At 57.6% G+C, this 69,135-nt stretch overlaps 1 protein-coding gene and 1 long non-coding RNA gene across 3 annotated transcripts; one reads left to right on the forward strand and one right to left on the reverse strand.

Annotated features, from left to right (window-relative positions):
• Positions 1–4,114: 4,114 nt before the first annotated feature.
• On the reverse strand, positions 4,115–19,336 carry LOC138414047 (uncharacterized). Its single transcript, XR_011246437.1, has 3 exons — positions 19,027–19,336; positions 4,829–4,984; positions 4,115–4,328 (listed from the first exon to the last, which is right to left on the reverse strand). It is a non-coding gene; the product is annotated as an uncharacterized lncRNA (long non-coding RNA).
• LPCAT1 (lysophosphatidylcholine acyltransferase 1) lies at positions 18,450–59,788 on the forward strand. 2 transcript variants are annotated; one of them, XM_060009693.1, is made up of 14 exons: positions 18,450–18,688; positions 35,987–36,129; positions 41,741–41,955; positions 44,299–44,411; positions 45,729–45,789; positions 46,083–46,141; positions 47,694–47,728; positions 48,572–48,626; positions 50,336–50,418; positions 52,727–52,852; positions 53,394–53,547; positions 53,856–53,954; positions 56,350–56,491; positions 57,680–59,788. In XM_060009693.1, exons 1-14 carry the CDS (start codon positions 18,554–18,556, stop codon positions 57,862–57,864), a joined length of 1,605 nt encoding a protein of 534 aa, XP_059865676.1. In that variant the 5' UTR covers positions 18,450–18,553; the 3' UTR covers positions 57,865–59,788. The 2 variants fall into 2 exon arrangements, with proteins under 2 accessions (XP_059865676.1, XP_059865677.1); XM_060009694.1 differs by having other exon boundaries at positions 53,859–53,954.
• Positions 59,789–69,135: the final 9,347 nt, after the last annotated feature.

The following is a 69,135-nucleotide window of genomic DNA, read 5'->3' on the forward strand; positions in this document are numbered from 1 at the left end:
AGCCACGGCAGGAAAGCGGGGCGGCCGTTCCCAGAGCCCTGGACTGTGCGAACGAGGTTTCTTTTTCCGAAGCCGCCAAAATGTCGGTCCATGCTGAAAGCTCACCGCCAGCCAGGGTCACGGCAGTTACATCGAAAATAAAAATACTACAGAACCGGAAGCTGAGTACATTCTTTTTTCTTACTCTCCTTCAACAAAGCTGAATGGAATAATTGGGATCAAATCCTCCCCTTCGAAATCACATTTGGCGGAGAACCATCTGTGCCAAGTGTCAGCCTGAAATAATCCTTTTGCTGACATTACAAACCCTGTGAAAGAGAGTGGACCACAGAGATGCTGACGCCACCAGAAGCGCGGCAGGACAGACGAGATGTGAGTTCTCTTTAATTTTATGCTTAAAGTGAAAGAGCTTGTCAGCGGAGCTGCATCGAAAACGAGTCATGTAAATGCTGTGAGCGTTCTCACAACCTACTGTCAGGATTTACCCTCCAACGGAAAATACAATTCAAGCCCGGAGATTAAAATTAAAAGTATTGAATATAAAAAGCCATAGCTTCATGATCAAAAGAATAAAGCTCGGGCTTCCCTGGTGGCGCAGTGGTTGAGGGTCCGCCTGCCGATGCAGAGGACACGGGTTCGTGCCCCGGTCCGGGAAGATCCCACATGCCGCGGAGCGGCTGGGCCCGTGAGCCATGGCCGCTGAGCCTGCGTGTCCGGAGCCTGTGCTCCGCAACGGGAGAGGCCACAACAGTGAGAGGCCCGCGTACTGCAAAAGAAGAAAAAAAAAAAAGAATAAAGCTCACGTCCTTAAACGTACATTCCCAGTTACATAAACACCCGTGGGTGTCTCGGTGTCACACCCCCTCCTGGGTCCAGCCCGTCTGCTTTCCTGTGCAGGACGGCAGTTGCCACAGTGAGACTCCGACGGACCCCAGCTTCATGCTGCTCCCCTCACCATCTGCTTTCGTCCATTTACTGCTGGGGTCATTTACCGTTGCTTCAACTTTCAGGAGATGTCTCACCACCTCCTGCATCTGCTTGTCAAAATCTGTTCATTTCTTAGAAGGAGTCCGAGTCCCCACCCGAAGTGCAGCCTTAGGACGCCCCCTGGAACTCTGTGCCTCTCTTCTTTGGTCTTAGGTTGTGACTGTTTCCGTGCTTCTAAACACGAAAAACAATCCCCATTCCCTGTGGTTCTCCGGCTCTGCCTTGTTCCCACCGCCAGCAGCCGGGGCTGCACCTCCTTCTCGGCTACTAGTCGACAGCTCAGGGCTCCACACGGGACTCTGCGGACTCCTCTTACCACCTGCCCCCGGCTGGACGCTCCAGTTCTCACAATTCCACAAGAAAGCGTCTTCTCAGCTGTGGGGCTTCTCTGGGATGTGTCCCGAGGGCCGTCGTTCCTGGGCCACAGGGCGTGTGCTTCTTCACCGACTGGGTGTTTGCGCACTGGTTCCCAGGCGGCCGCGCTCGCCTCGCGCCCCAGGTCCTGGCCGGTCCCCAGCACCACCTTGCCAGCCCCTCTCATGCCGCATCTCCTTGGGTGCGTCTCCCGGGGGTCTGCAGGCTCAAGCACCTTCTCGTCTCTTCCCGCCCCGCGGGCTTCCTCTCTTGGGCACTGCCTGTGCGTAAGCGTTCCCCATTTGGGGTCATTTTGCTTTCTTAGAGCCGTGTAGAATTTCTTTACTTTATCAAACGATGCTGGTCCTTTTCCCGTGATGCTCATTGTAACTATTTTCTGGCTGAGTTGTGGCTTTTATCTTCAGCTGGTTTACAGTGAGACTCTTACAATGTTAGGAAACGTGCTGGTGTCTCTTTGGCTTGTGATTTTTGTGGACTCGTTAGGAAATCCTTCCCTATCCCAAAGTCATAAAGATAATCTCCATTTTTTTTTGTTTGTTTGTTTTGTTTTTTTTTGCGGTACGCGGGCCTCTCACTGCTGTGGCCTCTCCCGTTGCGGAGCACAGGGTCCGGACGCGCAGGCTCAGCGGCCATGGCTCATGGGCCCAGCCGCTCCGTGGCATGTGGGATCTTCCTGGACCGGGGCACGAACCTGTGTCCCCTGCATCGGCAGGCGGACTCTCAACCACTGCGCCACCAGGGAAGCCCAATAATCTCCAATTTTTTTAACTTTAAGGTTACACTTTGCACAATTAGCCACTCATTCACTTGTGGGTTATTTTTTTAATGTGGTAAAATAAACATAAACTAATATTCAGCATTTTAACCGTCTTCAAGTGTATGTTTCAGCGGCATTCAGTGCATTCTCAGCCCTATGCTACCATCACTGGCTCTTTCTTCACCCCGGACTCATTTGTTTTCTAAACCGTTTATTCAACAGACGTTCTGGAGGCTGTCAGGAGGGCCGGCAAGACGCTGGGACAGCCAGTGAAGGAGCTAACAGGCCTCCCCCTGTCCTCGGCGGCCGGCCCTCGGGGACGCGTCAGCGGTGAGAAGCGGGGACTCCCCGGCTTTTGCCCGAGGGCCGAGCTTTGTCCCCTCTGACCTGTGAGGTGACGCGTGGGGCCGTCACCCCGGCCACGCAGGGCGGCCCGCTTGCGGACCGGACGCCACTGCATCTCAAGGAGCTGCCCCCAGAGAAGAGCTGCTGAGAGCACCTGGTGGCGCAAACCGGCTCCCGGACGCCGCTGACGAGGGCTGTCTGTGGGCAGATGACGCTCCTTCCGTGCAGGTTCCAGATCTTCTGGAGCAGAGATGAGAGCCAGATGAGCTGGTGAGAGGGGCCCCGGCCCTAAAGGGCTCATCCTGGAGGGAGGCAGGCGGCTGCTCTGTTCTGTTCTGTTCAGAGAGCAGCTTTCACGGTGTGGTCGGCGTCCTGGCCCGGGGTCGGGCGGCAGGAGGGGCGGCTCCGAGAACAGCCCAGCCCTGGGGTCCCAGGAGGTGTGGGGCGGGGGGACCCGGGATGCCCCCGGCACCTTCTTCATGTGCAGCCAGCAGGGCCACAGCGCGGCCACGGCTCCCCCGGGTTTGCCGACGGCACGGGCTCCTCGGCACAGGCCTCGGCCACATGTCCGGTGGGTAGAGGGAGGGTCGGCCTGCAGTGAGGCCGCCGGCTCGGGACGCGCCCTGGACAGAGGCACAGGGTCGGGGGATGGCTCAGGACCAGCTCGGGGTGCGGACAAGAGGCCCCGGCCGGGTCAGCCCCCTAGTCTGCAGCCAGGCTGGTCCTGACTGTGTCACTCCAACCGCCCAAGGTGTCGCCGATTTTCACTCGCCTTCTCCTGAGCGGCGAGTTCCACCGGACCTTGGTAACAGAGCCATCGGGGAGCCGTCCCCAGAGCGAGGCAGGCCACTGGGGTGCCCTTCACATGACGGCACTCAGGACTGGGGAGGAAGGCGGCTGTTCCGTGTCTCACGGGGTCTGGAGCTTACACAACTGCAGGTGCTTTCTTTAAGGAGAAAGGTGTACAATTACAGTAATAGATCAGGACGGCACTGAACACCTGTGTGGAGTGAGAACAGAAGAGGCCACACAGCACGAACATTCTAAAGCTGCAGGACAAGGTCAGATGCGGGAGGAGTGCCCTCCCCGGGGCCGCGCCCTCTCCGCTCCCCGGCTGGTCCACACCTTGGACACAGGGAGTCCCGAGCCCAGCCCAGCCAGGCCACGTTTACTGACAGCTTAGGGAAGTTTCCTTCCGCTTTGCCCTGCGGAAGGGCTGCCCTTCTGAGGCAGGAAGGGGGCAGGGCACAGCCTTTAAAAGCACGACAGAGCCCAAGGACACGACAGAAGCTGGTTGGAACAACCAGACGGCTGACAAGCAGACCTCCGCTAGACCCCGAGCCCAGTATCCGCTCATTGTAACACATCAGCTGCGTGACTCACCCGCGGGAGCCAGGAGAGTTCTGAGGGTGACCACGGAAGGCCCAAAGCGGGCGACGCCCAACTCCCAGAAACTTCCCAGCCCTCCAGCCCTCCTACTCACCAGCCTGTGGCATTACCCAGCCCCATAAAGGCCGACGACCCCGCACCCCGGCCCTCTCGGCTTCTTGCTTCTCTCTCTTCCGTCTATGGAGTGTGTTTCTCCCTGAATAAACCCTCTCTCTCTACCGTGGCTCGCTCTTGAACTCCTTCCTGTGCGAAGCCCAGATCCGCACTCGGCAGCCGTGCCCGGGACTCGGATGGGACCCGGGAGGTGACCATCTTCCCACACCTCACTCTCTTACCTGCAACGCTTGGACCTCAGCTGTGCCAACTTCTCACCCCGCCTCAGCCTCCGGGCTCGGCCAGGTCCTGGGTGCCCCAGGGGTACCCTGCTTCACTCTTCCGCCTTGAGGGTCACGGAGGTCCACGTGGGCCATGGGGCCTGGGGGGGGGAGGTCATGTGGAAGCCAGGACCTCGCCAGGGGAGGGGGCACCCCCTGGGCCTCGCCCCACATCCCAGAGAACACTCTGGAAGGGTCAGGAAAGAGGGGCCCTGAGGGTGACTGGGCCGGGGGGTTGTGGGTGAGGACACGGGCATCACTCTCTGGCCAATGGGGAGAAGCACCTCCCGGGGATGCTGTGGCAGTGGGGTGGACATCTGGCAGGGGCCAGGCCCCGCGGCTTCCTGGCAGAAAGAGGAAGGAAGAGGGTTTGCTTCTCTGACTTGGGCACTTTCTCACTGCGTGCACGGTTAGAGCAGAGGCACCGGGCTCCGGCGCTGCAATTGTCATAGTTGTCACCTGGGCCCCCTTGCTGTCCCCTCACCGTGCTCTGTGGCTCACTCCCCTCTGCTCATGGGGGACCTCGGGGCCCCCACGAGTGCTGTCGCTTCCTTCCTCTCACCTCGATCCCCTCAAACCCAGCCCCCAAGGGAGTGCCCACCTGGTCCAGTGCTGGGGGGTGACCCCACTGCCCCTCAGTCTCCCCCTCCTTCTTCCTCTCCGGGGCTGCGTCTCCTCTACGGACACCGCCGTCCACTCTGCCTCGCTCCATCTGTGTCCTGGAGCCGCGCCAGACATCTGGGCATCCCTTCCACGCCTGGAGGAGAGGAAAGAAATTGGCTTTGAGGATCTGAAAGAAACCACTGCCAAAGTAAACCTTAGTGTCCCCCACGGTGACAAATACCACAGTTGGTTACTCAGACAACCGAGATTCGAATGGAAACGTGTGGGTCCCAAAGACGCCGTGCGGGTCCACAGTCAACCAAGGAAGCGCTTTGCAACAGCAAATGGCAACATGTCCACAGATTTTATTTTCTACTGAATCTCCTATCACTAGAAACTTTCTTTACTACTGGGCTAAAGAAAAAATTTTCTTTAAGGATTAAGATAGAAAGATTTAAGTTGGAGCCTAAGAACCTTGTTACATACAGCTTGGGGGATTGACAAAAAAAGAAGAGGGAAATGGCAAGGATGTTATGGGTAAATCTGCAAGTCTGTCCTGCCTGCAGATGTTACTGAGAGCTTTATATCTCAAGGTAGAATACGCTTCCAAGGAAAGAAATCATTTCTGGAAAAAGGACCTTTTGAAAAATGTTTTATTTATTTATTTTTTTTTGCGGTACGCGGGCCTCTCACTGTTGTGGCCTCTCGTGTTGCAGAGCACAGGCTCCGGACGCACAGGCTCAGCGGCCATGGCTCATGGGCCCAGCCGCTCCGCAGCATGTGGGATCTTCCCGGACTGGGGCACGAACCCGCGTCCCCTGCATCGGCAGGCGGACCCTCAACCACTGCGCCACCAGGGAAGCCCCTGAAAAATGTTTGACTGGTTCACATTCTCACAGTGTGTCTTTACATTTGGACTTTGGATAAACTAGAGGAGTGGCTGTGTAACGTACCCGTGTCCCCAGGGATCCCAGCACAGGCGTCACCTGACAAGGGACTCCACCTCCAAAGCCCTCGGGGCGGGTCTGTCCTCTGCTCTCCAAGCCCTAACCCTGAAGACTTAATTGCTTAGACAGCAGGCCCAGACACCTGGGAATTCATTGGAATTCAGATTCACTGGGCATTCTTTTCGTTTGCTTGTTTTGGTTTGGTTTTTTAAGTTGATATGTTGTATTTTCACTTTTATTCAGTTCAAGGAATTTTTTTTTTTTTTTTTTTTTTTTTTGGCCACACGGCATGCGGGATCTAGTTCCCCAACCAGGGATCAAACTCGCTCCCCCTGCAGTGGAAGTCTTGGAACTGACTTCCAAGTGGAAGCCTGGAGTCTTAACCACTGGACCGCCAGGGAAGTCCCTGGGCACCCTTTTTGGGTGTGGGGAGACCCATCCCATCGCCCAGTGTGGGACCTGCAAGGAGCTGCCTTTTCACACTTCACGCCTGTGAAGTACGACCGTGGCTGCAGAAACGCCTGGGGGAGCAGACGCAAGGGCTGCACGGGGTCCCTGTGTTTTTACCCGTGTTCGCTTCATAGGTGGGTCTTGTCACCATCACACCTGTCGGGATCCTACAGGAATTCTTCATGATCGCTTAGCCACGTGGGACGTACGTCCTTTACCCCAGGTTGTGCTGTGCAGCTGCGATGCCCTCCCCCACCTCTGAAGAGGCACTGGACGCCAGGAACGAGGAAGTGGCCCTAAACCGTTTGGTTGAAGTCACTTCATGAATCATAATGATGGGTTGGAACAATAAGCCGCATTGTGAGCGCTGCACGAGTTCACCTCAAACATACTGTGCTGCTGTACGCAGCCTTTGCCCGGATTCCTTTTTAAAAAGGGAAGACAGAAGACCTGACTGCCCGCCCACGTGTGATTCAATGTCCGTTTGTCTCGGGTGGTTTCATATGCGGGAGGTGGGTCCCTCTGGTCGTATTGGGGGCTCCAGACCCCACCTACCCTCGCCCCCCAGCCCCTCCCCCAGCTCACTCCCCCGGGGACAGGACAGGCACGAGGCTGGACCATTTACTTAGTGATTACCTCCGTAACCCTCCTGACAACCATCAAAGAGGCAACAAGATCTGGACGCAGCCAGTCCCATGGACTCCAGTGAGAAAGGGGGGGAATTAGAATCCAGGCTTAGAGGCAGCCGCCTTCAGCCCCTGTCGACTTCAACTTCTCACAGAAGCACAGCATGCCTGTGAGAGTCAAACGTATGAGCTAACGGTTTAAAATAAAAGCGCACATCACATTTAGAGACAGGAAACAGCCTGCAATTGAAAGTAATAATAATAATTTGAAAAACATAAAAAGACGACAGCGCATTGGCGCAATTTGTTCCTGAGAGGCTGCGGTGTGGACAGAGGCCCACGGTCACGAACACTGAGCGGCACCTGAGCCAACGCGGGCCACGATGTTCCACCTCGCGGAAGAGGAGGTCCCTGCGGTTGGCACGGTGAGCGAGGAACAGCAGGACTGCAGGTTTAGATGCGGAAGCGGCTCACGCGTTTCATGCCGGCGCTGACAGCGATCGTTCACTAAGAACGTCCTGTGAGCCCACCTTTTGCTAAGGTTGGACATGAAGACGCTGTTTGCAGGGACCCCTGAGACACGCCGTCCCACTGACCCCCTTAACTTGTCCAAGGTTCCCCTCACGGCAAAGGGCCACCCCAAACCCCAACTCTCGGGCAGCCCCCGGGGGGCAGCCTTTGTTCCGGTGCCCTTGGTCAGCGAGCACGTTCATGTGTCTAAGTCATGTCACCGTGCACACGTGCTGGGGATGTATGTCCAGAGAAATGCGTGTGTGTTACACAGGAACAAACCCAAACTGTGAAAATGAAGAGTACAGGGCACATGGTCAGAGTAGGACCCACGAAGCTGCATGTGAATGTGGAGGAAGTCCTCTGCTCAAAGAGAAGGTGGGGAGATGCCCACGTCGAAACACACCACCTCTCCTGTAAGAATTGGGGCTCTCTGCTAAACACACGAAGTTGGCACTGCTTTTCCCCAGTAATCTAGTCAGTAGCAAAAATCACATCCAACTGGGCTTCCCTGGTGGTGCAGTGGTTGAGAGTCCGCCTGCCGATGCAGGGGACACGGGTTCGTGCCCCGGTCTGGGAGGATCCCACATGCCGCGGAGTGGCTGGGCCCGTGAGCCATGGCCGCTGAGCCTGCGCGTCCAGAACCTGTGCTCCGCAACGGGAGAGGCCACAGCAGTGAGAGGCCTGCGTACCGCAAAGAAACAAAAACAAACAAACAAAAAAATCACATCCAACTCTCCACAAAACCCCGTTTGCCGTCCAGGACCCAACTCTCAGAGAACTAGAACTGATTCCCTAACCTTCATGAAGCAGTTGACGCCTTGTGTTTTCCCAACCGCATCGAAACAAACTCTACCAAGAACTCAGGGATGTGCTCCTGTCCACCCCAAATTCCCGCTTCTCTGTGAAAAGAGCACTGACTCTGGCGGACGAGCACTGATGAAGACCGTGGGGGCTTCAGAGCACAGGCCACGCCAGGCGCCCTTCCACGCCCTTCCAGGCACCTCACCCGCGCTCACTCGGGGCTTCACAAAAACCCTGCAGACAGGTTCAGCTCCATCCTTATTTTGCAGATGAGGGAGGAAAGTGAGGCAGACAGAGGCGGTCCCTCCCGAGGTCACGGCAGAACCCGCGCTCCTGACCCCACTCTGCTGTCTTGCTGTGTCACAGAGTGTAACTCCCATGACTAAAAAGACGTGGGACTTGGGTCAACTTGTCCCAACGGTGAGATCACCATTGGTTACAAGAGGGTTTCCAGGATAACCCTTTAATTCTGAGCCCGGATGAAAGGAGAATTGCTGAGAAAACAACCCCGCTCATATCAGACAAGTTTGCCCTAGCACGGGGATTGGCACAGCTGGACGGCATGAAAGTATTTCCTTTACAGCTTGAAGAATACAACTGCAGAAGAATCGGATTCATTTTGGGTTTTCAATGCCTGTTCTAACTGGGGGGTCATTTGGGAATTCCCTGGTGGTCCCGTGGTTAGGGCTCTGTGCTTCCACTGCTGGGGGCGCAGGTTCCATCCCTGGTCAGGGAACTAAGATCCCACATGCCGCGTGGCGAGGCCAGAAAAATGGGCGTCATTCTAAAAACACACGACGACGTGAAATATATGCTGTTCAACTCGGACTAAACATGCTTTCCGGGAACCAAGGGCTGCACGCCCAGTTCTGAGCGCAGAGTCCTGACTCAGAAGCCCTTCCTCAAACCCAGGAGCTCCTTTCCACCCCTTGTCTTAAGAGATACACCCTCCTTATTGTGTCTCTAAATCAAGTGGCTTATGAAAGCCCTGTGCTCCAATACAAGTTCCCGGCCTTATCAATTTAAGTGCTGAAACTAGGCACAGGGCTCCTGGTATGACCGACACCCCGAGGTCAAGGAGCCGGATCAGGTGATTCCCTGCAGCCTCTGTTCTCGGAGACCACGTGCCCCTGCTCAGGACGACGCCCCTGTTTGCTGAAGCAAGAACCACTTGTACAAAGTGAGCCCCGGGGCTGCCGCAGCCGGGGCGCCAGTGCACTGGGAGGACGTGAAGAGGACAGGTGTGCAGGCAGGGATGTGTGCAGGTGTGTGAACAGGTGCAGGTGTGCCTGCAGGTACAGGCTGTGAGCAGCACAGCCCGGGGTGCCCATGGCTCCACGGCCCAACCCACCCACACCTGCCATACTTGCTCACTTCCAGGTGTGAGGGAGGGATGTCGCACTACCCGTCTATGTAAGAGGTCTCGCCGGAGATCTGGTGCCCAGCCCGCATGTCCCCAAGAGAGGACTACAGGGAGGGAGGGGCAGGCCACGCCCCCCCACTCCTGGCCCCACGTGCTGCAGACACCTGGGGCCTGGAGTGGATGAGGTTCTCAGCTCCTCACTCACTACTTTCCTCCTGGACCTCTTTCCAGACTTTCCCAAATGCCCTCTCCTCCTTGGAGACCTCCGTGACCTTCCAGTAGGAGTTACTGCTCCCTTCCTCAAGCTTCTGGGTCTTTCCAGCCCCTCTTTCCCCCAGGCACCTGCTGGGCCCACCTGGGCAGGTGTTATCCCCCAGCTCGGGGCAAACCCACATCCTTGTCCCAACCTCCCGGCCAGAGCTTGGGATGTACTAAGGGTTAGTCAATCATGAATATGAAGATTTAAGCCACTACACCCATCTAGAAGAAACTTTTTGCTTCTCTAAATGAGTCTATTTTCTCTCTCTCTCTCTCTCCCTCTCTTTTTCAAACAATAATGTGATACAACCAAAATGTCTCAGGAGCCTAGAGCGAAGGTGGCATCTTTGAGAAACATCTCCTGAATCCCTACGACGTTCTAGGGCTTCGAGGCGAATAAAAAGGTTCGGGAGATGTCAGACCACCCAGGGCAGGAGGCCCTCCTGACGGGAGAGCAGGGTGGGCTTTGGGGAGTGAAGTGGTGTGGGAAGGGGTGGAGAGGGGCCAGGCCAAAATGTCCTGTAGAAATTGGGATGAGAACCAACAAGGGGACTGAAGAGGAAGCGGGAGACGGGCATATTCAGAGGGGTTTCAAGGGGCCTCCTAAGTCTATTTCAGTGCACAAAGATCAATACCTAAGTCTATTTTGTCGATACGAAAAGATCAAAAACATACCTCCCTGGGCTTTGCTTAGGTTTTGTGGGGATTTTTGTTTTTGTTTTGTTTGTTTTGGTTTTGCTTGGGCTTTTTTCAGTCCAAGCATCCCTAGTGGCCTATAGATTCGTTAGGATTAAGTTTGCTTGCAAGCAACAGAAAAATCCGAAACAATAACCACTTAAAGATAGAAGCGTACTTCTCACAACCACGAAGGCCAGCGGTAGCCACCCAGGGCTGGGAGCATCCTCCACATGGTCCGGGACTTGGGTTCCTTCTCTCCGATTGGTCTGCTAGGATGCCTTCCACTCCCAAAGTTGTTTCATGGCTCAAGATGGATGCTGCAGCTCCAGCCATTACATTCCCCTTCCAGCCAGCAGAAAGGCACCCTTGCTTAAGGGCACTTCCCAGAGGTTCCACAAATCTTGTGCTTTTGCCCCATCTGCTGCTGGAACGTAGTCATATGACCACAACTAACTGGCAGGTAGGTTAGGAAATGCAGTCTTTATCCTGGGTGGCCGTGCTTCCCTGTGAAACGTGCGTATTCCATCACGAAGGAGGTGCGGATGGGTGTGGCCTGGCCTCTACCCCCCTCCTCAACGTGAACGCCCTCCTTCAGGAATATGTCCTTCTTCCGAAAAGTGAGGTCTCCGTTTGCAACTTTGTAAAACTAATTGGACACAGTATTTCTCAATGCCAACTGGAAACAATTACTGTAAGCAATTTTTTTCATAAAAGATCACTCCTTTGAGAATATATTTTCATATTTGTGCTTTCTTTTGACATTTCGGGAAGCAAAATTACATGCAAACATTTGTTCTGCAAACCCAATGTGTGAAGAAGCTGTGCCTCTGAGTTCCAAAATCTGTTTAGTTTGCACAGAGGCCCACGGAAGAGCATCATCTCAGCTCATGTTCCACTCCAAGGATCGTCTTCTTAATGCCACAGAAAATGGAACGCTGCTAAGGGGACACCGCTAAGAGAGGGGCCGTGGGATGACGAGACTTTAAACCCCTGCGGCCCCTTACAGCTGCATCTCTGTGTAAGTGGCTTCCGATCACCAGCGTTACCCCACGTGAGTTGTAAGTGCTCACCTGAATATTAAATGACAGTCAAAAATTACACATCAGGGGGCTTCCCTGGTGGCGCGGTGGTTGGGGGTCCGCCTGCCGATGCAGGGGACGCGGGTTTGTGCCCCGGTCCGGGAAGATCCCACATGCCGCGGAGCGGCTGGGCCCGTGAGCCATGGCCGCTGAGCCTGCGCGTCTGGAGCCTGTGCTCCGCAACGGGAGAGGCCACAGCGCTGAGAGGCCCGCGTACTGCAAAAAAAAAAAAAAAAAAAAAAAATTACACATAAAATACAGAAAAATGTCAAGTATCTGGATCCTTACTTGATGTCCAATGTCTGTAACTTTGAGGAAAATGGTTTTGTCTGGAATCCAAGTGTTATAAAAATAGGACCTCTCTCTGGAAGGCCACCTGCAGAGATGGATGGCCACAGGGCAAGTCCCTCCTGACACGTGAGCTGAAGGAACGACGCCTGGAAACACGGCCGCGGCCTTCACTGGTCCTGGCTTAGATCTTGACCTCAGTCTCTGCACCTCCATTTTCCTATCTATAAAATGGCCCTACTTGGCCCGAGTGTGAGGGGAAGGGGGAGGGGAGGGAGGGAAAAAGCGGTCGGGAGAGAAGGGGGAGACTGGGGAAGGTGCTGACGGGGGTGGACGAGGTCAGGGGAGCCGCCAGCCAGGGGAGAGTGGACAGAGACTCCAGGGGCGTCTGGGAGCCCCGGCAGTAAGGTGGACGAGGGGCGTGGCCAGCAGTGAGATGCCCAGGAGCGTCCAGATGCCGACGGACCAGGGCCCAGCAGTGTGGGCCCCAGGACCGGCCGTGGGAGGGTGGGGAGCCCGGGGTGGCAGCGGGTCCGGGCGGCCGGGGGTGCGGCTGCGCCAGCCCTCGGAGAGGACGGACACCTCGGGCCCCTCTGCTGTCCTGACACCTCCAGAGGGTTCTGGGCCCTCCCCGGTGCCAGAGAGCAGCCCGTGCTGAGGGCACCAAACCAACACAGGCAAGACAGTGACGCTGCCCAGGCCACCAGCACCCGGGCAGCCCGGCTCCAGCCACGGCCACGGGTGGAGCTGGACGCCGGCAACGAGACTTGCGCGGGCACATCCTCGCCTCTGCCAGGTCTGAGGAGGGGGAAGGGCTCTGAAATCCTCCAACAAGAGGCCAGACCTCCCCTGTGTGTGCTGGTGGCTCAGCCCGTGCTCGCGGAGACGCAGGCGTGAGCTCCATCCAGAGCCTAGGGGACACCGACACAGCCAGGCTTTCTTTAAGGGACCACGTAACGTAAACTCCTGAGCGTGCAAAAGCAATATTGTCTTTGTGCTTCCATGCTGGACTGTGCACCTTGAATCTAAATTGAGTACAGAGAAGATGGCGCTCTTCACTGTGCACTAGACAAACGCTGCGTAATAACGCTCAACTGGCTGACGTCCATCAACATTATATTTTGATAGGTTGAAGTCCCCAGATAGGTAATATTTTCTTTCTTTTTTTTCCCTCCAAATTGCATCAGTGTTCGGTTGAGTAAGAAAGCACGACGGGGGATACTTCACGGCCTTAGAAACGCGCTCACACACAGTCCCCTTCTGCGCACGTCGACACCCGTCCCCTGCCCTGTGGAGGGCCCCGGGGGAAGGATTCAGGCCCTGCAGCCCCGTCCCCATGGCTCACGGGCGGCACGGGGACCCCTCCCCACCTCGAGCCCTCCGAGGACTGGACGGGCAGCGGGTGCCCGGAGCAGAAGAATCCTCAGTGCACTGGGTGCTGGGGTATTTTATGGGTATTTTATGGCCAAATGCGTACAGAAAACTCTCCCAAGGGATCAGCAAGGTAACGTAACAAGGAGAGCGGCGGGCGTGCAGTGAGACGAGGCCCCAGTGCAAGTGGGGCCACGAGGCCCACAGAAGAACTTGCTCCAGGGCCGGTGCAGCTTGTGACGTCCTGAGCCATCCTTTGCAGACGCCACCAGGTTGCTTCTGGACGTGGCGTTCTGGCTGAGCTGCTTCCACCGAGGTGATAGCCCCCAGCCCACGGGAAGAGGGAGCCCTGAGCCCTGACCTCTGTGGGGTGGTGGAGGGGACAGAGGCTGTATTTTATCTTTAGCATCTATTCACAGATTTTGCCAAGATTGCCCAAGATTAGCTGGCCATAATGGGCTGGATCATGCTCCCCAAAAGAGATGTGTCTAAGTCCCGACCCCTGGTACCTGTGGAAAGAGCGTGACCTTATTTGGAAACAGTGTCTTTGCAGATGTGATTACAGTAAGACCTCCAGGTGAGACCCAGGGATTTAGAGCAGGCCTTCCACCCAGTGACTGGTGTCCTCCTAATAGAAAGAAGAGGGCGGCTGGAGACCCACAGACAGACACTGCCCTATAGCTACTAAAGAGACTGAATTTCAGTTAAAAACACTCCCAGAAAGAAAACTGCACACCCAGATGGCTTCATGGGAAATTCTACCAAATATCGAAAGAAGAGATAGAGCCAGCTCCACACACACTCCTCCAGAAATTTCAAGAGAACTGAACAACCGCTTCTAAGGCTAACATCACTCTGATTGCAAATCCAGACACGAATGTTATAGGAAAGGAAGCAGCATCCTGCGTGAGTACAGATGCCAGTTTTCTTTTCAAATGTTTGCAAATAGAATCCACAATGTAAACAAAGGACAGTACATCAAGCCTAGGTGGGAGAAGACAGGGATGTCCACGTCACCGCTTCTACTCAGAAGTATACTCAAGGGCTTCCCTGGGGGCGCAGCGGTTGAGAGTCCGCCTGCCAATGCAGGGGACATGGCTTCGAGCCCTGGCCCGGGAAGATCCCACATGCCGTGGAGCAACTAAGCCAGAGAACCACAACTACTGAGCCTGCACTCTAGAGCTCACGAGCCACAACTACTGAGCCCACGTGCCACAGTTACTGAAGCCCGCGCGCCTAGAGCCCATGCTCTGCAACAAGAGGAGCCACCGCAATGAGAAGCCCAACGAAGCAGCAACGAAGACCCAACGCAGCCATAAATAAATAAATAAAAAAAAACCGTCCCATCAGTCCCATTTGGGAATTCCCTGGCTGTCCAGTGGTTGGGACTCTGCGCTTTCACTGCTGGGGCACAGGTTCAATCCCTGGTCCGGGAACTAAGATCCCATAAGCTGAGCAGCACAGTCAAGAGGAAGGAAAAAAAAAAAAGGTCCCATTTACAGCAGCATCAAAACATAAAACAATTAGGGGCAGAATTAGAAAAACATAGGTAAGACCTATAAGTGATAAGCAAAATCATGAAACATTGCTGAGAAAAATTAAAGAAAACCTAAATCAATGAGATATATACCATGCTCAGGGATAGATAACAATATTACTAAGATGTTGAATTTCCCAAATTAATCAGTAGGTTTCACACAATCTCATTAAAAATCCCAGCAGATGTGTTTGAGATATTAACAAATTGATTCTAAAATTTCTATGGGAAGTGAAAGGATCTGGAAGAGGAACAAAGTTGGAGGACTTACATTATCTAATTTCAAGGTTTAACACAAAGCTTCAGTAATCAAGGCAGTGTGATGTTAGCACAGGGGTCGATGTACAGATAAATGAAACACTACACGGGGTCCAGAAATGGACCCCATACTCACGTCACAAAGTTGCCAAGGTAAGTCAACGGGGCAAGGATGTTCTCGTCAATGATGGTGCTGGATATCCAGAGAGAAAACAATATAAGCCTCTGTCTCCACCCTCACCACAGGGCTTCACAAACAGTAATTTCCAATGGAATCTAGACCTACAAGGCTAAAGCTAAAACTATAACACTTTTTAAATTAATTAATTAATTAATTAATTTGGCTGCATTGGGTCTTCGTTGCTGCGTGCGGGCTTTCTCTAGTTGCGGCGAGCGGGGGCTACTCTTCGTTGCGGTGCGCGGGCTTCTCATTGCAGTGGCTTCTCTTGTTGCGGAGCACGGGCTCTAGGCATGTGGCACCAGCCCAGGAACGCGCCAACCAACGGAATAAAATAGAGCCTCCAGAAGTAGCTGCACAGACACTCCTCTTCATGCCCAAAGCGAGACCACAAGTGGAGACACAGACTGATCAACGGTGTTGAAAATATTGGGTCACTGCGTAAGAAGAAAAATCTGTAGCTGGGTTAGAAACAACCGTGAAAGGCAGAACTAAAAATAAATATTAGAAGAAAATGAAAGAATGTCTCTTCCTCTCCTGTAAATAACTCTGGAATTCAAAAACTAAACAAACCAAAACTACCTCATCACCCAGGAACAGGCAGGTACCTCCCGCGCTCCGTGCATCTGGAGCGCAGGAAGTGGTTCTCTCTACATCCACCTTCACCAAACCGAGCACAGCAAGAGCGGGGAGCTGCAGGGACACAGCTGTGTCCCCAGAGCACAGCCAGCAGCTCCTGGGTCCCAGTGTCCAGGGTCCAAGAGTTCCTGGGGATTCCAGGCGACTGGCTTTAGTGGTTAAACGACCCACCTGGTGGTTTTTTCCAAAACCAGGAAACTAAGGCCCAAAATGACTGGAAAGCTTTCTTTCTCCTCTAGCAAAAGGAACTGCTTATAACTGCCTGCCCAAGACCAGCTTCTCCCAACCAAGCTTCCAGAGCCCTCTGGGACTTCCGGAACATTCCATCACACTATGAAAATTGAAGCCTAGGTGTGAATGACCAGTGCAAGCCAACAAGCTTCCCAGCCCCTCTTCCGAGCCCGCAGCACCCTCCCCCAGCCCCTACCCGGCCTTCTCAGTCCGCCAAACTGACTCCCCTCCCCCCCACCCCCCGCACGGAGGTCCCTCATCCCCAGCGGGTAACTGTCCTCCTTTCCAGCTGTAGCAGACAGGGCTCCCCATCCCATCCCAGCCCGTCCTGTCCCTTCCCCTGATCCGGGATCCTTCAGGACTGAGACGGGGCCACAGCGGTGGTTTCAACCTCCCCTGTAGGGCTGGCTTTTTGCCTCCTGCCCCCAGCCCTTCCCCAAAGAGACAGTCCTGGATCCGAACCCCTCCCCTCCCCAGGCCTCCACTTCCCTCCTACTCCTCTGTCACCCAACTTTCCCCACGGCCCAGTGCAGGCTGGTCTCCACCGCTGGCTACTGCCACTGAGTGGCCACCCCAGTTCTATCCTGGTCGGTCCTCCTGGCGGGGGCGACTCCAGAGCATCACCCCTGGCTCCCAGCCCCGCTCTCCTGGCTGTCTTCCGCCCTCCTCGGCCACTCGGGGCCCACCAGGCTTCTGCTCGTTGTCAATGAGTGGAGCGTGCCTCCCTCACCCCTTTCCCCTCACACTGCCCAGCCCCCCGCACCATCCCACCAGCTCTCCCAGCCGTCAGAGCACCTGAGCACCGAACGTCCAGGAGGTCAGCAGAGGGCCAATGGCCTAGAGGCAGAGGAGACGGAGCCCACCTGTGTCCACCAGCAAACGAGGCCCATCATGACCCCCGGTGCTTTCGTGTGGTCACAGCATGGTGGCGACGGCAGGCACTGCTCCAGTTGCCTTTTACAGATGTGACAACCGAGGTTCTGAGGAGTGTTCACTCGCCCGGGTCGAGCATGAGGCTTTGAAGAAGTTTGGACCCAGCCCTGCACTTTCCCTTCTGTATTAACAATGCACGCAGGATGCCGGCGACTTCAGGGGGGACCACTGGCCTCCCTTTTGGCCCTCCTTGCCCCAACGTCTCTCTCTCTCCATCAAAACACAGAAGGGTCCTCAGCATGGCAAGGCTTCACCACGGCATCCGTGAGGGTATTGGCTGTGTTATCAGAGGGCAGATCACTCCCTGACGTGCTGCCCAGGAGAACGCAGATGCCCCAGGAGCCCAGGGCTTTGGAGAAGGTCAGCCAGGCAGCCCCAGAACGATGTGGGAAGAACTGGGGCTCCTCCCCAAGGTTTCGGGAGTCCTTCCTCACCCGCCACCCACTGCCTTCTCCTGCTCTCCGTCACGTGCCTGTCGGGCCACAGGAGAGATCTGCGGAAACGTGGCTGTTCTTGATACTAAAGGTTTGCGGTGACTTTCTGAAATTTATAGACTTTGAACAGGGAGTTATTCTGCATTTGCCCTAGTTAGTACTGTGCCACAAGTTAGGGATCCCCTGTGTACCCCCTTCACCCAAAAGAGTAATCCCAAGAACTAGAGTCCTCAGGGAATGAGAAAGATTCATCACCCCCTTCTCAAACCACTGGGTCCCTGGACCCTGTGGTCTGAGTGGACCGCGTGCATCTGGGATGAGGCCTGCCCTCAGGGGCTCCTGGTGCAGCCCACAGCCAGGGCTGGCAGGACCACGGGGCAGCGCAGCGTAGCCCATCTGGGGAGGACAGGTGAGGAGGAAGAAAAGCCAAGGGAGCTGGGTCTGGGACGGGGACCCCGTGGAACCTCTCACACGTGCGCCTGGCCAGGCGCTGCTCAACAGCGCCCCTCGGGATTTGGGCAGCTGGGGCTGCCTCCCTTGGGGACTGCTCTGGGGCTCTGCACCCACAGCCCGGGGTAGCGCGTGCCCGCCCCATCTCCACGTCGCTGCACTCCTTCCGCTCCACAGGCCGCGCCCCGGCTCGGCGCCCTGAGCGGCGGAAGGGGGCAACGTGGCGGGCCGCGCCGCGCTGCGTACTCGATCTCCCCTTCTCCGGGACCAGGCCCGCCTCGTGAGTCCCTGTGGTCAGGCCACCGCGAGAGGCTCTCCGCCAGGGCCTCGGCGCCCCTCGGGACCCGCGCCCAGCGGCTCCCGCTGGCACACCCGGGAGCAGCGCGCGTAGCCCTGGCCCGTCCGCGCGCGCTGGGGCGGTCTCTCCGGGCCCGCGGGGGGCGGGGCGAACAAGCACGCCCCTCCCCGGTCCGCCCCGCCCACCCCGCCGGCGCCCCCCGCCCGCCCCGCCCCGCCCACGTCATGCAGCCTCCCCTCCCGCGCCTGCGCGGCCGCGCGCCTGGCCCGCTCCAGACGCCGCGCATCCTCTGCCCGCGCCCGGCGCCCCGCGCCCAGCTCAGCGCCCGGCTCCGCGACCCGCTCCTCGCCCGGCCCGGCGCCCCGCTCCCCTCGCCGCGGGCGGCGCGGCCATGAGGCTGCGGGGACGCGATCCCCGAGCCGCCCCCGCCTCCAGCGCGGGGGCCGGCGACGCGCGGCGGCTGGCGCCCCCGGGGCGGAACCCTTTCGTGCACGAGCTACGACTCAGCGCCCTGCAGAAGGCCCAGGTGGGTGTCCGTCGTGTGCCCAGCCCGCCCCGGGCCCGGGGCCGCGCCGAGGGTCGGGGATGCGCGGCCGGAGGGGGCTGGGAAGGGGACCTTGGGCGCGGCCCAGCCCCGCGGCGCCCGGGGCCCGCGATCGCCACACTTCCCTGCGACCCGCAGCCTGCATCCCCCGCCGTCCTCACCCCATCCCCGGTTCCCGTCACCCTGGTTCCCACCGCCAGTGCCCTGAACCTGGCTCCGCATCCCTTTTCCCCAGGTCCCCGCTCCCGGCTGCATCCCCCTCTCCTTGATCCCTGGACCCCGCAGCCCTTTGCCCTGGCCTCTGCACCCCAATGTCGTACCCGCACCCCGGTCGGTCGGCGCCGCGCGCTCTCCTGGTCCCGGCGTCCACTGCCGCCGCGTGCAGGCCCCGCGCGGTACCGGAGCGGCTCCCCCTGGATGTGACTTCGTCACTTGATGCGCTTCGTGTGGGGGGACCTCTTTGGTCACTTGAGTCAGTGCCGGCGGCAGTGGGGTGCGGGCTGTGGGCTCCCTGGAGCTGCCGGCAGGACGGTTCTGCGTCTGCGGGTTTCCACGTTGTTTCTGGGGGACTCCCTTGGGGGTTAGTCTGCGGCCAGAGTCGGTCGCGGCCAGCCTGGTGCAGCCTGGGGTACAGCGCGCAGGCAGCCTGCTTCTGGCTCGTTTTATCTGCGGGGTGGTCTGGTCCTGGCTGAGGGACGGCGGCTGCAGGAGGCAGGGCGGCCCCTACACTTGTCCCCTGCCTTCACGTGGCTCCCGACCTGGAGGGGTACTTCTCTGACCTGCTGGGATCTCTGAGCTGACCGTGAGCTGTGTCCGCATTTCTGGAGGATTGCTCACAGGAGGGCCTTTCTTTGACTCCAAAACTATGCATAGAAGCAGGGAAGTTTCAGGTCTTCAGGGGTTGTCTAGCCGGTGGGGCGTACACCTCCAGCAACACTTTCTGTGGGAAGATCGGAGTTTTTTAAATGTGTAAAATAACTCATCTGAAATCATATTAAAGTGAAAAGTTCTTGAAGTCAGTCTAAAACTGTCATTTCCCCAGATGCCTGCCTCTTCTCTAACAGCCCCCTTGGTGGGCCCGATGGTTGTCAGTGGGGAGCAGAAACGGGCAGAAGACTGGTGGGGGGCGGAGAACGGAGAGTGGCAGCCCCCCTGGAGACACGAAAGGACAGGGCCGTCCCACCCCGCCCGCCATGTGGTCCCCGGTGCCTCCCCCCTCGTCCTCATTGGCTCACACGCCCCCTTGTCTCCCCCAGGTGGGGCTCACAGTGGCTTCCTCTGAGCTCCTGAGTGAGCCCCCGTCACTGTCACACCCCCGCCCCCTGCTTCCAGGGTCTTCCTCCCGCTGCTTAGAGCCCTCGGGAGGGGGCTCCCTGGGATGGAGCCCTGAAGCCTTCGGGTGGTTTCCGGCGCCCCCCAGGCCTGTCACCCTTGCTCCTGCTGCTGCAGAGCTGGCCCCTTTCCGCTCCTAACCCCTCTCTCCCGGCCCCTCTGCTCCTCCCTCAGGTCTGGGGTGAACTGTCTCCACCAGCAGGAAGCCCCCTGCGCCCTGGAGGGCCTCCTCCGTGTCCCTGTCACACTGGCAGCCCCCGTTGCTGCGGGCGCACGGGGCGGGGGGTCAGGTCTGTCCTGCCCGGGACCGTGCTCACTGCCCCAGGGGATGGAGGAGCCGCACGCAGAGCCAGCTGGCTGTTGAGGGAATGAACGGGCGAAGGGACAGATGTCAGAGCAGAGTCTGAAACCCTGACCCCCTTCAGGTGGCGGCCACAGGGTTGGGAATTGGAGGATCCCAGCTGTGGGCTGTTGTCTCAGCATCTGGATGAGTTCAGAAGAAGAATAGGTGTGTGGGAAAAAAAGAACAGGTGGGTGGCATGTTTTCACCTGCCTCCAAGGGAGGGATACTTTGTTTGTACCTTATTGCAGTGTTTCAGAGGCCGGGTCAGAATAATCTTGGTGTATTTGTAACAAAGCCCTGTTTCTGCCCAGGGGTCTGAGGCCCCAGGTGTAGTCTGTACTCTCCAGTTTCCAAGTCCAGCTCTGCAGAGGCATTTCGCTTTTTACCAGCAATGTTCTGCAAAACTCTCCCCCTTTACCATACTTTGTTACAGTAAAGTTTGAGCAGAGTGGACTTGGCCTATGCAAGCAAAGAAAGCCCACCTCCCGATGTCAGTACATAAATGGATCCTGCAGTGTCCGAGACAGCCGGGGCCGCTCAGAGCTCACCTGAATTCTGAGTTGAGATAGAACAGTAAGCGTGCCTATATTTACCTGCTGGCCTTTGCTGTAGGGGAGGGGCTGCTGCGTGCCTGGGGATTAATGCCCAGTTGGCCCATCTGTCATTTAACTGCAGCTTTAGTGAGGAGCTTAAGCATCTCTTTGGACAGAAAACAACATGTTAAGACCTGAAAAACCATGAAGAGTGGAATATCACATCATCACCCTGTGATTCGGAGTCAGGCGGTGGGTCAGTGTCACCGGGTGTTTGTGTACTTCCCGCTGGAAGCCGCGGGTGTGAGCACATCCCCTCCAGCTCTGGTGCTTCCCCATTTCTGAACCCCCTGAACCAGTGTCACCGAGAGTTTACTTCCTGGAGAGCAGCCTGGTTTCCCAAACACCTTGGAACTGAGCCCTCGGAGGGAGAGGCCCTGTGTGCACCCCTCCCCCGGTCCGGTCCTCAGAGAGGATCACAGGAGAGTGACTCCAGGGACAGACCTGTTGGGCAGCCTGCGTGGAGTCCAATCACCCAGAAGCGGGTGATCTTTTTCTCCAAGTTCTGATCCAAATGCCCGAGTCTGGGGCTCGGTCTGGATGCCGAGCTAGGGGCAGCCGCTCTGGGGCAGGGAGCCCGCGCCCCGCACACTCCCCAGCCACTCAGGGGAAGGCCCCACATGTACACACACCAGGCCCACCTGCACGCCCTCATGACCCGCAAGTCTGCGTGCTCCACGCAGGAGACTCCACAGTGAGCAGCTCTTCATCCAGCCCCTCCCACAGCCCCAGCGCTGTGCCTGGTGGCGGGGTGGGGGGGTCGGTGGTGGGGGGACGGATGAAGGGGGAGGTGGCCCGGCCTAAAGCCAGTGCTCTTGAGGGGCTGGCGATCATAGAAACTGGGAACGGGAGACGGAGGCCCTCCAGGAGAGCATGTGTCCTGTGGAAGGGGCAGGCTGTGTCCCTGGGGATCTGGAAGGCCAAGGCCCAGAGGCCCCTTCTGAGGACTACTGAGGACCCGGCAGCACGGCCCTGGAAGGCAGGCGGGTGGAGGGTCGGGGGCCGTGTCCTCATGTCCAGGTGAGGAAGCCGAGGCCCAGGTCCTGTGCTGTCCCCGGACTCCGGGCAGCGCGGGCTGGCTCAGGGCAGATGTCTGACCCGCCGCTTCTCTCACAGCTCACCGGGAGCCTCCTGTAATCGGCTCCTACTTTTCTGGAAGGATGCACGTGTGAAACTCCGCGGTGGTTAACGTGGAGGAGTGAGACGGGGGATTCAAGGGTGCGGGATCCGTCTTCTCATTCGTTGCGTTCTTCTGCCCTGAAGTGGGACACACACACACGCACGTGCACACAGTTTCCTCTTACACTCGCTTTCATTTCTTAGTGCTGAGCAAAGCACAGTCTTATTTCTCATTTTCCCAAAGCAGGATTTTGTCCCTGAGAGTGGGCCCGGCCCGCGCCGGCCCCGCAGGCCCGGGGACCGTCTGAGGAGGTGACCTTGGGCTCCTGTACCCAGCGAGTCTCAGCACGGCCTCCAGGAGCCTCTGTCACGAAGCCGGGCCCTGCCCACCTGCCCCCGGGCTGTCACCACACAGCCAGGACAAAGGCCACCATCCCCGGCGGGCGGGGCCCCAGCCCACTTCTCGTGGGATCGCTGCAGGTTAGCACTGGTGTTTCCGTGTCCCGTAAACCTTTAGTCTTGCTGTGAGTTATTCTGAAATGAGCGCAGAGGAAAGCGTGTGTTTGGAAATACCCTGTGGAAATGCGGTAGCGGGTTTGTTCTCAAGCCCAAGTCACCGCTCGGCCGTCAGTGCGAGGTTTGCGGTAATTTGCTCATTCACACGTTCCTTGGTGTTTTGACCACGTTCCAGCCTTGTGGGCCGGGCTGGAACCGTGGCTGAACACCCTTCGTCACTGCGCACACGGCTGCCGGCCTCCGGGCCCCCCTTGGGCCCAGCATCCTCGGTGGCGCTCCGCAGGGGTCCTGGATGGGGGCCGAGCCGAGGCGCCTGGGACTGCAGCCTGTGTACCCCTGACTCGTGTTTCCATGTTAGACCCAGAGGAGTGAGTTATTTTCCCTAAAAAGTTAGTTGCCACCTAAGAGCTCTTTACACTACATCGTTCACGCTTTTAGCCTTTCAGTCCCTGGAGCTGGGCCTCACCTTGCAGGGTCGTGCTCGGGGTCCTGAGGTCCGGCTGGGGAGGACGGGCCACCCGGCGGGCCCTGCTACTCCTTGCCACCCGAGGAGCCCGGGAGCACAGAGCGACCTCAGTGCCCGAGACAGCGGGGATGCCGCTGGGCTGGACCAGGCACTGAACGCCCGCCCAAGGCGGGGGTCTGTTTGCTAGCCCTGGAGGGGTAACAGCTGTCCCACGTACAGAGCGAGCGACAGAACCTTCTTTCGGTAGCAGTAGATATTTCTGACCAAGAGGGCAGAGCCAGTGGCCGCTTTTGTTTGTGGGCCTCATAATCTGCACATCCTCACTGGGTCTCGGCAGCTGGAGCCCTGGTCCCCCACCCTGGCTCCCTTCCTGCGGCTGGTTGCTGGCCTGCGACCACCCGGCACGAAGGGGCTGATGTGGGATGTGGAGCCCCTCCTCCCTCCCCCCAGAGTAGCCGGGGCCACTCTGCTTCCAGCCTCCCCGCAGTGCAGTGGTCTCCCGCAGGGCAGTGGTTTCCCCACAGTGCAGTGGTCTCCCCACAGTGCAGTGGTCTCCCGCAGTGCAGTGGTCTCTCCCGCAGTGCAGTGGTCTCCCGCAGTGCAGTGGTCTCCCCGCAGTGCAGTGGTCTCCCGCAGTGCAGTGGTCTCCCCGCAGGGCAGTGGTCTCCCGCAGGGCAGTGGTCTCCCGCAGTGCAGTGGTCTCCCCGCAGTGCAGTGGTCTCCCGCAGTGCAGTGGTCTCCCCACAGTGCAGTGGTCTCCCCACAGTGCAGTGGTCTCCCGCAGTGCAGTGGTCTCTCCTGCAGTGCAGTGGTCTCCCGCAGTGCAGTGGTCTCCCCGCAGTGCAGTGGTCTCCCGCAGTGCAGTGGTCTCCCCGCAGTGCAGTGGTCTCCCGCAGGGCAGTGGTCTCCCCGCAGGGCAGTGGTCTCCCGCAGTGCAGTGGTCTCCCTGCAGGGCAGTGGTCTCCCGCAGTGCAGTGGCCTCCCCGCAGTGCGGTGGCCTCCACGCAGTGCAGTGGTCTCCCGCAGTGCAGTGGTCTCCCGCAGTGCAGTGGCCTCCGTGCAGTGCAGTGGTCTCCCGCAGTGCAGTGGTCTCCCTGCAGGGCAGTGGTCTCCCGCAGTGCAGTGGTCTCCCTGCAGGGCAGTGGTCTCCCCACAGTGCAGTGGTCTCTCCCGCAGTGCAGTGGTCTCCCGCAGTGCAGTGGCCTCCGCACAGTGCAGTGGTCTCCCGCAGTGCAGTGGTATCCCGGCTGCCTGCTCTGGCCCCGCCCTCTCCTTCCATCACTGCCTCACCTGTACCTGGTCCTCAGGAGCTGTCCGACCGGTCACCTCCCCGCTTCCCCAGGCTGCTCAGAGGAGTGACTGCCTGGCTGGGGGACGGGCTGCCCCAGGCTCCTCCCCCCTCCTGCTACCCTGAGCAGCCCCAGGGCCCAGTGCTGGGACCAGCTCAGCCCATGACGATGGAACTGGCGGGCCAGGGGCTACCTGCAACCAGGGCGGGGGGGGTGGGCAGAGCTGGGGTGTTCTGGGGGGCTGCCTGCTGCTGGGGGAGGTACAGAACGTACCCATGGGTCGCCTTGCAGCTAGAGGGGCCATCCCAGAGCTGGGATTAGAGCCAGGATGTGGTTGGGGGGAACCCCTTGCAGTTGGGGGTAGGGCCAGGATGTTCCCTGGGGCTCCCCACAGCCGCAGGCCTGGAGGCAGAATTTTGGTGAGGGGCCTCCAGCCGTCGGGCTGGGGTTGAGCTGGGATGTCCTGGGGGTGCTCTCGGTACCTGAGGGTGGGGTGAGTAGGAGGTGCCCAGCTGGGGGGCTGCCTGCAGCTGGGAGCCCCAGAGGGCCCGAGGCTGCTGGAGAGGCTCCCACAGCAGGGGGACCAGGACACTCTGGCCAGGGCCCCGCCACTTCCTGCAGGTATTTGCTGAACAGGTGGAAGCAGCGGGAAATGCTGCAGGTCTGGAATTTCGAGATTCTCTTCTTCAAACCCTGCAGTAAGGGCCCTGGAGATAAGGGATTTCCTTGAGCCACAAGCCAGGGTGGGTCTGACGTCTGGGCGGCTCTGAGCTGAGTGAGCAGGGGCCAGCGAGGAGCCTCTCAGGCCCGTTCTGTGCGGTGGGCGAGGGGTGGGGGTGGGGGGGCGGGTCCTTTGTCATCGGGGTTCTCACAGCTTCCTCCATCCCTGCCTTGGGGACCACCCCAGGCCCCCCTTCCCGTGTGTCCTGCCCCTGTTGGCCACCCACCAGGCGTGGTAGGATGCTCCTGGCTTCAGACAGTGCAAACATGAGAAGGGGTGCAGGTAGGAGCCGGCCGCGAGAGCCCCGAGGGCAGGGACCGCCGTGTCCTGCGACACAGCCAGGGGTTCATAGCCACCTGCGGTGAGCCAGCCAGTCGGCAGACGTTACCTCTGGGCCCTGGCACTCACTCGGGTGGCACCCTTCGGCCCAGTGTGTTGTTTGTGGACACAGAGGTGCCCCGCCTCAGCTGCCCCCCTCCCCCCTCCCGTGTTTCTCAGCCCCTCGGGGAGACATTCTCGAGGACCAGGCTGCTGGTAGTGCTGGTGGGGTGGGCCCTGCACCCCGGGGCCTGAGCCTCGGCACCTTTGTGTGGGACTTGCAGCCCCCTGGGTCCGCTTCTGCCAGTGGGGAGCTCGGAGCCTTGGAAGCTCCCTTTCTGCAGACACAGAATTACCGGGTGTCCTAACCCCACAGGAGAGATGCCTGGGGAAGGAGGTCAGGTGTCGCCGAGTTCCTGAACCAGCACTTGCTTTGGGATCTGAGCCTCGTGCTGGTGGAGCGTCCGGCCCAGAAGGCTTACACCTTCCAGCCTTTCTGCTGCTGCCCATCCGTCCTTCCCACAGAAGGGCTCCAGCCTGGGGTTTGCTTTACTGTGAATTTCACAGCTGGAGACCGCAGATCGCAATCACGGGGACCCCGGGACAGAGCTCTGGTCTCCAGCAGAGCGGTCCTGAAAACCCGGAGAAGATGAGATTTGGTACAAAACTTGGGTGCGTCGGAGGAGGAATGAGGAGGGCCAGGGAGGGTGCGGGCAAGACCCAGAGGCCAGCCCGGCGGGCGCCGGCGGCCAGAAGCAGGGGCGGGGCACCGGTTGTGGGCGCCCCCCACGTGTCCGCCCTGCCCCTCCAGGCCCAGCCTCCCCTCCCACACGTGGGAGGCTCTCCCCCTGCACTTCCTTCCGGCCTTGCTGAAATCCCACCAGTTATTATCCTAGGGGCCTTTCTCAACTGCCCTGGAGACCCGGAGTCCACGTGGCAGGCGGCTCCCGGTGTCCCAAGCGTCCACTGCCCTGGCCTCCCGGGTGGGCTCCTCTGCCATCTGCTGGAATGTACTGAGGCCTCCAGCCTGGCCTGAGTGCCCTGCCCGGCCTCCTTCAGGCCCCCGGGGCTGCGATCTCTACTGCACTGCCCCCGAGGCCCCCGAACTGCCCCTCCGTGCTGACCGCTGACCCTGGGGCTGCCTTCCCACCTCCTTTGCCTGTGGACCATGGGCCCCACCACCCCCGGCATGCCCCGGCCCCGTGAAAGGCCAGTGTGAGTGCCGCGGCCAGACGCAGGCCGAGCCCGGCAGGATCAGCTGATGCGAAGACTTCGACCCGCCCCCTGGAGCCCTCGGACCCTGGCTGGGAGGAGGAAGGGCCAGTGTGTGGTTCTCCTTGCCGCCTGGGCTGCAGGGCGTCACGCTTAGGGTTCCCTCCGACCAAGTGGGTCTGGTCGCTCAAAGAGCTGCACAGGTGTTCACTGCGGCCTCACAAGATCACCCTGTCAGCTGTGGTTGAAAACGGTGAATATGGTCACCTAGGAAAATCGCTCTGCGTCGGACCGCGGGACGGATTTGTAAACCCGGTGAATTACCGAAAGACACTCATTTTGCAGGAGGTTCCGGATGAGGCAACACGCGCTAACACTTGAGTTGAAAGCTCTTGAATAGAGACCACTGGGATGGTGCGGAAGTTGGGCCTGCTTGAGAGTTTGAAAGAAAAAAATAGCTCTTTAGAAAAGCTATATTTAATTTTAGATTTGAGTGGGAGAGCTAGGAAGAAATAGCTTCTATACACAGTAAGCATGGGCTCTGGAAGGAGAGTTTTCCCGAGTGGAGGCACAGGTTATCCTAATAGACACACAGGTAGATGGAGGACCTCAGAGGTCAGTCAGTGGAGGCCTGAGGTCAAGAAGACAGTCACACCTTAGCAAGAAAAAGACAGATGAGTCCAGTGTGAATTTGGGCACAGGATTTATGCAAGTGGGCAAACCCCCAAAAGAAGCCCAGGTACCCAGTAAACATAAAGTGCTGCATAAGCACAGGACAGGACCTGGGCCCCTGGGCCCCCCTCGCTGGTGACCCCTCGGAGCTCTGGCCACACCTAGTGTTTCACCTGATGGTAAAGAGAAGCCTCTTCTGGAGAGCAGCTGTGTGTGTGACAAGGTCCAGGGAACAGCCACGTTTCAGAACGCCAGCCTTTTCTGTTTCGCTTTTGCTTTCAAGTATTTTAACTATTCGAATTAGTTGGGAAAAGGACTGCTGATCTCCTATTTGAAGGCGGTGTATGATTTGGACCGGAAGGCATTTTATATTAAGGAAGGTGTTTTGCTGATGGGGGTGAGCGGAGGGGATGCGCTTCCAGGTTGATTTGCTCGCTTTGCATCTCAGGCATCGGGTCCGGAGCTGGTACTTCTCCTTCCCAGCTGTGACCTCCAAGGGCCTGTGGCTTCACTGTGCCGGCTTGTAAGACTCCGTGGCAATAACTGTGCATTTCCTAAGAAACATAAGTAAAGTTAGATGTGGCTTTTTCTCCCTCGCCGCTGCGTCCAGCAGGTGGAGGGTTCCCTCAAGGTTCTGCCGGCTTCCTCCCGAGCGAGGCTGGGGTGCGGCCACCGGCTGCCCAGGGCGTCAGGTGTCACCTTGGCAGTTTAGCATCTTCTGTCTACTCTCAAGTGGGATTCTCAAAAACAGCTGGCTTTATAGTTTGTTTGTTTGTTTGTTTTAATGCATGTAAGTAACAGCAAAGAAAAGATTGATTCCCTAGGTGAGGCCTTCCTGTGTTTCTCCCACGTGCCTTGGAGATCTTTCTGCAGAATCTGCGAGGCTCATTTCTTACTTGCTCCACGTGGGAGAGCTTGGAGGTGACCAGGGCCAGGCTCCCAGGAGAGCACAAGACCAGCCCCGGACGCACTGCTCCCTCCCCTTCCACCCCAGCTGTGCTTGTCTGCAGGGGTGAGCTCTGTGCCCCACCGGGACTGCAGCTGACCTGTCTCGGGAGGCTCCTCCGGGTCAGGTCCAGGGCGCCTGTCTGACTCCCTCACTCCTCACCCTCTGGCCCTCGTCTGTGGCCGAGGGGTGAGAGGGTGCTGGACCTGGCCCTGCAGCTTGGGGAAGGACCCCCTGGGCAGGGAGGTGCAGGGAGATGGAGGAAGGAGGCCAGTGTGTCCGGCAGCGCCCGTGAGGGAGCCTGGGGTCAAAGGGTTACTCTGCAGCCGTGCAGAACTCTGAGCCCCGATCTGTTTTGGAGGCGGAGCCAGGAGGAGTTGGTAAGAAAGAGAGGTGGCGAGTGTGACTCCCAAGTGTGTGTCCAGGAACAGGCGGGTGGGCGGGGCCAGCTTGGGTGTCCCTTTGGGGGTTGTTGCCAGCTCTCCCGGGACGTCAGTGTAGGGGCCTCGTCCGCATCAGGCCAGGGTCCGAGAATGTGAGGGTGCTCACGGGAGGGAGGGGGTCCCAGGCCTGGGCTCCCCCCGCCCCCTCCGCCGCCAGGGCAGCCCCTTCTGGTCCAGGCTGCTCCTCGAAACTTGGCTTTGCTCCCACCGGCGGCTGACCTTGGGAAGCCGCCCCGCCTCCTGGCCCGGCCTCAGTTTCCCCGCCCGTCTGAGCCCGTGCACTGCGGGTGCGTTCTTTCTCTGGGGGGTGGCCTGCACCCTGCCTTCCCTGGAAGGATGATCGCTGACGCCCCCTCTGGCGGCCTGCCTGCGTCCCGCACGGGGTGCCCACACTGTTTGGGAGGGTGAACTGAGTTGCGGGGAGTTGACGGTCGTGTTCCTGGCGCTGCTTCCTTGCACGCTGTGAGCTGGTGAGCCGTCCCCGTGGCTCGCTGCGCCCGTGCCGGGTTCTCTGGCTGGGAGCCGTGTGGGCTCTCCTGGCCTCTGGCGCTTCCTGTGGCCACCAGTCAGCCCAGCGCCTGCGTCCTGGGCTCCCATCCTCGTCGGTTTGGGGAGACCCACAGGGCAGGGCACCTTTTGTCCTTCACCCCTGGGATCTGGGCACCCTGGATGCTGGCTGCGTGCGCCCCAGGCCCCTGTGCTGGCAGTGCCTGTGGCACCCCCGTTAAGCCAGGCTTCACCTACCCCTCAGCGCCACCACCGTGAGTGACTGGCCTATTTTCTGTGTGCTCACCGAGGTCCGCCATCCTTGAAAACACTTCATTCCAGGTTGTGAAGTCATCTAATTGGCTTGCACAGGTCTGTCCCGTCTTGTTTCGTGCCTTTTTTACCGACTGTCGCCCTGGGATGTGTCCGCTGTGTCCCGTGTAATTCATCGCTCCTCCCCTGGCTGGCCCCTGGTGTCTGTCACAGGGGTGACCTTCAGCACACCTGTCCCCCGGTGGCGCCCTGGGTGGCATCCAGCTCCACGGCTACCAGCAGCACGCCCATGGGAGCAGCCCCTGGGGAGCGGGGCCCGCCAGCTGGCCCAGTGTCCACACACAGCTCCCCACCCCTGACCCCGAGTTCTCAACTGCAGCAGAGGCTCCAGCACCGTCCTCACGGCCTGGGGACCAACTCTGAGCTGTGGTTATTCCCAGAAACTCAGGAGCACGTGGACTCCAGCAGAACCAGTGGGCCCTGGGCTCTGCACTCAGTGGCCTTGTGGGCAGTGGTGCAGAGCTCTTGGCCACGTGACGTCAGGAGCCAACACGTCTGATGGTCCACATCTGTTCTCTCAGTTCATGGGTCTTACCCACTGCCCGAGGATGGTTTGTGGTGACTGTGGTAAATCGAGCACCCAGCGCACGAGGGCAAAGTCTATTCCTTTTTCTCTTTTCTTAAGTCCTGCTAGGATTTTTTTAAAATTTATTTTATTTATAGATTTTTGGCTGTGTTGGGTCTTCGTTGCTGCGTGCAGGCTTTCTCTAGCTGCGGCGAGCCGGGGCTACTCTTCGTTGCGGTGCGCGGGCTTCTCATTGCGGTGGCTTCTCTTGTTGCGGAGCATGGTCTCTAGGTGCTCAGGCTTCAGTAGTTGTGGCACATGGGCTCAGTAGTTGTGGCGCACGGGCTTAGTCGCTCCGTGGCATGTGGGATCTTCCCGGACCAGGGCTCAAACCCGTGTCCCCTGCATTGGCGGCGGATTCTTAACCACTGCGCCCCCAGGGAAATCCCCTTTCTATTTCTATCAGCATGATTTTCAGGAACTTTCTGAGAAGAGAGATGATGGCTGAGGATGTGGGCTCAGCGCCGGGTCTGTGCGGCCAGCTGGCTGTGTGTGCTGGCTTATTACATTTCCTTTCATCATAGGAGAGAGTGCATTTCCCTCCAGCCTCCTGGTGAATGCGGTTCCTTTGGAATGGCGGGATTTCTTCCCAGGATGAAAGCACTGGCATCGGAAGGCGGCTTTGGAGAGTCTTCCTGGGCCTGCCGGTCAGCGTGCTGACGGTCCCGACGTGCTGGCACCCGGCATCTGGAGCGTCTGCTCTGCCTGTAACGCGGCCGCTGTGTTCTCCAAGCTGCTGACACCAATTCCCTAGTGCTGTCCTGGCCGCACGTGTCGCGTCAGGGTCTCGCACGGCTGACTGGGGTCCCTCAGCAGGCGTGTGCTCGAGGGCACAGGCATCGCAGCCCCCTGGGGCCTGTCCTCCCTGGGCGAGGGCCTGGGTCTCTCTAGAGATCTTGTCTCTTAAGTAACGCGTTATGTTTCCTCGTTGGTTGTGAAACATAAGGCACTTGGACCGACTTGCACGTGGGTGATGCCAACGGCCTTGGTGGCCTTGGCAGGGAGGAGGGGTGATTGCCGGGCTGGTCTGAGCCGGGCTTTGGAACCTCAGGTGCTGCACCTGGATAGTTCTGGACCGGTGGATTCGATGAATTCAGTGGGAACTGGAGACTGTTTACATCCAAAGCGAAATTGTCACTTTCACAGTTCTTATCACAGGAAGTGTCAAAACTACAGCAAATGTTCTTGCTTAGGGCGGCGGCAAAGCGCCCCAGAGGGGCCGGCTCAAACCACGGGAATTCATTCCTCCCGTTCTCAGGGCTGGAAGCTGAGATCCCGCGTCACAGGGCTGGCTCCTCCTGAGGCCTCTCTCCCTGACGTGTAGACGGCCGTCTTCTCCGTGTCCTCCTGTGGTCCTCCCTCCATGCATGTCTGTGTCCTGATCTCCTCTTCTTATGAGGACCCCGGTCACATGGGATTAGGGCCCACCTTAGTGACCTCATGTACCTTAATCACTTCCTTAAAGGACGGACCTCCAAAGACAGTCACATTTTGAGGTGCTGGGGGTTCGGACTCCAATACATGAATTTGGGGACACAGTTCAGCCCCTGACACCAAAGCAGAGGAAACGCAACGAGCCGCCCCCTCTCCCCACCTCAGCAGTCCCCCCTTACGGCCCCTCTGGGCCCACTGACACCCCCTCTTCCCCCACCAGTGATTTGCAAGCAGAGCCCAGACTCCGTCCTTTCACCAGTAGCAATCCCGTGGGTATCTGCCACTCAAGGACAAAGCCGCTGGCAGCCGCTGTGCAGGCCACTGTCACCCCGGCTCCGGGGCGGGGGCGGTTCTTGGCTACAGCCGCGCCACCCCCCACCCCCCACCCCCGCGACACACACTCTGATCAGAGGGTCCCCGTCCAGCCTGTCGTCTTGGTTTTCTTCCTACAGTGTATTGGTGCATCTGTGTCTCCTGGCCTTCCTTTTGCCGACTGCTTGCTGGTCGTCCGTGTCTTCTGGAAGCTGGTGGCTTGACCCACAACTAGAGAGATCCCATTCCTGTCGGGCACGCCCAGCCCCGCCCACCTGCTGGTCTGCTTCCGGGCAGGACCCTCTGTCACACACACGTGCCTGGATGGTGGGTTCTGGACGCCTGTGCGAGCCCTTCGTGGACGCCCCCACGGACACGCCCCCTCCACCCCTTGGCCGTCCCGAGGGACAGTCTCACGGGACAGGCAGCGCGAAGCTTGACATTGCCCCTAGGCCAGTGTCACGATCGGGAGATGGTTTCGTAGGGTCGTCCAAAGGCAACCAGGGAGGCTGGGGCGCGTGTGTGAGCGTGTATAAGTAGAGGTGTGGGTGAGGGTGTGCGTGGACGTGAGCGTGTGCCCTGAGGCGTGCGGGCGTGAGGCTCCCATCACGCGTGGCTCTTCCTGTGTGCGTTCCAGTGCACCGTGTGCTTGGGGCCCTGGGTCCTTTGGGCAGGAAGCGGTGCCCTGGGCCCGGATGGATCACCGCCTGGACCCGCTCTGCTAGGGGCTCGTGCTGAAGTGTGCGGGGCGAGAGTGGGCAGTGCACCTTCAGGTCTGGGTTGAGCCGGCTGCCCGACGACACGGACGTGCAGAGGACTCGCATGTCTGCGTCTGTGCCTGTTAAACCCCTTTTCCATGGGACGGTTTCTCGCAGACAACTTCTAATGGCTTAATCCAAGTAGCTCAGCTGGGCACTCATTGCACGTCACCCTCAAGGGTTGTGTTACAAGCCCTAGTGTGGCCCTCGAGAAGGGTGACCATACAGTTGATCTGGCACTTTTGAGGGTGATGGGCCCCCGGTGACGGCCCAGGGCTGAAGCTGTGGGCAACATCTCAGGAAACCGGTCCCCCCACCCCCCGTGGGCTCCTGAAGGGACCCGCCTCCTCCAAGCAATTTCCACGGCCCCCGCGTGCTTCCTGCCCACCCCGCCCCCCCACCCCGGCGCGTTCCGTTGGTACCTGCCCATCTCGTCTGTGGGAGGCCTGCCTGTTTGCCAAGGGTCGAGGCTGTGTGGTCACTCACACGTCCTTTCCCCACTGGCTGCAAAACTCAGACACCAGGACCGCCTCCCCGAGGCACACAGAGATGCATCCTCTGCGAGGCAAATGTGGTCGCGTCTTGTCCGCGGGGAGTGGCCGGCGAGCCAGCTTGCGGGACGCCATCCGCTCGTCAACCAGCAATTTGAACCGTGCACTTGCCCCGACTCCAGGGTCACCCCTTCACGCCTCGTCATCACCCCAGTTGGTCCGGACAGACTGGGGTGCTGCCTCCCCGGGGCCTCAGAAGCCGTGGGGAAACTGGGTGCTCTTTCTGGAGCCCTGAGCTCTGTTGTTCTCTTCTGTTACCTGCAGTAGCAGCCGTCCTGGCCATGGAATGTGGCTGCACAGTCGGGGCGTGTCCGCGACCCGTGAGTGCTCTGAGCGTGCTGGCCCCGGAGCTCCTGTCCGGCGCTTTGCTGCCTGCCATTCTGTCTAAGGCACGGGCACCGGCTTTAGGGTCCATTTATGGGGACACACCGCAAAGTATCCAGTGACTCAGCTGCCCTGCAACCTGGAGGAGCAGCGGCCACGGGTCATAGGACGAGCGGGTACGCGGGGCTCCCAGCACAGCCCCCGGAGCCAGAGCTCTGGGCCGTCGAGGTGACAGGCAGACCGAGAGGCAGCGCCCCGCCAGCGAGGAGGTGGGGTGTCTCTGCAGCAAAGTTACAACAGCAAGGATGGAAGAGGATATGTTTTGAAATGAAGGAAAGGCTACATTTTAAAACCTGTGGGATTGAATTAAAGTCCTTAGAGAAAGCTGCCTTCTCCATGTGAATTTGGGGGAAATAAGGTATTTCTGAAAATATGCTCCAGGCTCTTTCCTCAAGAAGTTAGAAAGAACATTAGGGTGCACTCAGAGTGGAAGAGAGAGGCCCCTATAAGATACAAAATCAATGCGACTGAATAGGTCACAGCAGAGATAAGGAACAAATGCGCAAGTGGTTCTGTAAACAGATTAGCGAAGGGGAGGGCTGTCTGTCAGCACGGGCCTGAAGGGTCTCAGAAGCACAAAGGCTATGAACGACGCCTAGATCAGGGCAGGGTTGATGTAACTTCAGGGCAGCGGTTCGCACGATTATCCTGAAAATGCACGATGGGGAGTCGGGTGGGAGGAGAAGCCTGCTGAGGACGCCCAGAGATTTCCTCCCTGACAGAAACACTGAAATAACTCCAGAAAATAAGAAATAGGAAATCTAGATAAACAATGAAAAGCATTGGAACAGCCATCAGGAAGCTCCGTAGGAATTCCTCCAACGAGGTGGGCTGGTGTCTGGCGTGGTGACCGCAGGACCCGAGGACGGCGGTGCGGGGGACGTGACCAGGCTCGCCTTCCAGACGCATGTTGGCAAACGAACCTGGCGAGGCCTTAAGAGAGGTGGCTTCCCAGCGCTGGAACCGAGGTTGTGACACCAGAGAAGCCGTGGCTGCCGTGGGTCACGTGGACAGGGTGACAGATGAGCACGTAATTATCCCGCAGGGAAGACTTGTGGTGACATTCACCCCGTTCACGCTGACCCCAAAACAAGACGCTTAGAAAACCCGGGGTGGGAGGCACGTTCCCGCCAGCACGTTCCTGCTCTGTCTGACCCCCTGGAGCAGACCCCCCACCACCACCATTTAACAGGAAGCATTGTCCCCAGCGGCGGCCACGACAGATCCGGGGTCACCGGCCCTGTTCCACCTTGTGCTGAAACCAGAGGTTCAGCCAGGGGACCCCAGCCCCTGAAGGCGGGGGGGAGAGGCCGTTCAAAGTCACCATCGTCACAGCACATGGAGATCTGGACCCACACCGGCCATGGGCGGCACAGGCCACACGTGGCCGTAGGGCACCTAGGATGTGGCGCGTGAATGAGATGTGCTGTGAGCACAGAACACGCCGGATGCCCTGGACGTGATGAGGATAGTGTGAACTGGCTCGTCCACGCCTTGTGCTACGTGCGTGCGGAAATGATGGTATTTTAGGCGTGTTGGGTTAAATAAACTGCACGTTGAACTAATTTCATCACCTTTGTGTTTTTAAACATGGCTGCTAGAAAATGTAAAACGGCACACGTGACCTGCGTTGTATTCCTGTCGGGCAGCGCTGGCCTTGGTGGAGACCCCAGAGAATCAGGGAACGGTCAGCGTGCAGGCCTGCAGGCGGCAGAGACGGGCGTGGCGGGTGGTGGGGTGAGCAGCTTGGACACGGTACCACGGACCTGGGTCTCTTCCCGTCTTTCCTGTCTCCTGTGCACCAAACCTACGTGTTTCAAGTGTATTTTCTTGCAAATAATCAGAAACTCATATCTGTTGGTTGTAAGGCTCCGTGAGTTTTGTCTTGTCATCCCTCCGCTCCCCTAATCGACCGCCTGAGATCAAGTTCATCACAAACACGCTGTTCCTGAATGTCCCCCACCCCCGTGTGGAGCCAGAACCTCACTGCACGCAGAAGTGCTGGCGCCTCAGCCACAGCTGCCCGTCCACCGTGTGTCCCCCTCGTGCGCAGGGCCTGCCCCCCACGGAGCCCTAGCCTGCTTTCCCCGCGTCCACCGGACCAGGCCCGTGGCTCTGGACGCCCCCCTCCCTCCCTGCTGGGCCCCCATCCCGTCTGTGACTTCCTGGGGTTGGAGAGTCCCCGAGTCCCCGTCTTCCTTGTGGTCTGAGCCCAGTCCTGCCAGCTCTGTGCCTGTGGCCCCGTGAAAGCATCCTTGTGTGCAGGGGCTGCTGGGCGCGCTGAGGAGGGGGCTCGGGGGCGGGGCTGCCTGCTGGGGGTGCTGGGAGTGGGCGGAGCGCCATCGGCCAGGAGAGCACCCCGACCCCAGGCGTCCCCTCGGTGGCTGTAGGAGGGACTGGGCCGCAGCGTCCGCGGGAGGCGGGTGCCGGGGCGGCGCGAGGAGCCCAGAGGACAGTCCCGCGCGTGACCGTGCCCTGTCCCCGCAGGTGGCCGTCATGACGCTGACGCTCTTCCCCATCCGGCTGCTGGTCGCCGCCGTCATGATGCTGCTCGCCTGGCCCCTGGCGCTTGTGGCCTCGCTGGGATCCGCTGAGCAGGAACCAGAGCAGCCCCTGGCCTTGTGGCGGAGGTGAGTGCACGTCTGTGGGGGCCCTGGGGGGTGTCTCAGGCCCGCGTTCCCCCCGCCAGCATCCTGCCCTGAGGCTCCCTCCAGGGCCCCGCAAGCCGAGTGGCCGCTGTGTTGTGTCCTGAGCACAGGGGTCCCGCGCTTCCCTGTCCGCTGCCCTCGAGGCCGCACGTCAGCCTGCTGCCGCTGCTGTGGTCTCTGCTTCGTGTGGATGGACGTGTGAATCCACCTTAAGTGAAGATCCAACAGGGGCCTCACAAAAGGACATGAAACCACAGCATGTTCTTGTGTATTTAAATACCTAAAGCTGTCCCTTAACTCAAACTACACGCCGTTTCTAGTGAAGGAAAACGTTGAGCTATGGGAAGGATTTTGGTGAGTATTTCCAGTGTGTTAGCAGACACCGTTCCGGTCATAAAACCAGGTTGCTGGCCGCCTCCTGTGTCTGCATCTCTGATCATTCCTAAGGTCCTTGGACGGTCTATTCAGAACAGAAGTGTTCTTAGTTGAGCGCAGGGCCGGGGGTCGGCTGCAGCCTGTTTTTGTGAATGAGGTTTTATTGGGGTGCAGCCCTGCCCGTTCATTTGTACACCATCCAGGGCTGCTGTCCTGGAGGGCAGGGGTCACTGTGGCCAAGGCCACAGGCCCACAGAGCCTAAACTACCTGCTGCCCGGCCCGCAAGGTTTATGGACCAGCTCAGGCCCCTCCTTTCTCTCCCAGTGTCTGAGCTGCTGGAATGCTGATGCCCTGAGAGGCTGTGGAAACGGGCGCCCATCCTGGACCTTGGTTCCCCGCTGCCCACGTGCCATGGTCAGAACAGCAGTTACATGCAGGGCAGAGACGGCCAGTTAAGGTTCAAGGGTTTTCGGAGCCTTTCACGAGCATGGTGCCTGGGGACCCCTCACCCTCCTCGTGGTAACATTTCACGTCCTCAGACCATCCCCAGTTTCAAGTGAACCATGGTCTCTCCCCCTCCCTAGAAACCAGAAGGTAGACGTGGCTGTCTCCGTGGGTGTGCCCCCGGCACGGAGCCTGGCCTGAGGGACGGGAAAGTCTCTCCCAAGTGAATGAATGAATGGGTCAGTGAATGAATGAATGAAAGAGTGAACGAGTGCATAGACAGCTGGGTTTTCTAATCTCTTTGGAAATCATGCTTTACCTTGAGATCTGGGGTTTTTTTTTAAAGTTTTAACTGTAAAATATGAATTTGGTATCAAATATATAATCAAGCAAAATAAATCCAGACCAAATCGGAATCAGAATTTCAGTTTTCACTTGGTTGAGGACCCAGAGCTAGAAAGCAGAGATTTTGTAGTTTTTTACAAATTACGAATGATTTGATCAAAAGCGTCTTAATTCCCTGTTCCCCCCGCTCTGTTCTGGGGCTGGGCTCCCCTGCCTCCCTGCTGTCCTGTCCCACGAAGGAAGAAACCTCGCACAACCTCGGCGTCTGTCTTTTCAAAACAGGTGACTCTGGGCTGTTTCGGTTTCCCTGTTTTGACTCCCTGTAGCTTTTCTTGTCTGCGGTAATGTACTTGGTCTCATCGGGTGATAAACGGGCCACAGCCAACTTTAGTTCCGACAGCCGCTCGCTTCACAGAGGCACCGTGTGTGTGTGCGCGTGTGTGTGGCGTGCACACCTGATGTGCCCCACGTGGGGAGACGTGGGGTTAAGGTTCCCGGGAGCTCTGGGTGCTCGGGTGCGCAGAGCCTGAGCGTCGTCCTGAGTCTATGTGCGTATGGGCGTGTGTGTGTGTACACGTGTGCGTGTGTGTGCGTGTGTGCGTGTGAGTGTGTGTTTATATGTGCACTGGCATGTACCCCAGCTGCACATGCCGCCCACACTGAATTCCCACCCCCTGCAGCCCACGGGGTCTCCACACAGCAGTGTTTCTCGGGAACTCGGTGCACAGCCCTGGGCTCCGTGGAAACAAGAACAAACACCCGGCCCCGAGCTCCTCAAAGGAAACACAGTGACAGCAGGTCCTGAGTTTGGGACACGGGGAGTTAGGAGGAAACAAGTTTAAAGTAACAGGACTCCGAGTAGAGGACGTCACGTCATCAGCTGCGGCGGTGGGTTGGTTCACGCCAGGCACAGCTGTGCGGTTTTGAGCAGAGTTTTGTTTTGATCAGGGAGGATTTTTGCTGAATATAAGTTAACGTCAGTCAGACCTTCCTAAAATAAAATCTTGGGTTTTCAACGAAAGGAGGAACGACACAATTTCGCATAAGACTCTGTGTTTCAAAACACAGAGTGTTGTCAAAACTTCTTACAGAACCCAACCAGGCAGGGCAGGAGACACTGCTGACCAGTCCTGCAGGCCCTGGCCCTTGGCCGACTCAGGGTTCAGGAGGGTCAGCTCAGCCGTCACAACCGGGTACCACGGCGGGGCTCAGACAGCAGGATTCGTTTCTCACGGTTTTAGAGGCTGAAGTGGGAGGTCAGGGCCAGCAGCCACGGCTCGTGGCGGGACCTCCGTCCACCTGCAGACGCCGCGTCCTCGCAGGCAAGACCTCTTCCTCTCCTGTAAGGACACCGGTCCCCTGGATCGGAGTCCCACCCCGGGACCTCACTGGCGCTTAGCTCCAGATACAGTCACGTTGGGGGTCAGGGCTTCAGCATAGGAATGTGGGGCGACATGAGTCGGTCCATCGCAGACGATGCCCTTTCCTGAGTGCCCCGTGTGGGGACGTCCATCCCTGGGTCATCTCCATGACGACTCTGAGCCGCCACGTGTATGCTGGTGGCGTTTCTCACTTTCGTTGGAGTAACGCGAGTTGGTGGTTACAGCAAAGTGGTGGGGAAGGGAGGGTGGCCGAGGGCAGGCCTGCAGTCCCTCCTCCCAGCGCCACGCAGACGCCCTCCGCGCGTGTGTGTGGCTTTTCTGCCGTTGCCTCTGTCACCCTGGGGAAGGAGCCACGAGCTCTGGGCCTGTCGGGGTCGGACCCCAACCCCGAGGGGCACCGGGCGGCCTGCGCATCTGCACACGTGGGGCCCTGCGGTGGGTGACGGTGGTGGGCGGCATCACCATGTGCTTCTCTCTCACACGGTTTGTCAGAGTCACCTGCACATCTGCCTGCTTTGTGCCGTCAAGTCTGAACTTTACTTCTTGTATTGTGTTTTCCATTTCACAGAATTTCCGATTTTATTTTGCCTGTTAACCAAGAGAATACTGAGCCCTGAGTGTAGCCTCAAAATTCTCCACCCCCAGAGTCCTGCGGCCGCTGCCTGGGATTCATCCTCCTCCCAGAGGGTCCGGGGCCCTGGCCGCTGCGTGGCGTGTGTTTCTCTTCTGCTGCACTCTCAGGCATGATCTGCATTTCCTGGGCCTGTTTTCTTTGTCTTTGTTCCAAGATTTTCTGAAGTATTGGGTTCTCAGAAGGAAGATGTGCAGGAGGAACTCATTCACATCTTGTGTCTGGAAACGTCTTTATTCTCTCCTCTGTGTTGGTGGGTAGTGTGACTGGGTATAGAATTGCAGGTTTCACGTCATGCGTCCCCAGAGCTTTGGAGATGCGCTGCTGACACCTGCAGCTTTGATGCTAGAAACCCGTTCGTTCCTCTCTGGGAGGTTTTAAAGTCTTCTCTTTGTCGTTGGAAATTTGAAAAATTCTCAAAGGAAATAACATGAGTCTTCTTCGTAAAATTCATTCTGCTGAGCACCTTGCGATGGTGCTGGAGATCTGGGTCTTTCTTCAACTCTGAGAAACTGTTTTCTTTGTATCTGATAGTTCCGTCCTTTTCTTTTTCCTGCATGTTCTGGGAGGTCCCCTTCTCCGCGTTTTTGAGCCTTCTTAGGGAACCGGTATTTCTGCATGAGACTTTTGATTTGCAAGAGTATTTTCTTTTTCTTGTCCTCTGGACCTTTTCAGAGCATCCCTCTCTCCTGGCACTGTAATGTCCCGATTCGTGTGGATTTTTACACGTCTCTTCCGATGCCTGCCCTCGGGTCTCCTCAGGGTCATACTCCTCTTATCCATCATGTAGCTGGTTCTGCCCACACGTCCAAGTCTGAGGTGTCCACCTGTGTGATGAACGACAGATGGAGTCGGGGTGCAGGTCCCTGCCCTTGAGCATGTAGACCTGTCTCCCGATTCCCTTCCCCTGGAGAAGCTCTGGCATCTCCGGTGTCACTGGTGCCCTTGCCTTGGGGACCGTGGTGCTGGCCCTGCACTGGGCAGTGGCCGGGGCTCTGCTCTGAGGCCGGTACCCACACCCATAGGCATCTCTTCCCCACAGGCAGCTTGGGGACAGAATTCCTCCAAGACCTTAGAGAGTTATCAGATTTGGTTTTTCCTGTCCCAGTACATCACGGTCACTGTTTGACCTTTGGACCCGAGAGGTGGCGGGTGTGTCTCCGATGGAGGGGCTGAGATCTGACCCCCTTTTCACCAGCTCTCCTCCTGGACCTGCCTTCCTGGGACTGGCTGCGCTCCCACTGCAGCCTCCCCCGCAGTCTTGCTGCTTTCTCCTTGTGCATCAGCTGACATCCATTGGCTTTTATTTTTGTAAATGACTTTATCGTGAAGAATAACATGCATGCAGAGAAGTGCATTTAAAACTGTGCAGCAGAACAGGCGATGGAAGTGCGCGCTTTGTGGTCGCCTAGCTCTAGACGCAGCGCCCAGCGTGGCCCCGCGTTGCGTGGGCGACTGACTGTGCGGGACCTGCCCGTGGTCGGAGGAGGTCGTCTCCAGGTGGCTCCTTGCAGGCGCGGTGCCGCTTCAGAGACCTGCTCAGACCTGTCGGGGCTCATCTTGGGAATTCTCTTGCGAGGGTTGTTAAGCCCCTTGGGAAATCAGTCCAGTAAGGATTGAGGCTCCTGTGCTTCTATGCAGTGACTTTTGCCCAATTTGATCGCCCACGTAGCACAGCAGCACAGCGAGACATGGGTCCTTCTCCCAAGGACTCGGGTGCGTGGCCTGCCGTCACTCGCCCGCCGGGCCATCACTCACCGCGGTTTCAGGGACGTGAACAGTGATCTGGTTTGTAGTGTCAGAGATTCCCGTGAAAGGGAATGTGCAGGTTTAGATGCTTACGTTCTCATGTGTTTAAAAAAGAATAAATAAGAAGCAAATTCAGTTAATCTAGCCTGATTTTTACTCTGTTTTCCAAGTTTATTGTCCATCTAATTTCATCCAGAAAAGGCTGCATCCCGGAGCCTGAGGCCGCCTGTGGGAGGCGAGGGTGAGGTTCACCCAGCACGTCTCTGCTCCTGACCTCAGCTCTGCCGCCTCTCCACATTTCAGCGTGCATTTTAGGTGCTGACGATTTCTTTTCATTTAAAACTTATATCCTTAGGATGCTGAGAGCTCACCCGACGTGTCTGTGTCTCTCGTTCTGTCCTGGGGGCCTCCCTTCTCACATGCTGCTGTCCCTGTAACGGGGCTGAGACGGCTTCCGTTTTCCTGAGTGAACGGATGCGACAGCGTTCTGCTGCCCACGTGCACAGTCGGAGGGAAGAAAGCACAGCCGCCTTCCCTTCCCTCCTCGGATGTTTCAGTGACAGTGGCGGCAGGTCTCCTGGGATTGGCACAGTCCCTGATGGGGTGTGGGCAATGGGGCTGCGTCCCCCGCCAGGCCTGGGTCTGACAGCTGCGCTTCTGTTGCAGGGTCGTGGACGTCCTGCTCAAGGCCATCATGCGCACCATGTGGTTTGCCGGCGGCTTCCACCGCGTGGCCGTGAAGGGGCGGCGGGCACTGCCCGCCGAGGCCGCCATCCTCACCCTGGCACCGCACTCCTCCTACTTCGATGCCATCCCCGTCACCATGACGATGTCCTCCATCGTGATGAAGGCGGAGAGCAGGGACATCCCGATATGGGGAAGTGAGTGAGCCCCCGTCCTGCTGGGAGTGAACCCCCAGTGCCGGCCAGTCCGGATCACGGTGACAGCACAGCCACGCCCACACAGCCACGCCCACACAGCTCACGCCCACACGGCCACGCCCACACAGCCACGCCCACACAGCTCACGCCCACGTGAAATAGGCACCGGGCCTTGCTTCCCTGTTTTCTTTTCTGTGATTTCTTCTGTGATATTGTTGGGATTTTCATTTTTTATGAACACGCAAGTGCCCTTGGCTATAAGGTGTTGAAGTGCTCCTTGAAGTTCTAACAAGAACGTGTCGCCCTCATCACACAGAAGCTCTAGAAGTTGGGGACAGCTCAGTAACTGTCCCATTGAGTTAGTTTCTGTACCGTAAATCCAGGTGTATGAGCGTCCTGAGACCTCGTAACCCGTCACCAAAGCTGAGGGCTTAAAATCACAGGAATGCGTCCTCTCCCGGCTCCGGGACCAGAAGCCTGCCATCAAGGTGCCCCAGGGCCCCGCTCCCTCCGGAGGCTCCAGGGGAGGCTCCTTCCTGCCCCTCCCATGCATTTACCCACCGCTTCAAATGTCTTGACCACAGAGCCGCCCGCGGCCTTTCGGCGAAGCGGGCGCCGGGCCCTTGTTGTCCGGGCTCGGGGCTCGCGGGACAGAGACTGCGTTTCCCTTCTGTCCTCAGAAGCGTTCAGTTCTCGGGTGGGACTCGGGTGGGGTCCCCACGGACATGCGCAGTCGGGGACCCCTGCCGTCCTGGGTCCAGAGAGCCCTCGGGGTTCCGCGCCTTGGGCCTCGCGTCCGTCCAGGAATTGGGAAAAGCCTCCTCATCCACTTTCTTCTCTTTGCCGTGTAGACAGAGTAGCTCTGACCGGTAAAACCCACCCCCGCCAGGTGAGCCGGCCTCCTTCCCCCTCGCCCCCTGGGAAGCGGCGCCGTGCTCGGCCAGGCCGGTCGCTGGGCTCACCTGTTTCCCTGCGCCCCATCCTTCTGGGTGATTCCACCGAACCTCCCTTTCCTTCTCATGGTCATTTTTTAGCAGCATCAGGAGTAATTGGTGCGGAAGGATAAAAGAGTTCCAATTTGGTGAAGAAGCAAAATGTTTCAAGACATGGGAAAAACTATCGCTGAGATCCACTTAGATTTTGGGAGTGCCATGGACCCAACTAGATAGAATTTTATTCTTTTTTAAAATGGTTTTTCTTTGCTTTTCGGAAGACCTCCAAGACGTAAGTCATGAAATATTACTCTTTACAAGTAACAGAAATGCTCAGAAAAGAAGCTCAGAGCTCATCTTGGTACCAGCGAGGTGTGGCCCTGGGGCAGAGCAGGTGGGGACGTGGCCTCACCGGCCCAGGAGGGACCAACTGCCACGGCCTCTGCCTGCCATCAGTGCAAAGTTTTCTAAGAAGTATCTTCCCGCCTTTACATCCTCGTTCGAGAGGACCAGTGGGCTGGGTATCGCCATCAGCTTCGGTCAGGGAGCCCTGACCTCACACGCGTGTTGGGGGCCGTGTGTGTGTTGCTGGAATGGGGTCTGTGTGAGTGTCCTGGGGCAGCCGTGACAAAGCAGCACAGACCACAGAGCTCAAAACTGCAGAAATGTATATTCTGTCACTGTTCCGGGGGCCAGAGGTCCAAAATCAAGGTGTCGGCAGGTTGGTCCCAAGGGAGAGTCCATCCCAGGCCGCCCTCCGGTCTCCAGTGGTCCCGGCTCTCCTGGGCCTCCCCCGGCCATGGCCACATCACCCCGTCCTTGCCTCTGTCATCACGTGGCGATCTCTCCCTCTCTCCTCCTTACGGGGACACCAGTCACTGATCAGGGCCCACCCCAGCGCAGTGTGACCTCATCTGAACTTGACGGCATCTGCAGAGCCCCTGTTTCCAAACGAAGTCAGTCCTAGGCACCTGGGCTAGGACGTCAGCCTGTGTCTCTGAGGGACACAGTTCAGCCCGCAGCGAGGCTGGTGGGGTCTGAGCCACGTGCCCCAGGCCCTTCTGGCTCTGGGGCCTCCCCACTTCCCCCCCACAGCCCCCCACCAGTGACACGGGTGACCAAAGGCTCTCCACGCCCCATGGGGTCAGCCCCATCTGTCTCTTTCTCCTGATTTGTCATCTGAGAACGCTTGGAGTTGTTACTGTGGGCCCCGCAGTTTGCAGGGCTTCTGGCCATCCTCTAAGTCCACTGAAGCCTCAGTGCCCCCCCTCCCCGATCCCTCGTGGTCCGCGCTGGCTGGCTGGCTGCCTGCCTGCGCCACGGCACAGCCCTCGGGGCACCTCTGGGGGCTCACCTCTCACCGGGCGCTGTGAGCAGCACCGCAACACAAGCACCACCCCCTGTCTTTCAGCTCTGATAAAGTACATCCGGCCGGTGTTCGTGTCCCGGATGGACCAGGATTCGCGCAGGAAGACGGTGGAGGTGATCAAGAGGAGGGCGCAGTCCAGCGGGAAGTGGCCGCAGGTGTGCCGCGCTGCTTGCGTTCTCAGCAGTTCTCCTAGAGGCGACCTTAGGGATTGGAGGGGAAAGGGAAGCACGAGGGCCAGAGCTTGCTTTCCCCGGAGGCTGGGTTCCTTGCGTTGCGTTTTATTTTCGATGAGTGCAAATCCAAGAACGTGCCGACTATCAGGTAGTTTGGGTTCTGGCGTTTTAAAAGTAAAAGAAATAGGGGGAAACGATTCTCACATGCATCTCAAGTTCCCGAATCGTCTTTTAAGTTCTGTGTCGGAAAGAGCCAGCTGCCCTGACCCTGGGGTCAGCATGGTCTCATGTCTGAATACTGCCTTAGGCTGCAAGGTGTACCCCATTGCTTCTAAGAGTCCCGGGCTTGTCTGTCTGGCGTGCGTCTGGTTCCCTCGGGGCATCGGGAAGGCTGCCCCGGGCCGGGGAGCAGGGGCCTCGGCCAGTGTTAGCTGTGGGTGCCTTCGACCTACGCTGCGTATGTGTAGTTTTTCTTTTCACTCGAGCCGACCTCGAGAAGCCGGAGGTCCCACAGGACTCTGGGTTCTGGCCGCTCGGAAGACATTGAAGGCCTTGCTGTGGCACCCATGCCCGAGGACGGGCGGCCCTTTGGGGGCTGTGCTTCCGGGGCCTCCAGCTGCCATCCACACAAGAACAGGTTGAGCCCCTCCGCCATTCAGCTCACCTGCCTGACCCGCAGGCGTGCTGGGGTCGGTCCCACGCTGACTCGGTGCCCCTTGGAGATGATCTTTCTCTGGGGCTCAGGATTGAAAGCAGCCTCACGGGCTGTATTTTCCACCACGCAGGGGAAAGTTAGCTTACGTTATGTTGATGGAAGTCAGTAGGAGTTGGAGTGACTGGAGGTCCCGGTGAGGAAGGCGTTACTCCGCCGCCGATGCTATGGGTGTTTGCGCTGCTGGCCCGGCCCCAGCCTCTCCCCGACCCCACCCCAGGTCCCGTACTCAGCCACGGGCTCTCCATCCCTGCACCTTCGTCCTGCCTTGTGCTCGTGGCTGCCGGCTCCAGGCAGGGGGATCTCGTCCGCACAGCAGCTGCAGGTGGGCGCTAAGGCCACCTGTTCACATATCCCACCGCCCAAGGAGGCACGCGCTGTTCGCGTACCTGCGTTGCTTCCAGGTTTTAGTCAAACCAGCAGTCAGAAGGGAAATTACTGAAGCCTTCTGTATGCATCTTAACTTTTTCAACTGAATATAATTAAAGTGCCTAAGTCACATCAGGGCTGGAGGAAATAGGTTGTGAAATTGGCCCCTGTGAACTCGGAACTGTCCCTTTGATGCTGATTTTTTTTTCCATTTCAAGATAATGATTTTCCCAGAAGGCACTTGTACCAACAGGACCTGCCTAATTACCTTCAAGCCTGGTAAGTAGTTTTCTTAATTATTTCTTTTCTGCCTCGAGAAGGTGGGGGAGACCCTCACTCCCACCAAAGCGCCTCACCCAGGAGATGCCCTTGTGCCTGTTTCCTGTGACCCTGGGGTTTTCTCTGAGTGTCCACGGCTGGCACAGATGTTGAGGAAACCTGCCCAGCACTGAATGACCGCTGACCGGGAAGGCCTGTCAGAGAAGCCCACTTTGTTCTGAGACCCACACGGGAAGTATGGGCAGGGGACTTGCTGCCATGGAGATAAGAGGTGTCCCTTTCTCCCTCTGCAGGTGCGTTTATCCCAGGAGTTCCCGTCCAGCCGGTGGTTTTGCGGTACCCAAACAAACTGGTGAGTGTGTTTCCCTGGCACGAATGTCCAGTGAATTTCCTGGGCCTGAGAATTGCCCGGTATCTCAGGACATTGTCTCCATCTACCCTGGCACTCTGCCACACTCCCCAGCACTAGCTCACAAGTCCCGCTTTCATGGATCGCAAAGCCCTGGCCCTTCCTTGAGCCTGACGTGTAGGTGTGAGACCCCCGGGTCCCCAGTGGCTCTTGCCTCCCAGCTCGCACTCTGGGACACTTTAAAACTGAGAATATTTAATTCCCAGAGGCTGGCAGCAGGAGGGAAAGAGGCTAAGTACCTCCGTGGTCCCTCTGCCACGTGCAGAAAGGTGATCTGGACGGGCCCCAGCTCAGCTCGCAGGGTGGGGGGCCCGGACGAGGTTCTGGTGCCTGTGGGCACGCCTCCTGGGCCGCCCTGCCTGTAACCCCCGTGTGACATCTGTGGGCACCAGGGGCTTTCAGCCCTCCCTCTTCCGGGCCAGGGCCCTGGGGTCCAAGGTCAGTGCACTGACCGTGTGCCCATGGGTGTGGACAGGCCCAGTGTGTGAGCGCCAGTCAGAAGTGGCAGCCGCACGGGCCGGCAGACACAGCTGTCCCTACAGCTCTGAAGAGGTGCGTTCGCTAGCCAGCTTCTGAGAATGAGAATCCGTCACCTGTGTGTAGGATTCTAGATTTTCCCCTTTTTAAGTTTGTTGCATCCGCGTATTGGAAGCACGGCGCTGGGCTCTTCGGGGAACGGTGACCCCCGCCTTGCGCTCAGTCTGTGTCACGTGCTCTTCGGCTGGCTAAGGTTTGAGCACCGACCTGCGTGGAGGGGGCTGGGCTGGGGACTGCGTGTGGGACGCCCCGTGGCAGGTGGGTTTCCAGGAGCCATAGGGGGCAGGTGGGTGTCAGGCCTGCGAGAGAAGGAAGCCCTGGTGGGTGACCGGTGTCAGGGCAGAAGCACATGTGTCACCCACGGTCCTCACCAAGGCGGCTGAGGGTGGAGGGCATCTGAAATGTTCCCGTGGGACCCCGGGCAGGCACGGGGTGGGGGAGATGCGGCCCTGTGGCTTTGTTCCGTGCTCCCTGCCCCCGTCCGGGGCTGACCGTCGGGGGCGCGTCTCTGACCGAGAGTCCAGGCGGGGACCCTGGGGGCTCAAGTGGGTGTGGAGCTGGAACGGGGCTGCCAACAGCATCACCTGGCTAGGTGGTGGTGATGGGCAGGGCGGGGCCTGCAGAGCACAGAGCAGGTCCGGGTGTGGACTGAAGTTGCCCCGGGCGCCCGGAGAAGGCGGAGGCAGAAGGGGGGCAGGACGGGGTCTTGGGCGGATGCTGGGATGGGTGACCCCGGGGCCGTGGGAGGAGAGGTGAGCGAGTCTGGGGGGACCTGCGGTGGTGGGCTCCCCCTTCTCCCCTGCCCCAGAGGGGACGTGGCTGGTAGGGAAGACAGCGCCTCTGGGGTCCCAGGCGGCCAGGGCGAGGGCGGGGCGAGGCCGGCATGCCCTCGGGCAAGGAGGAGGGGCGCGGCGCCCAGGACTTCCTTCCTGACTCATCGCTCCTTTCCTGCCCCCAGGACACCATCACCTGGACGTGGCAAGGCCCCGGAGCGTAAGTCAGACCCCGCCCTGTCTTGTTTGTCCTGTCCTCCCAGGAAAGCAGGCCCGCTCCAGTGACCGCCGTGCTGCGTACTTTAGCAAAGGCAGAAACGGAGCGCAGGGCCACTGCTGCTGGGCGGCAGTTCGGTTCGGCCCAGGGAGGCTAGCTGCACGAGGCTGGCCTTCTTCCCACTCCTGGATTCCAGGGCCCTGGCGGGAACGTAACTGAGAACTTCTCTTCCCGCCTGTGTCTGTCAGCTCGGCGATCAGCTGCACACGGTCGGCCCGGAGAGGAGAGGGGAGCGTGGGGCCTCCTCCCGCGCGGCCGCTGGGGGCGTACGGGGGTCCAGGCGCCGGCATGTGGGCTGGCGTTCGGAGGCGGAGGGCCGGGCGGTGAGGCCACGCAGAGCGCTCTGAGGCCCCTGGCGCATGGGGGGGGGGGCAGTGCTGAGGCTGGAGGGCAGAGTGGGCGGAAGCTGGGGAGTGTCTGGGAAGGGGATCCTTCAGGGTCCCAGTGGCCTGGGCATGGGGATGGCATGATGTAGGGCCTGGGACAGCCAGGAGGGGCCGGGGTCGGGTAGACGAGACCTCCTGAGCCGGAGGTCAGACAGGGCACAGCCAGGCGGGTGTGCGTGTGTTTAATAAGCTCAGTGGCGGCTTCTGTTTAATCAAAGTAGCCTTGTCACTCAGCGGTGTGTTTAAGGTTCAGGTTTAGGCTGAGGAAGGCGCCGCATCCCCTCGGGAAGGAGCATTGCCTGCTCGGTGGTGCTCTCTGCAGGGGAGCGGGGTCTGGAGACTTTAACTAAAAGGAATTGGGAAGCTTTTAACCAGTGCTGTAAATCCGTTCATTTTTAAGGTTGAAAATCCTGTGGCTCACGTTGTGTCAGTTTCACAATCAAGTGGAAATTGAGGTTTGTATAGATACAGTGTTACACAGTGTTGTGTGAGAGTTTATACAGATGCCGTGTTAGACAATGTTATTCTGTCTGTATTGTTATAATGTTACATTGTGGTCTCTGTAGATAACAGCGTTACACAATGTTATTTTGACGTCTCTATACATATAATGTTATATGGATACAATGATATATAGGGGTCTCTGTAGGTATAATATTATACAACGTCATGTTGGTATCTGTGCAGATCCAAAGTTATACGTCATCTGTCTTGCTTTGAACTTTTTCCATTTCGCATGGCTCCTCAAAGGTGCTTCCCAGGGGGTTTGCATCAACTTTGTGTCTCTTGCGTGACTGTTTACCCATTCAGATAGGATTTTAAAAATCAACAGGAAGCTAAGCCCGCCATTCTTTTATTATGGTTAGCATAGCTTAAGGGCATACCTGCAATTACTGATTCTTTTGGCTTCTACTTCTACCCAGTACTGACACTGCTGATATCGAACTGCTAAACTTATCATACTGTTATCCTGTTTAATACTTGGTCAGACCAGGTAGACTGCCTCCCCGCATTCAGCCCGTTTCCAAAGTCACAATACCTGTCCTCCCTACTCAGATAAGTATGGTCACATTCATGCAGCCTGTAAACTTAATTGAGTGGATGAGGAATAGGGTTTATTTTCTTCAAAGGGGAGTTAACCTGCTACTCCTACACCTGAACATGAGAGATGAGTCTTACACAGCTTAAAGCATTTCATTTGCTACCTTCTGATAAATACTGCAGAGTAATACCGAATTTACAAATGAGCCCGGCTTTCAGCCAGGTTTTTCACTTCAGTAGAACATAAGCCGCTTAATTATGAAGGACTGGGCTGGAAGGGCCGTGGCCCGGGTCCAAGGGTGGCTGGCCTGCAACCCACGGTATTTTATGTGGCTCGTTTGCTGGTGGCCGAGAGGCAGCAGCGGGGAGAGACTCCAAGGAAGATGCTCTGTTTCAGACTGGTTTCTAATTTGAAGAGTTGGAAAGAAACTGTATGGCTTTGTGAAATCACTCTAAGTTCTTTGCGTCACTCCTACAAGACGCCAGTGCTGATATGAGGAACTGTTGCAACTTACAAAGTTTTTAAAAAGGTAGCAGTAAGCGAGAGACTAGCATTATACGATGAGAACTGATAGGATTTGGGGATGTTCCTGTATTCTTGAATGTCCATACTAAAGAAAAGGGCTCGGTGATGGTCATTTTCCTTTTCTACAATGGGGGGTCGGCACAGGCTGTGAGACGTGCTTATTTAAAACACGCAGAGACACACGTTCCTGGGACAGTTTATTATATTCTGCAAATACAGTGGTTGTCAAAAAGCTAATAATAGTCTTTCAAGTGGAAATAATTTGTCGTGTTACCCGCAACACAAAACTGAGACTTTAGAAGTGGAAGCACACCTGCGATTCTTTCGATTGCAAAGACTAAGCCCCTGTGCGAAGTCGTAAGCACGACTCTCTGGCTTCTGTGTCGGAGGAGTGGTGCTCCTGCTGAGGAAAGGTGGGTTGTGAGTTTACACACGTGTGCGTGCATGGGCGGCAGTGACAACTCCAGAGACGATGCCGGTGGAGGGCGCTCTGACAGAGATCCTGATTTGTCCGGGAGCAGGTTGTCATCGTGGGGGGGGGGCGGCGAGGGCAGTGTCTCGTGCTCGTGCGGGTAACCGGCGTCTCTGTGTGCACAGTTCCTTCCCGTGTACACCCCGTCGGAGGAGGAGAAGCAGGACCCCGCTCTGTACGCCAGCAACGTGCGGCACGTGATGGCAGAGTGAGTGCGCGCCCCTTCCGCGGCGGGGAAGCCCCGGTGCCCTTGGCCACCCTGAGTATTTGTTACCCAGGGTCTGTGTCCGCCAGTGCCGTGGCCTCGCTGTAAAGCCAGTCAGCGGCGTCGGGGAGGCGGCTGGAGCCAGCCTAGGCTGGGCATCGGCCAGCGTGTGCTTGGCTGCGTGCATTGTCTCCTGATCCTGTTGGAGGACGTTTCTGCTTGTTCAACATTTGGAAGATGGTTCATTGCCACTTAATTCTGCACATTGCAAACGTCCCCATTAGCCAGCAGTCCCCACGGGGGCTGCGTCCGTGTGCGTCCCTTGGAGACAGGCAGCGGGGCCTGGGCTGGTGCGTCCTCGACACGTGCCATCTACCCAGACAGCGTTACCAAGGTTCTGCCTCCGTCCCGCCGAGCTGAGTGTGGTATTTGTGCACTTAATCTCGCGCTGCTCGTACCACAGTGTGTGTGTAGCTAGGAATATTCTCACCTCCTACTTCCCTGCAGTTCCCGCTTGTTTCGGGCCCTGGCAGCCTCAGCGCAGACCCCAGGTGCCTTCACCCTTCCTCTCAGTCCCAGCCCCTCCCTCCCCTCCTCTCTCCTCCGGGGCAGAGGCTGCCTCTGAGTTCGGCCACTGCGGTGCCTGGAGGGGTGCTCGGACGGCGTCACCTGTGGGGAGGGGCACACGGCTGCCTGGCGCGACTTAGTTTCTAAGGGAAAGTCCATCTCCTCGCGAGGGATGCGTCGTCCCCGCTCTGGTGCGTCCTGTGAGACACGCTGAGCGAGGTCATGCGTTTAACCTCGGCACACGTGAATTGAACTCAGCCAGGCGTTCAGTCCGCCCAGGCGCCCTCAGAGTTAGGCGCCGGCAGTGGAGTCCAGCCAGACGCGCCCGCTCCCCTCAGGCCCCCCTTCTCCGAATCCCACATGCGGACACAGAGCTGCCGGGATGCGGGAGATTCTCAACTCCCAGCGTTTGGGAAGTCAGGGCAGTGAGTGACACCCTTGATCAACCTCTAGATAAGAAAATAATACCCACAGAGTCGCAGGCCTGACAGGTTAGGTGTAATTTTTTGTTGTCGTTGTTCGTGTTCAGACAAATTAACTACTAAATATTTTAAATATGTATCCTAAAGAAACTTCTATGGCATCCTATAATCGGTGTTAACAGAGACACGTCGTGTTCAGTGGAAAAGGGCAGAAACCCATCGGGTCTCCCCTTGCCTCACAGCCAGAACCACGGGCGTGGGCCGTCACCTGCCTGGTCTTTAGTCACACCGGGGCTGCACCCGGGAAGGGCCGGGGTCCCGACAGCTTTGCAGGCGGCCCTGAGCCAGCCCCGTCCCCCTTCCCGTGGATAGCCCGGGAGCTCCTGGGGCGCTTCTGGCGTCCGTCCCCACGCGACCAGGCCTACGCGCTCCTAAGGGGAGCTTAGCAGCCCCGGAAAGAGGCCTTCAGCTTCGCTGTTTCCTTATTACCTGACGCACACAGCGTTGCCATGGCAGCAAGGAGCTATAGCGGTGCCCCAGTACCCGCCAGGGGCTGGTTCCCGGACCCTCGGAGACCAAAACCCAAGGATGCTCGAGTCCCTCCTGTGAGACAGTCTAGTGCAGCCGCCCCCCGCGTCCTTGGATCCGGAGGGCCGACTGTCCCATCGGAATGAGTAAACGCCCTTTCAGTGACGGAGGCGGGCTTGGGGGCCAGTTTTCTGTATGTGGTAAATTTCCTCCCGTGAACGCGCTTTCCATGATAGTCAGGAGAAGGCCATTTTTCTAGAAATCTGACGCCGCCCTTGGAATGACTGGGTTCTGACTCTCCCTCTCACTTCAGGGTGGTACCAGCACAGATAGCAGCGGCCCCTGCTGCCCGCAAAGATGACTTGAGCTGAACTGAGCACCACTGCGGGCAGCGTCGTCCTCTTCAAGGCGCTAGATGCATGCTAGCTCCCTAGAGGGCGGAAACCACAGCGATAGAGGCTAACCACGAAGCCGGGTGGCCCCAGGTGCCACGTAACTGAGCTTTGGGTCAGCTCTCCGGCCTTTATGTTTAGCTGAACGTGGTCTTTATTCTATTTATTGATTTGTTTGTCTGTTCCTATTTTGGCCACACCTCGAGGCATGTAGGGCTGTTCCCCGACCAGGGATGGAACCCGGGCCGCTGCAGTGAAAGTGGCAAATCCTAACCACTAGGCCACCAGGGGACCGCCTGAACGTGGCCTTTAAACATCACCTTCCCGCCCACCTCAGCGTCCAGCGCGCTCGCTCTGCTGCCCCGAGGGGCCGGCTGATGGCAGTGCCCTCCTCTCCCGCAGGGCCCTGGGCGTCTCCGTAACTGACTACACGTTTGAGGACTGCCAGCTGGCCCTGGCGGAAGGCCAGCTTCGTCTCCCCGCGGACACGTGCCTTCTCGAGTTTGCCAGGCTGGTGAGGGGGCTGGGGTGAGTTCCCTGCTGCTTTCTCTCGAGCACTCAGTTGGAGGCAGTGCTCCTGTGGGCGCCTGTGACGCCCACCAGGCCACCGCAGGGTCTCCGCCTGGGCACTTGGTGACCGAGCTGGAGGTCACGGGTGGTGGGCGATCGAGATAATTAATGGTGCTTTTTCTGAGGTTTGGGGTTTTTTTCTTTTCTCTTTTTTTCAAATTCCACACAGAAGTAAGTGTCTTAAACCCTGAATGGTCGGCCCTGGCTGTCTCTTTAGGGACGCGCCCCACCCGCCACCACCGTCCGCCATCCCCTGAGGACCTGCCTAAGGGTGGGGCCCGCACACCCACAGGGGTGTCAGTGCTTGTGCGGACGCTCACACAGGGCACACTCGTGCCTTCAAGCTCCTGGAAGAGCCTCTCTTCTCGAGGACTGACTGCTGCTTGGTCTATGAATCGTTTTAATGTTTTGTTGGGTCTTAATACATGACAGTAAATCTGCCATTTTCAGCATTTTGTAATTTTATTGAAAAAGAATGTTCCCCTCATTTTTTGTTTAGGCTAAAACCGGAAAAACTCGAACGCGATCTGGACCGACATGCAGAAAGCGCGAGGATGAAGCAGGGCGGGAGCTTGACGCTGCCCAAGTTCGCGGCGCAGCTGGAGGTCCCCGAGTCCCGGGCGCTGGAGGACCTGTTTGCCCTGTTTGATGAGGTACGGCCTTGTTGGGGGGGCTTGGGGGCAGCTGTTTCCCTTGTGATAGAAATGTTCTTCAGACAATTTTGGAAGCAGAGAAGGGGAGACCAGCCCTTGTTGCCCATCCTGCCAGCCATCCAGTCTCTGGGGGTATTTTCTCCCCAAAAGATGCTGTCGAATGCACCTAGAAATTTGGCTTTAAATCAACGTTTGCTGATAAACACGCCTGTAGTTGGGGTTTTTGTAAGCGGGTTGCCAAAAGGCCTGTGACGTCACACCCATGCTCGGGAGGGGGCAGGGCTGTCCCTGAAAGCGTCTCTTCCCAGAAGGGCGGCGGGGAGATGGACATGCGGGAGTACGTGGTCGCCTTGTCCGTCGTCTGCCGGCCGTCGCAGACCCTGGACACCATCCGGCTGGCGTTCAAGGTAAGTGTGGCGTTTACGCGACCTGTAAGTTGTGGGGTCGGTGAGACCTGGGTCACGTGAGGCCTGTGAGACCTTTTATAGCCCTTATGACTTTGGTAAACTTGCCGTCTGCCTGCTCTTCTCACATAAGCTTGTACTGCAGCCGTTGTTTGTAAAGAGGCCGGCAAACCTCCTCTGCTTTATTTCTCCCTGGAATTTAAAGAGCCCTCACTCGTAAGAAGAGTGTGGGGAAGGGTCTTCCTGAGTCCTGGACGCCTGAGCGGGACCAATGGGTTCTGTCTCCCAACACGGCCTCCCCATCAGCGTGTTGACCAGAGGAAAGCAGGGCTTTGGGACTAAGTAGCCGCCTGCCCCGGCGTAGCCCAGAGCCAGGCCGTTCACCATGGGTGCAGTGAGTCTGGGGAAGGCCCATTATGGGGTCCCGGCCCGCCCGCAGATCCACCTGGCTGCCCTCAAGCATGGCCTCACCTGGTCAGTCCCCTAGGGTGGAGCTGGGCTCGCTTTGCCACCTAGACACATTCTGTCTGTGTCTCACAGGTGCAACTCACATTAGCCAGACTCACGAAAATATGATGTATAGGTCAGGAAGCCGCGGTCACTCACTGCCGGGAGAACCCCTTCTCTCCCTCCTGACCCTAGCAGACCCTCTCCATGGCAGACTGGGAGAGTCCCCCACGGTGCAGGGCGGCTTCTGCGGGCCAGGCCACGGGGGCTAATCAGACGGCGGCGGTCCTTGGTAGCGCCCTGTCTCAGAAAGCCTGTCCCCTCCGGCCTTGGCGGGCACCCCCCAGGGTTGCCCTTGGGCTCAGCGCCCCTGTGCCGGTGCTGCCTCGGCCACGCCCATCTGGTGGCCCTGCAGCAGCTTCTCTGACATCTTGCGGTGGACTCTGCTGCCACGACAGTGGCTGGCAGGGAGGTGGCCAGCTTGTCGCTCAGTGAAACAGCTGAGCGTGCGCACGAGCACCTTGTAGCAGCGCTACCAGGCCCCACCGGAGGGCAGGTGCGAGGGCTGCGGGGAGGACGGCACCGCTTGTGCCGCCTTGTGGGTCCCGGCACTGCTCCACGGCGACCTCCCCTGCGGTGACCACCCCTCACGGGCCCCCCGGGAAGGCAGACGGCCCCGTGCCCGGGCATCCCCACAGCGGGGCCGGTGTGTCCTGCTCATGTGGACATCCCGCCACGGGAAGCCCACCTCTAGGCGGGAGGGCAGAGTGAATGCTCCAAGAAGTTCCAGGGGTTGGGGAGCAGATTGGTCAGGGGGCCCCCAGCGTGGGGAGGAGAGCCCACAGACAGCGCAGCGGTGACGGCCCCCAGCTCTCCTGCAGCCCTGGTCAGGCTGGTGGCGGGGGGGCAGGGGCCGCTCCTCCCAAACTAGGGCAGCAGGAGGAGGACGTCAGGAATTCACGGCGCAGGATGGAATGCAGTCGTGTGCTGGTCTCAGCCCGTCGGTAGCCAGGGCTGCGGCTGGACTGGCCCCTGGGGCTCTCACAGGGTGACTGCAGTGCGCCCTCGGCAACAGCCATCAGGGAGCTTGGAAAAGAAAGGTCTGTTACTCACAGGTCTGGAGGCACACGGCGTGCCCTGGGGGCAGCGAGGTCACAGCTCACGGGGCGAGAGTGTGGATCTGGGGCTCTGCCTTTGTCAGGGTTGAGGGTAGGGGCCTAGGGTTTTGGGGGTTCACTCTTTCTTGGCGAATTTAAAGCGTAAGAGTGGGAATTAGGGCACGGGAGAGGAGAAGCGGGGTCCCTGAGGTGGTCAGTTATGCGGGTCACCCAGGGCCTTCTGGAAGGGGGACCTCATGGTGGCGGGGCGGCCTGGCTCCTTTCCTGGTGGTTTCACTGGTCACCGCGACTCACAGCCGCAGTGTTCATTCAGGTGGGCATCCGTGAAGTGGGCACCTCGCAGCCAAAGGCTGAACGCCAGGTCCTCACGTTGCAGTGTAGATACCACCCTTTCTTGGTGGATTTAAAACACAAGAGCAGGGCTTCCCTGGTGGCGCGGTGGTTGAGAGTCCGCCTGCCGATGCAGGGCACACGGGTTCGTGCCCCGGTCCGGGAGGGTCCCACATGCCGCGGAGCGGCTGGGCCCGTGAGCCATGGCCACTGAGCCTGCGTGTCCAGAGCCTGTGCTCCGCAACGGGAGAGGCCACAACAGTGAGAGGCCCGCGTACCGCAAAAAAAAAACAAAAATAAAAACACACGAGCAGGGAGCTGAGGGCTCCCGGCTACCACCTGCCCGAGGTGCTGAGGGCTCCCGAGGGCTCTGAGTTCCGGCCCTTCTGACCCTGTGCTATCTGGGCCGGCCGGAGAGCTGGGAACGCCAAGGAGGAGAAGCAGCTGCCCTGGATAGTCGGGGCTGGCGGGGCCGCGGGGTGACTCCTGCCCCTGCCTTGCAGATGTACGGGTCGCAGGAGGACGGCAGCATAGACGAGCACGCCCTGTCCAGCATCCTGAAGACCGCCTTGGGCGTGGCTGAACTGACCGTGACCGACCTCTTCCGGGCGATCGACCAAGAGGAGAAGGGCAGGATCACATTCGGTGAGTGGCTGGGAGCTGGGGAGGACGCCCCTAGTGCGAGGTGGGGGAGGCACTGCCCCCTGCACTCTCGCCAGGCTCTCCTGAAACCTGGCAGGGCTGGGGTGGGAGCTTCCAGTCTCGCTTCTGCAGGCCGTTAACAGAAGCACGTTCCCAGCCCAGCTGTAAAGTAGGCGCCATCCCCGGGGCTGCGGCCGGGCTGAGGTCAGGGTCCCCGGTGGGGGAGGGACTCCATGCCCGGCCCGTCAGGACCGATTCCTGGGGCATCTCCTCTCCCGGGGTTTTGGCTGCGTCACCTGTCGCCACACAACGCGGGACAGCCGAGATCCTCGGGAACTGGGACCGGAACCCGCCTGGGGACCGAGGCCGGGGGTGTGGGGGCAGCAGGAGCCCCAGAAGGCGGCCCGCTCAGCGCGCCGGCCCGCGTGCACATCTGAGGATGAGCCCATAATCTCCCTAAAGTAAGAGGAGACGTTTGCTCAGGAAAGGTCATTGTGCACGTTGTGTTTGGATGTGTTTTTAATCGCGTCCAAATGTCAGGCAGGTGCCGCAGCGCGTTGGTCCGGGTGTGCGCGCGTGTCTGCGCTAAAGGGGGCCGCGCCTCCCGGGGAGCGGGTGCTACTGCCGAGGCTCGGAGCCCTGACCGACTACAGACTCCCCGTGGAGGCAGCTCCGCTCCCAGCGGGAGCACGCGTTTCCCTGCAGCCGCTGGAGCTTGCAGTGCCCTGGGCCCGGGCCTCTGAGCATCACCGAGCCCCCAGGGTGCCCCAGCGCGAGCCCGAGGGCGCTCCCCACCCCGATGCCGGGACCCAGGGCCACCAGGAGACACAGAGCCGCGCAGGCCCCACGATGGCTCGGGGTGACTCTCTGTGCACCCGGTGTCCCCAGGGCCTAGCTGTGTCCATCGAGGCTCCTGCCTCGGGGGTATGAGGCCGCTGCCAGGATGTGAGCACGCAGAATACATCCCTGACTTGACCCTTTAGTTTCCCCAAAGCAGGAGTAGCCGAAATGACGTGAGAGCCACCCTGGTCTTCACACAGAAAACTGAGGTGCGGTGCCTCTCGTGGCCTCCCGAGGGTCCATGTAGATGCCACGACGCCCCCAGGGTGTGAGTGGGGCGCCAGGGAGAGACCCCAGACTCTAGACCTTTGCCCCCGCAGGCCGGTAACCAAGGTGCCTTTGTCTTTCCAGGCGACTTCGAGAGGTTTGCCGAAGCGTACCCCGACTTCGCGGACGAATACCTGTACCCCGAGCAGACGCACTCCCAGAGCTGCGCACAGACACCCCTGACTCCCACCCCCAACGGCTTCTGCGCTGACTTCAGCCCCGAAAACTCGGCCGCTGGGACGGAGCCTTTTCGTAAGAAGCTGGACTAGGACGTAAGGTTCTGGAGAGACGAGGCATCTCCGCAGCCGCTGCCCCGTTTGCTGTGACAGCATCCGGGCTCCACGCTCCCACACGCGCTGTCCCTTTCCTGCCCTCGGGCCCGAGTCCTAGAGCAGCGCGGGCCCGAGGCCGTGGCTGTGCGTGCCCTGACGGGCGGGCGCGGTGAGCTCACAGGGGCGGCTCCTGGAGCTCCCTTCCCGGCGGCGGCACTCGGGGGCCGGCCCGGGCGTTGCTCTCTTTTCACCTCGAGCCTCCCGTTTTGTTTCCATCCTCTCCCACCGTCCCTGCTGGTCCGTTCCAGGCTGCGCAGGCCGGCGGCTGCCACGCGCACCTGAACGCGGGACGTGTCACCCGCGTATCGATTCCGGCACAAAGTCTCTGCCGACCTCGGTGGAATCGGTGGGCAGACCCGCCATCTGATTTTTCAACGTTTCTATATTTGCAGGAGCTCATGAGTATTTTATAAACTTCATTTAGATACTTCAGGAAACGCTCAGCATTTTTTTACGAAAAGAGAATTGCTTTTCTACTTCATCTTCCTTGGAGGGTCAGGGGATGTTTACTTACAGGCCCTTTTCCTGACAGACCCTGAGGCTGTCTGGGGCTTTGAGCTAACTCTCCCTCCGGCCTCTCTCGACCAGGGAACTCCTCTCCGCTGAGGCACCCGGCCCGGAACCACTTTTTTGTCTCCTCGGTCCTTTACAAACCCCCTCTTTTTATACCAGCTTGGGGTTTCTGTTTCCGTGCGACATGATCTACTTCACCAAAGTGTCAGCTCCGATCAGAGCATTGAATGTCGGGGAGATGAGGTGGGCCGGGGTGTAAATGGCGGGGGCGGGGTTTCCTGTCTCCCGGGCCGGGTGCCCCAGGGGATGGTGACACTCTGGAAGGCCCCGCCTGCGCTGACTGTCCCCCCATTCGCACCAGGGTTCTCGGGGCATCTGGAGACGGATGAGCCTCGGGGAAGGAGGGGGTGGGAAGCAGCGGCAACGGGCAGTTGGGGCGCCCGGGAGGCCCGGGGGGCTCCAGTCCCTCTCTATGTCCGGGGGCGTCAGTGGGGCGCAGCGCCACCGGGCTCGGGGAGGGGCTCCAGGTGCTGTCTTCACTCTCATGAAACCACCTTGATTCATGTCCTTGTGACATAACTAGAAACCTGTCCTCAAAGCACAATGACAACCACACACTGAGTCTGTTCCCTGAAGCAAAGCCTCTGGGTCTGTTTGGGCAATTTTTTTTGGTTTCTAATTTCTCCTGGGGGCATCTCCATAGGAAGGGACCACCAGAGCCAGAAGTACAGGGGAAATGTTTACTAACTGCCTGAGGCTTGGAGATGTGCGTTTCTACGGTTAGACGTCAGAAAAAGGAAACACCCTTAACTTCCGTTCATTCCGAAGCCCCTCCTGCCCCGCGCAGGGTGCGGGGTGACTGACATTCCAGGGCGCCGCCCGTCGGGCACAGAGCTTCCCGCACGGCCTTGGTAGCGACCAGGACTGACTTCATGATCGTGGGATGCGTGGAGTTTCATTTTTAAAAGAGAAAAACCCGCACCTGGCAATGAAGGAGGTGAACGAACTGAGATGTTCCGAGGAAGGGCCTGGGCCCTGCGTCTGTGGATGAAGGGTTTTTGAATGAAATGCCACTGTGCGTTTTCAGGAAAAAATCTCTGATAAACAGACATCGAATGGATGTTTGTTCCTCCTGATAACTCTTCTCTTTCGTAGCGACTTAGGGTCGCGGGCATCCAGAACTGTGAACGTACAGAGCTCGGGACTGAATCCCCTTGTGTGGGGCCAGGAGCCGCAGGGGCGCCCGCCGCCTGCAGAGGCCCTGCCGGGCGCGAGGGGGTGGGACGGGTGCCTCCCAACAAACTCGGGGTTTTCAATGGAACGAATAAAACGCAAAGTCTTATGTACTTGAGGACGTATTTGTTATGTGCGGTTTTTTTCTTGAGAAAGACAACAGCGGACGTGACGCAGGCTGTGACAGGAGAACCAGTCCCGCTGAGATTTCTTAGTGCTTTTCTAGGACGTTGGGGAAGCATCGTAATTGAACTTCTGTAGAAAAAGCTTTCTGGATGGCAAAGGGAGGGTCGGAGCTTTCACGGGCACGCAGACAGCCGCTGACGCCTCACAGAACTCAACCTCGTAGGCTGTTTGCCGACCTGCTGAGTTGGTTTCTATAATTTCTCTGCGAAACACGCACCTTCTATGTACGCTTTGTCGAGCGGAGAGAGACAGGGATCTTGAATTCGTCCTATTAAGTCAGTGAGGGATTTAGAAATAGAAGTGAAAGAAAGAGCTGGCGTACTGCAGTCCCGAAAACTGTAGAGGAGAAAATTGAGGTTGTGTAGCCAGCGGCTTCCGGATGGAGTGACACTTAGCATCGTGTTCATGTCGTAAGTCAGGGAAGCCGGAGAGGGAGCCCGTGGTCTGACCCCATCGGGGCGGCGGCGGACGAAATGCACCAGAATGACATTTGTGCACCAACAGGGGTAGGCATTGGCCCTTCCTAACATAACAAATGGGTGTTGCCTTTGAACTTGGTTAAAGTTTGCTCAAGTCTTTAAGTAAAAAAAAGGGCCAAAGCAAGCCAGGGTCTGGACATTCCACATTCAAAGCTGGACACAGCTTCCCAGTCGAAGGAAGGGGACAAGCAGCCTCTGGGAGCTGCGGTGGGGGCGGGGGGGGGAGGCACACTGCCGCGGCTTGAGGGGGTTCCCAGCGCCCCAGAGGGGACGGGTGTTAAGGAGTGGTGGGCGCTCAAGGTGTTCCTGGTGGCGATTCCTACAGAAGCAGAAGGTTCACCTCTGCCCAACCCCCTGCCCCCATTTGCTGATCCGGCCGGAAGCCTTCCAGCCAGTGGGACAGTGGCAGACCCCGGCCCCCTCCTGGGGCAGAGCCCTGCACATGGGGATGCCGCCGAGAGCAGCAGGCGGCCAGTGGCCAGGACAGCCCATCCCTCCAGCCACGCAGGGCCCATCCTCGCTCCTTCCCGCGAGGGAGTGACGCACGTGACGTAATGGTCACTTCTGCAAACGCAGAGGCTCCGCCTCCTCCCAGAAAGTAAGATCCCGGGAACCCTCGCGTCCATCCCGGAGATGTTCACTCTTCTGGTGCTGGCAGACACCCCCCGATGCTCTGTCACACGGAAAACTAGGTTTTCCCTAGTTCCCAAAGTGCCCGCTCCTCAACACTGCCGTTCCCTCTGTAAACTGAGGACACACACACACACACACACACACACACACACACACACACACACGCGCGCGCCAGGCAGGAAGGCGGCTGCAAGGGCGCTGCCGTCCTCACTTCCGGGGCCGGTTGTGTGGCTGAGGCCGGTATTTACAACTTCCTTCCTCCCTCCCCTCCCCCGTCCCCCGTCCCCCGTCCCCCTTCCTCCCCCTCCCCCACCCCCTCCTCCCTCCCCCTCCCCCGTCCTCCCGCCCCCACCCCCTACCCCCTCCCCCGTCCTCTCTCCCCCGTCCCCCCTCCCCGTCCTCCCGTCCCCCCTACCCCGTCCCCCGTCCCCTGTCCTGTGGCCCCCACCACACCTTGGACGGTTGGGTCTTTGCCCAGTGAGACGACTCACATTTTCACTCCAAAGTATCCGGAGCCTGTGGTCTTGCCTCTGCTGGTCACAGGATTTGTCCTGAAAGTGCGGAGAAGCACCCAGAGGAGCCCCGGGCCCCCTTCCCCTGCTGCCGTTAGCACCCGTGACACCCCCGGCCCTGTCACGTCGCCGGCCGGAGGAGCCCAACGGCTGGTGGCCATCTGAACTTGCAGCGCGGAGGCTCTGCGGTGTCCCAAGTAGGAGTGTCTCACCCAGCGGAACGGAGACCCTCAAGACGGACAAGCCCAGAGCTGCAGAGAAGAGAACAGAAGCATGTGGCTGGCTCTCGGGCCAAGACTCAGGGCAGCGACGGGTTACCCCTCGCTCACCTGTCCTGGGGCAGCTCCAGCTGCCTGTCCCCGCGCGTCCCCGTCTGCCAGCGCAGCCTCTCTCCCGGGTCCAGCCAGGCGGCCGCACAGGGAAGAGAAGAGCCCGACGCTTCTGCACAGAAATAAAACCCTACCGCTGCTCACATGTCCCCGGCCGGAGCACAGCACGTGGCACCCGAGTCCCACAGGCTAGGGCATCCCACAGACGCAGAATCACACAGGCCACACCCCGCGGTCCCCGGCCATGAGGGTGAGAAGAGCGTTCCCACGGGCCCCCGGGTGTCGCGGACGTGCGTTGTGAGCGACCAGCTCGAAGCACAGCCTGCATGCCACGGGGGCACCCATCAGGACGGGCCCCGGTCTCTGAAGCGTCAGAAGTCGTTCTCCTCCCGTCAGGCCGGCGGCTTCTGGTGGGGGCTCGCTCAGAGCTGCCAGGCTTCCCTTGCGGTAAGATAGATCCCTTCTTGACGTAACACGAGCTGGGCGGCGGGAGTCAGCCGCCAGAGAGGTCCGCAGGCCGTGCTGCCAGAGCCGCAGGGGCGGGAAGGAAGTCCACCCCTGGCACAAGTGCATCAGGATGACGACAAGCATTTCCCCTCGAGGACGGGGGTCCGGTGCGAGCAAGCCGACGCCCAGAGAAGGGGCCGCGCTGGGAGCTCAGTCCTGGGCCCGTGTCTGACAAGGCGGGGTCCGGCCCGGCCACGCCAGCCGGGGCTGCTCTGGTCGCTCGGCTCCGGGTGGGCATCCGTGCCTCACCCAGCGCCTCCGTCCCCTGCCGTGCTGTACTCGCTGGGTCGGCTGCAGGCCCATAGCCACCAGCCGCATCCCGCCCTGGGCAGGGGCACCTGAGATACGCACTACAGAGAAAACACCACGAGCCCGTCGTGTAGCAATGTGTGGGCCCAATGGAGCAAAGACTGGGTAGAAAGCTGACCGAAAGAAACACCAAGGGTCCTATCACAGGTGACGGAGGCCCAGGGAAGGGGAGGTTAGGACAGAAAAACCTATTGGACAGAATAACGGCCAGAGTTTTCCCAAATCTAACAGCTCAGATATCCAAGAGGCTCCACTCGCCACAAGCAGAAGAAATACAACAAAAATACGGCAAAAGGCACTTTACAAAAAATTCTGGAAGCCGCTGGTAAAGAGGTAATCTTAAAAGCAGCCAGAGAAAACGAAAATACTATCATGGAACGAAGGTAAGAGTGACATGCATGTGGAAACCTGGCTCTGCAGAAAGAATTAGTGTTATTTAAAGAGAGACCGTGAAAACTGAAAAACGTATTGGAAGACTTCAGAGAAAACAAAATAAAAACACAGAGGTATGACTAGTTAATAAGCCTATAGATAAATAAAATGGGATAGCTTAAAATAATAATGTCACCCAGACTAAGCAGGAAAGTAAGAAGAAAAAAATAAAGAACAAAGGACAGATGATACAACTAGAAAACAAACAGCGTGGTAAACTTAAATCCAACCGTACCAGTAATTACATTAAATATAGACTAAAAACTCCTAAAGGACAGTCGCTGGACCAAATTAAAAAGCAAACAAAAAACCCTAACTATATGCTGTTTAAACACATGTTGAAAGTTTAAAAAAAAAACAAAAAACGGAAATATATGTAATGTGCAAACATAACCACAAGACAGCCGATGTAGCAGGAGTAATAACACCACAGCAAGCGACCTTTAAGAGGAGGAGGATTACGGTGTCAAAGACAAACACTGCAGAGCCATGAAGGGCTCAGTTCACCCGAGGACACAGTCCTCCTAAAGGGGTACATCCCCAGTGACGTACCTTGAAATATACTAAGCAAACATAGGCAGAATGAAAAGACGCAATAAGTAAATCAGCAAACATAGCTGGAGATGTTCACACAATTCTCTCAGTCGTCTATAGAACCACCAGGGAAAGGAGCACAGTTCTGTAGAAAATTTGAAAAACGCTGTTTACCAAATTGACTTCATTGCCATTAAAAATGCACATGAAGCAGTTGGCAAAATAGACTCCGTGCTTGGCTCGAGAGTAAATCTCAAAATATTTAAATCGTACAGTGTGTGTTCTCTCATCCAAAGGAAGCCGCCCATATTCCAGGGGCAGGACCGACCTCCATGGCCCCCCAGCCACACGAGAGTCTGGCAGGGGTCTACCACGGGATTGTCAAGAGCTGCTCGGGCTCTGATTAGTTCTTTCCAACTTAATAAACGCTAATGAGGCCACAATCTTGCTTTTGGTCAAGACGGAGGGGCAGAGGCTGCCATCCTGGAAGGGGATTTCGGGTAGAAACTCAGATGGGTTTTGCCTGAGTCGTGAAGAAGTCGTAACCCCCTCGGCCAAACTCGACTCTGGTCTTGCTACACAAAGCTTAAAAGCAAGACCTGAAAGAATGACCAAACTCTTTGTAAGTAGCTTACCTGCAGCCCAAAGTTCAAGAATATTCAGAGGAATATACAACTACCCAGCATTCAAGGGGTCAAATTCACAATGACTTGCATCCCATCAGAGGCCACCTAGACGCAAAAAAGCAGGAAGGATGATCTACAATCAACGAAAACAGACCCAGAAGTGACTCGGGCGATGGAATTAGTAGATGAAGGCGTTGACAATCATTATGCAAAATCCGTGTTCAAAAGCTAGCTGGAAGCAAGACTAACCGTGTGTAGTTAAGACATGACAGGTGTATTTAAAAGACACAAATCGAAATTCTACAGGTAAGAACTACGATGTTTGTGACGGAAGATACCCTGGTTGGGATTAAGGGTGGCTTTGACATCACAGAGGAGACAGCAAGGGAACGTGAAGAGTAGTAGTGCAAACTATTCAAAACAAAATAGAGAAAAAAGACCAAAATTTGCACTGAGCACCAGTGAGTGTGAGACTTCAAGTGGCCTGATATATATACCACTGGAGTCCCAAGGGCAAACAAAAATATTTGAAGAAATACTTTCCCAAATCCAGTACAGACTATAAACCCCTGGGTCCAAGGAGCTCAATGAATTCCAAGCACAGGCGCCATGGAGGAAACACACCAGGAGCATCGTAATCGAACGCTTAAAACAGATGATAAAGAGAAGGTCAGCCACCAGAGGAAAAGGACACGGCAACGACCGTGTGCACAGAGCAGATTCTTCATCAGAACGACAGAAGCCACGTCCATAAACTACGCAAAGAAAAAGAACACGGTCAACCCAGAATTCTTCACTCGGCAAAAACAGCTTTCACAACAGAGAAATAAAAATGTTTTTAGACACAAAAGCTAAAAGAATTTGTCACTGGCTGGCAGACCTCACTACACAGTGTGTGAAAGTAAGTCCTTACAGCAGAAGGAAAGTGATTCCATTCTGAGATCTCGATCCACACGGAGGCCTGAGGAGGCTCAGAGCTGGAATCACGTGGGTAATAGAAACACTTGTTTCTCATCATTTAAATCTCTGTCAAGGATGACTGAGTATCTAAAGTAAAACTGACAATGCATTCTGGGGTTCATAGCACATAGGTGACAATGGCACAGAGGCCGGGAGGGGTGACTAGAAGTGGCCCCAGGTCCGTCCTAATGACATGTACAGCAGTGTGATGCCACTGGAAGGTGACACGAAAATGACACAGCAAAGAGATACGGCTACGAGTCCAACAGGGGAAGCAGAACGTGGGACTTGAAAACTCCTCAGTCTGAAGGACAGCAGGAACAGTGGTAAAGGGGGACAGAGGGCACAGTGTAGCAGATGGTAGATGTAACCCAACTGTATCAGCACTACATTAAACGTAAATGGTCAAACACCCCAATCAGTCAGCAGAAATCGTCAGATTGGATGTAAAAGCAAGAACCAACCACAAGAGGCCTGCAAGAAGCACACTTTACCCGGCCACCACAGGGCCAAAAGGAAGAGGACAGTGCCAACTCCATCCAAAGAAGGTAGGGCAAACGTTGATCTCAGAGCCCAAGTGGTCAGCGGGTGTAAGAGAGGTCATTTCACGTAAGGATTCAGCTCCCAGGAGGCCATGGCAACCCTAAGAGAGCTTCCACATGAACCATGCAAAGACAGCAGAACCACAAGGACTATAAGACCAGCCCCCATGGCTGTGCCTCAAGGTTTCAACACTTCTCTCCCAATGACCAATAGGACAAGGGTACGAAACTGATCTATACTTTACACCACGGTAATTTTAAGTGGATCTTATTCATAAGGGTAGAACCTAAAATTTTAAAACTCTTAGAGGAAAACTTTTTTTGTGAAAATTTTTGTGATCTTGGGTTAAGTAAAAATTTCTCAGACAGGGCACTAAAAGCAGGATTCATTAAAAAATTTGATAAGTTGGGCTTCATCAAAATTAATAACTTCTGTTCTTCAAAAGACTCTATTAAGAGAATGAAAAGGCAATCCAAGATTGGGAAAGATATTTACAAAGCACCTGATAAAGGACTTGTATCCAGAATATGTAAAGAACCCTCAAAACTCAATAATAATATAACAAACAAACAACCCAAATGTGCAGAAGATTTGAACGTCCACTTGACAAGAAGTGATACTGATGGCAACCACACACATGAAGGACTGCTGAAACACTTAGTCATTAGAGAAATGCCAATGTAAACGGTAATGAGATACTACTGCACACTTATTAGAATGGCTAAGATTTAAAAGACCGGCCATTCTAAGTGTTGCCAAGGACCTGGAGCAATGGAAACTCTTGCACTGTTCTTGGAAATGTCAAACAGTATCACCACTTTGCAAAACAACCTGACAGTTTTTGAAAACAGTTAAACACACATCAACCAAATGACCCAGCCATTCCACAACCAAGCGCTTAACTCAAGAGAGATGAAAGCACATGTCCACACAGAGACTCGTGCACAAGTGTTCACAGGGCTTTTATTTGTAAGAGTCAAACGTCCATCAGCAGGCGAATGGATGAATAGATTATATGCTCTATCTATACGATGGAATACTACTCAGCAACGAAAAGGAATTCACGGATTCGTGTAACAACACAGATTCAGCTCAAACATGCTGAGTGGGAGGAAGAGACCAAAAAACAGTCCTTACTGTAGGTTCCACTTATATAAAATCCTAGGAAGAAAAAAGGAATCTACAGCTGTCGGACGAGCAGTTGCCTGGATGGGGCGGATAAAGATGGATACGCAGGAGCGCGACGACTGTCCGAGTGTGATGAACATTATCCTCTTGGCGCTCGTGTCCCGTGGCCACGTAAACGGCCTCCCAAATGGTGCACTTGAGACCCGCACTGTTTATGGTATGTCGATTAACCCCCAATAAATCTGTCTGTAGAGCGAGGACACAAATGGCAAAATAATGACAGAAAATACAGTTAAGTTTTGTGCAGACGGTGGGATTACAAAGTTTCCTTTGTCCTCCAATCTCGTTCTTTTTCGGCATTGTTTTGGCTACTCTGGGTCCGTATGCATTTTAGAACCAACTGGTTGAGCTGTTCAAAAGAGCCAGTTAGAATTTTGGTTGGAACTGGGTCAATCTATAGTCAGTTTGGGAAGAAATTAACATCTTAATGATACTGATCCTTTAGATCACGGACATGGTCTTACCACTCCACTTCCTCCGGCCCTTTTAGTTCTTCAGCTGTGTCTAGATTGCAACATTCACGTCTTGCACGCACGCATTTTATGCCTAAGCATTTTGTTTCGGATACTGTTGTAGATGAAATTATTTTACATTTTACTTTATAGTTGTTTCCTGCTGGCATGTAGAAATACAACTGATTTCTGTGTATCCTGTGACCTTCTAAATTCACTTGTTAATTCTAGCTTCTGTTTTGCAGATTCATTAAGATTGTCTCCATAGGTGATTACGTCATCTGCAGATAAAGGTCATCAATTTCCCGATTTTCTTTGAACTCTCTTATCACACAACCAAACACTAGCCAATGTGTAAGAATCACTGAGACCCGTACCTCTGACTGTCTTCTTCCTGGCTAAGGTACAGCCCTGTGCACTGCTCAGGTATCTGCCCACTGGGAAGATTTCCCTGTGTCTTCCGAGCGTGGCTGCAGTGCTGCAGGCTTCCACTCCCCGGTGGGATCGGTACACTGTGGGATCCATGTTTCCGCAGTCAGATGGTCATAAGAAACGCCCGTGAAGCCCAGGTACGGGTTAACGGGGTGATACCGGTGCAGCGGGGGGGGCACCTGTTCCTGCAGCTTACTTGTGTCTGCAGCACCCGCCCGAGCCTGAAAGCGTGTATATTGCCTCCACTTGGTGATAGCAAATTGCTGTCTGTACCAAACTTCATGAGTTGGCTGGTTAATTTATGCCAGGCAGCTCAGCTTATAGGCTAACTGAGTATCTTTGAGTTTCTACTACGGCTCAGCGGTATATAATTCAAACGGAGCATAAGGCTTTTCAGAAGACTGTTTGGTTAGTCTCCAAAACTCCAAGTGTTTGCACTGAGTCCCTGCAGGGGCTGCCGGGGGCTCCACGCTGCATCTCTATCTTCCAGAATCTTCCACGCCCCATGGGTCCGGCCAGGTCAGTGTTTCTCAGAGTGTGGCCCCACAACCAGCAGCAGTGGCATCCCCCGAGAAGTTGTTAGGAATGCAGGTCCCCAGGTCCCACCTCAGACCTGCTGACTCAGAGTCTCTGAGGGTGAGACCCAGAATCCTTGCTTTGGGTGCGGGCCAGGGTTTACGCGGGTGACTTGGGAACCGCGCTAGGTCACAGCCCCCTCTTGCCAGTGCCGCCTGCTCTGCGCTCCCCTCAAAATGAACCCCATGAATAACTTGGGAAGCAGGCCCGCCCACGGGCCTCCTCCTCCGTCTCTGCAGCTGCCCCTGCGGGCTTGGCCGGTCTTCCCAACGCAGACCCTGAGCTGGCCGGACGGAAGCCCTTCGGGAAGCGCAATCCTAGGCTCCAGCCTCGGCACGTGGGAGCTTGGGGTGCAGGGTCCAAGCATCTATCCGGACAGATGGCCACAGCAGCATGGAGTGCCCGGGGGCGCTCCCAGGCTGCTGGCGGCTTTTCTTTCCGTCTGCTCGCTGCCCTTTGTCCCTCGGTGAGGAGACGCCAGGCCAGGGTGGCCAGGACCCTCTGAGCGCAGAAGGCCGCTGAGCAGAGCCCTGCGCTGCCCTGAGGGTCGCTGCCGGAAGCGATCGTCATTTCGGTCCCTTTCGCACCGTGTGAGGGTGGTCAGCAAGCAGAGGGGAGGACGGAGGCTGGGCCACCTCACGGACGTCGTGTGACCTGTGAACTTGAGGCGAGGCCTCGTCCGGCCACCTGGAGCCCGGCATCCTGGTCTGGTGTCGATGCCTGCAGCAGCGTAGGGTCAGAAAGGGCGAGGGGGCTGTAGCAGA

Source organism: Delphinus delphis, chromosome 3 (genome assembly GCF_949987515.2).
Source record: "Delphinus delphis chromosome 3, mDelDel1.2, whole genome shotgun sequence".
Lineage (NCBI taxonomy): Eukaryota > Metazoa > Chordata > Mammalia > Artiodactyla > Delphinidae > Delphinus > Delphinus delphis.

Bases quoted from the DNA above. Each gene is read 5' to 3' on its own strand.
- LPCAT1 (XM_060009693.1), top strand. From the start codon at position 18,554: ATGAGGCTGCGGGGACGCGATCCCCGAGCCGCCCCCGCCTCCAGCGCG. The intron at 36,130-41,740 runs GTGAGTGCACGT...CTTCTGTTGCAG, and splicing joins CCCCTGGCCTTGTGGCGGAG to GGTCGTGGACGTCCTGCTCA. The intron at 53,955-56,349 runs GTAAGTGTGGCG...CCTGCCTTGCAG, and splicing joins CCATCCGGCTGGCGTTCAAG to ATGTACGGGTCGCAGGAGGA.